The 72,089-nt window shown below is 41.0% G+C and overlaps 3 protein-coding genes and 1 pseudogene across 4 annotated transcripts in view; 1 reads left to right on the top strand and 3 right to left on the bottom strand.

Moving 5' to 3' along the window:
• The first annotated feature begins 941 nt into the window (after positions 1–941).
• On the top strand, positions 942–3,671 carry LOC117541282 (frizzled-8-like). The gene is given in 2 exon segments (XM_034208473.1): positions 942–1,659; positions 1,661–3,671. Coding segments are annotated over 2 exon segments (1,740 nt in total). The 5' UTR covers positions 942–1,123; the 3' UTR covers positions 2,865–3,671.
• Positions 3,672–15,718: 12,047 nt separating this feature from the next.
• LOC117541287 (gap junction delta-4 protein-like) lies at positions 15,719–20,788 on the bottom strand. The gene is made up of 2 exons (XM_034208478.1): positions 20,672–20,788; positions 15,719–17,846 (listed from the first exon to the last, which is right to left on the bottom strand). Exons 1-2 carry the CDS (start codon positions 20,727–20,729, stop codon positions 16,783–16,785), a joined length of 1,122 nt encoding a protein of 373 aa, XP_034064369.1. The 5' UTR covers positions 20,730–20,788; the 3' UTR covers positions 15,719–16,782.
• Positions 20,789–21,161: 373 nt separating this feature from the next.
• Positions 21,162–53,120, bottom strand: LOC117541286 (annotated as a pseudogene).
• A 4,346-nt stretch (positions 53,121–57,466) lies between these two features.
• crema (cAMP responsive element modulator a) overlaps positions 57,467–72,089 on the bottom strand; it is an 18,286-nt gene continuing 3,663 nt past the window's right edge. Inside the window, exons 4-8 of one of the 2 annotated variants that reach the window (XM_034208476.1) lie at positions 69,898–69,986; positions 69,642–69,784; positions 66,946–67,098; positions 60,619–60,778; positions 57,467–59,027 (exon numbers count right to left, since the gene is read on the bottom strand). In XM_034208476.1, coding sequence (XP_034064367.1) covers positions 58,883–59,027; positions 60,619–60,778; positions 66,946–67,098; positions 69,642–69,784; positions 69,898–69,986 — 690 coding nt within the window. In that variant the 3' untranslated portion in view covers positions 57,467–58,882. Of the gene's footprint in view, positions 59,028–60,618; positions 60,779–62,695; positions 63,105–66,945; positions 67,099–69,641; positions 69,785–69,897; positions 69,987–72,089 lie in introns of those variants that run through there. The other variant, XM_034208477.1, reaches the window with a different exon arrangement.

Here is a 72,089-nt window from a genome sequence, read left to right on the forward strand (position 1 = left end):
ACAAATATATAAACCATCAGAACAACTACAAAAGAGAGGACAGGTGAACTTTCAAATAACATATTTATTATATTTAATTACACAGAATAAAGTCCTGAGAGCACTTCAGAGTATTTTTTTCATAGAAAATGTATTTATTTCAAGTAGACACAAGCTGCAGTATTCTGCAGTTCACCTTATGAAACATGTTGTTATCCAGACAGGAGGGATGTGTGAGCTGCAGTGAGCATGCAGAGATTTAATATGTGATGTATTGCTGTTGAATGATTAACACCTGTGAGGACAGTTCTTCTCAAATTCATAATATAATCATATATAATATATTTCAATAATTTCAAACATGTACATTTTCAAATGTTACTCTATACATCTTACCTTCAAAAAGTTCGTTTTCAAGCAAATGCAGATTGTGGATAATTCCTCATTAAGTAGCTATAAGAAATATGAGCAGATATCAGAAGAGATGAGATACACATTGGGTAAAGAATGACATCCAGTTGAGAGTAAACCACCAAGATAAGGAAACATCATATTCTTTCAGGCAAGCATTGTTTTTAAAGTGTCCTTAATGGTATAATTTGCATCATGAGTATTAAGCATGTAGCCACATCCTGTTTCCGTCCAGCCTAATAAGCAGTAACGTTATGTTAGTTTACTCCCCACTGTCTGCATAATAATTAAATGTCTTCCTGATGTCTCTATTGTATTATAACTCCCCCCTACTTGTTTGTAAAGGGCAGTGTGAGTGGGTAGTGTGTGTGGGTATGTGTGTGTGTGTGTGTGTGTCTGAGGGGGGGGGGGGGTAAACAGAGACAAAGTGATTATAACCCTTCCTCCAGGGTGAACATTTTAAACAAACACCTTTAGGAACCCCTGATTGACTTATTCTCTCTGTCCCCGCCCTGCTGGGGGAGTGTCCTCGCTGCTGCCGTATAAAACCAACGCACCCACCAGCAGTGCAGCATGCAACCAGAGTCACTGTGAAACACCGACACAAAGGGAGAGAGAGCGGACTGACAGTGAGAGTGACACGCTTGTTTTGGATATTACACTCTCTGCGCTCTAGCATGACTTCTGCAGCACCTCTGGATTAACTGTGCAAGTTCGCTGGCACTACGCGAAAATGGAGAGGAGCATCCCGGGATGGTGTGTGCTGCTTGCCCTCGTCCTGCGCGGCTGCATGGCGGCAAAGGAGCTCCAGTGCCAGGAGATCTCCGTGCCTCTTTGCAAAGGAATCGGCTACAACTACACCTACATGCCCAACCAGTTCAACCACGACACGCAGGACGAAGCCGGGCTGGAGGTGCACCAGTTTTGGCCGCTGGTTGAGATAAAGTGTTCCCCGGACCTGCGCTTCTTCCTCTGCAGCATGTACACACCGATCTGCCTGGAGGACTACAAGAAGCCTCTGCCGCCGTGTAGGAGCGTGTGTGAGCGGGCTAAAGCCGGCTGCGCTCCCCTCATGAGGCAGTACGGGTTCCCGTGGCCGGACCGGATGAGGTGCGACCTGCTACCCGAGCAAGGCAACCAGGACATGCTGTGCATGGACTACAACCGGAGCCAGACCACCACAGCTTCCCCTGTTGTGGCGAAACCCACTAACAGACCCGTGAAGCCGTACAACCCGAGGAAGAAGAGCAGCTACGGGCGCGGGAATCCCCGGGAAACACAAACCAGCCGCGTCCCCGTGCGAGCCTGGGTGCTTCTGCCGCGCGCCCATGGTGCCAGTGACCGGTGACAGCCACCCGCTGCAGAACCGCGTCAAGACGGGACAGATCCTGAACTGCGCCATGCCGTGCCACAACCCCTACTTCACCCAGGAAGAGAGGACGTTCACCGCCTTCTGGATCGGGCTGTGGTCCGTGCTGTGTTTCATCTCCACTTTCGCAACCGTGGCGACCTTTCTAATCGACATGGAGAGGTTTAAGTACCCAGAGCGACCCATCATCTTCCTCTCCGCCTGCTACATGTTTGTGTCCATCGGATACATTGTCAGGCTGATCGCTGGACATGAGGAAGTGGCGTGCAACAGGGAGAGTGGCGCTGAACACATCCACTATGAGACCACCGGTCCGGCACTCTGCACCATCGTCTTCCTGCTGATCTACTTCTTCGGCATGGCCAGCTCGATCTGGTGGGTGATTCTGTCCCTCACTTGGTTCCTGGCTGCTGGTATGAAGTGGGGGAACGAGGCCATCGCCAGTTACGCACAGTACTTCCATTTGGCCGCCTGGCTCATCCCCAGCCTCAAATCCATCGCAGTGCTTGCTTTAAGCTCAGTGGACGGAGACTCTGTGGCTGGGATTTGCTACGTGGGCAACCAGAATTTGGATAACCTGCGAGGTTTCGTGTTGGCACCCCTGGTGATCTACCTGTTCATCGGCACCATGTTTCTGCTGGCCGGGTTCGTCTCGCTGTTCCGGATCAGGAGTGTAATCAAACAGGGGGGCACCAAGACTGACAAACTGGAGAGGCTCATGATCCGGATAGGAGTTTTCACAGTTTTATACACAGTCCCTGCCACTGTGATAGTGGCGTGTTACTTTTACGAGCAGCACAACAGACAGACTTGGGAAATTACGCACAACTGTACGTGCATGACAGACCCCAGCAGGCAGAGGCCGGACTATGCTGTGTTCATGTTGAAATACTTTATGTGCCTCCTGGTGGGCATCACATCTGGGGCCTGGATTTGGTCCGGGAAAACCTTGGACTCCTGGAGGACTTTTTGCACGCGGTGCTGCTGGGGGAGTAAAGCCTCCGCGGGCTCCATGTACAGTGACGTGAGCACGGGACTAACCTGGAGATCCGGGACAGCCAGCTCAGTGTCCTGCCCCAAACAGATGCCACTGTCCCGGGTTTGAACAAAGAGGGAGGGGGGGGGTTTATCGGCTCAAATGCATCTTATGCCATTTGACACTAAAGACTTAAAACCAGCGCTCTTTGTATGGGACTTATTATAACTGTTTTGGTAAATTATTCAAAGTGAGTCCCCAAACTGTCACGAGCACTCCTCTAATGTGAACTTTTTTTAAATGTGTGGTCAATTAAGCTCTATGAAAGTTCAGCTTGGACTTTTACTTAAGGAAAGGGCTCCTTCCTTCCTTGCCTTATCCAAATGACGTCCATGTGTTTGAATGGAGGGTGTTGGGTATAGAGGAGGGAGGGGGGTGACTAATTGTATGGGGATTGTCCATCAGCGTGTTGTAATTAGCACATTAATGAGCGCCTAATGGCTTCTCTTTAAATAATGAGACTGTCAGCAGCAGAACAATGTACCTGGCATGAAGAATGCAGAGTCTTATCTGGGCTTAATTGAATGCGCACAGCTGACAAGATCCCCCTTGTCGATAGGTGACATGGTGTAGCTGAGGCTCTACTTCTTCTTACTGTAAAGAACCGCTGTGTCTTAAACATAAGAGCCACAATGGGACTGCTCTGCTGGAAATGAGGCTTTTTGTCTGCAAGAGATGGATTCTACACGTACATTAATCAATGCCTTAATACTGTCTCATATACGGGTTGCATCAGCGCGTAAAAAAATGTATTTATATAATTATTGGTGTACATATATTGTACATTTGTATATGAAATTTTACGAGATTGTAAATATGTATAATTTCCACTTTGATAGAAAATTCTATTTTGAGAATAAAACAACTTTTATTGAATTTTTGCTTCCTGATTTTTCTCGCAAGAAAAAAAATCTTTGGAGGATTTTAAATCTGCAAGCTGGAGAAAAAAGGTGGTTTGATGTTGCCTGGTGTTCACAGCTTCATAACAACACAATGTATTTCTGCGTAATGGTGATTTATGGCAGCTTTATCTCAATTTAACTAAATGTAACTTGCCTTGGGGTCACATGGGATGTGTTAGCTGTATTAAAGCTCCAGATCCACATGCTGTGAGACGCGGGGAGCAACATCGGCATGGCAATGCCTCACTACAGGTGGTCTTCTCCGTTTAATGCCCTCAAGTCTTGTTACTAAACCTTTCCTTCTGTCCTCTGTTAAACTCCTGATCCAAGCTTAGTGTGTGACGTTTTTGTCCCATTTTACACAATTTAAAAGAGAATTAACTTTACCTTTTTTAAGGAGTCTTTTTTTGGTTGGATTAGTGCTAATGTAGGAAGATCATTTATAATTGTTTCCAGTCATAATGAGAATATTTACGATTTAGTGAAACAACGAAGAAAAGTCCACTAGCCTATATAAGCTGCAAAATAATTTTAAAAAATGTGGGCAAATGCATGGTAATTTCTCAGCAACATATTAAAAATAAATATCTGATTAGTCATACATGCTTAATGTGAACCTGTAGTGGACAGGTAAGGTGGCTCCTAATATATTATGGATGCCTTACATAGCGATAGTGCTGATAATAGAGGCGTCTGTGATGAGGAGGGACAGACAGTATCTGCAGGCTGACGCCCTGTCTGTCGTGCGCAAAGGTAATTAGGGCCCTGCAGTGTGTGGTCCAATTATTGTGTGACAGTGTTTTCCTCTTTAACTGTCAGTATCAACACTAAATTGGTGGTTTAGGAGATGTTAATGATGTGTGCGTAATGGCTCGTAAGTGAGGTCTATTTTCGCCTACGTGGGAAAACATTGCCGGTTTCAAATGTGTTAAGACTGAATAATATTTCTTCAACTTCAATGACATGAACGATGTAACAAAACTAAATGTGCCCCAAACTTTGGTGAAGATTCTGCACTGCACTAAGATCGAGAGAGATAGGTCAAGTTGGATCATACTGCCACCAAGTTGGATCATACTGCCACCTGGTGGTCAAGCGATCACATTAACATGAACAATTAAAGGCAAGTTTATTTACACAGCACCTTTCAGCACACGGCAATTCACAGTGCTTTACAAATTAAAATAAAAGACATTTAAGAATAAATACAGCAGAAACACATGATAAAATGGCATTTAAAAACAGCCATTAAAAAGCAAAGGTAATAAACACAACACATATAGAATACATCAATAAAAGCCATACTGAAGTATGGATATAGCTTACTCAAATGCAGCGACAAAAATATACGTTTGTATTCTGGATTTAAAAGTATTAAGAGTTGCAGTGGACCTGCAGGATTCAGGGAGTTTGTTCCAGATAGTCGGGGCATAATAGCTAAACGCTGCTTCTCCATGTTTAGTTCTTACTCTTGGAGCAGAGAGCGCAAAAAACCTGAATGCAAATAGCATTGAAACAATTATTATATAAGAGAGAGAATAAGACTAGTTTCTAGTATTCCACTTCACATTCTTTTTTGTAATAGGCTTCCATAAAACGTATATTTTAAAACCATTTTGCCAAGACTCTTAGTTGAATCTTCATTCATAATATTCACAATAAAGATGGCTGCACAATTAAGTGTTTGGGATGTTTGTATGTTAAAAAGAACACAGAAGAAATAATGTTGTATAAAACATGCATTTGTAAATATGGAGTCATCTGTCGGTAAACTCAGAGTTTAGCAGATTAAAGTTTCAATACAATAGAACAAGTCAAAATCTGAATTTCACCCTAAATAACTTTTTTAAAACTGTCCTCTTATTTGCTGTGCAAGGCGGTAAACGAATCAATGACTTCCAGAGGTCTAATTGTCTAAATTTGTCCCCCCAATAATTGCATTACATAAAATGTAGAGAATGGAGGTCTTGTTTGCTCGGACCAATGAGGACAAATTGCTCTGCCACTGCTTATTAACCATGAGAAAAGTTAGCTTCCTCTTCCTGTGTGTGTGTGTGTGTGTGTGTGTGTGTGTGTGTGTGTGTGTGTGTGTGTGTGTGTGTGTGTGTGTGTGTGTGTGTGTGTGTGTGTGTGTGTGTGTGTGTGTGTGTGTGTGTGTGTGTGTGTGTGTGTGTGTGTGTGTGTGTGTGTGTGTGTGTGTGTGTGTGTGTGTGTGTGTGTGTGTGTGTGTTCCCTCCAGCCTAAAAGCACATAAATCAACAGAGGAAATGGGTTGAGAGGTCATGCCTGATCCATCTCCTTCTAACATAAACATGGCGCTGTGTTCAGGAGGACCTCATCATGGAGAGATCCTATTGGCCGAATCCATTGAACCCAACTCCTCTGTATTGGTCGGGATGTTTATGAATGCCATCTTTGTCTAATGATGTAATTATCTGTCTGTCTGATTGATTTGGAATAAATCGGGTTAAGATGTCTGAATGGCGTACGTGGGCTGTTAAAGGGCACATACTGTAGGAAGGCATACTCTCACATTGTATACAAAGCTGGGCGGGAAACATTTAGCTTGCAATAACAGCTATTGTCATGTCATGGCTGATTTACAATGCAGTCTAAAACTAATATTTGTATTCAGGGTCTTACTGATGTGTTTTGTTATTGACAGTTGACCTGCTTTCTGCCCCAAAGCATGCTGGGATCCACCACTGTGAGTGTAAAAAGAAGTCCAGGGTTGCGTTCCAATAGTCCGTTTAGCTTAGGAACCTTCTTCACGGAGTGAAATGACCCGGAAGTCCCTCAGTGGCAGCCATGATAAGTGCCGTTCCAATTCTCCAAAAGAAAAAGGAAAGGAGGTTTCAAACTTCCTTTATAACCTCCTTTAGCTTAGGAACCACTGGACCTCCCTCACCGAGAGGAGAGGAGAAAATGCTGCCCCACAATGCATTGCAGCCGCAGCATTTGCCGTCACTCAACAGTCGGCCGTTCACGGAAACAACCGATTATGACGGAGAAATGATATCATGAAAGTTACGGTGCTTATTACGCATTTTAAAACGTATGTGGTAAGTTGCCAAAGTGCTTTGTTTTGAACGTTCATCAGTATTATAATCAAAAAGAGAAATATGAACGTTAGTTTTTACTGAAATGATCAAATAAAGTCAACATCTCACAGTCTTTACTGAGCTGTGTGGGGTTTGTTCAACTTTTAAAAGATGTTTGAATGGTGATATACACAGTGATAGATGTTAAGGACTAACGTTTATAATAAATACATTTGTATTTATTTTAAGATGTTTTCATAGTTCATACAATCATACGTATTGGGATCATTTGTATTAATGTGGACCGGAGGGAGAGGGTGACGAGCATACGTTTCACTTTCCTTTTTTATTTCAATTCCAACTTTGGTCATGAAGAATATGTTTCTCTGTTGTCCACGTTCATAAAGCAACAGCGTCAGAGCACGGTGCAGAGTCTCTAGATGAGTTTACAGTAGTCCCTCGTTCTTATTGAACATCCATGTTGTAGTCCGCTGTATAGAAAACTGTAGTTTCCATAGTTTCCCCACAGCAGCAGACGCACATTCATGACGTCCGCTGGCGCATCATAAACACGTCGGATAGTGAAAGTGCATTCGGATTCTCTAAAGTACCGCAGTCTCTTCTCCTACGTCCTTTTGAATTCTCCTATCCACTATCCCTTAACCCCGTGACGTTTCACTCAGAGGTCAAGGAATAGGAGATAGGGTTTAGAACTTAGGAGCTGAATGCACTTTCACTATCCGACGTGTTTATGATGCGCCAGCGGACGTCATGAATGTGCGTCTGCTGCTGTGGGGAAACTATGGAAACTACAGTTTTCTATACAGCGGACTACAACATGGATGTTCAATAAGAACGAGGGACTACTGTAAACTCATCTAGAGACTCTGCTCCGTGCTCTGATGCTGTTGCTTTATGCTTTATGAACGGGGACAACAGAGAAACATATTCTTCAGGACCAATCGGTTGTTTCCGTGAACGGCCGACTGTTGAGTGACGGCAAATGCTGCGGCTGCAATGCATTGTGGGGCAGCATTTTCTCCTCTCCTTTCGGTGAGGGAAGTCCAGTGGTTCCTAAGCTAAAGGAGGTTATAAAGGAAGTTTGAAACCTCCTTTCCTTTCATTTAGAGAATTGGAACGGCACTTATCATGGCTGCCAGTGACGTACTTCCGGGTCATTTCACTTCGTTAGGAAGGTTCCTAAGCTAAATCGACTATTGGAACGCAGCCCATAGATAAAAAAAACACAGGAAGAGAAGAAAACATGTGCAGCATTCTTCAAGTTAATGCCGAAATGATTGTGTTTGGGCATTTATTGGCACTGTACGCACACAAAAACACGACATATTGACACCCTTTTGTTAGCTTGTTAAGTTGCTAGCTTGTTAGCAAAACGGTAGCTCTTGTAGTTTCTGAATCTTTCCACAGACCAAAAGATGTTTTAAAAAAAACGCTGCGTGAAGTTAGAGGATTATTTTCTGTAGTTTTATCACTGCAAGCCAACACTTTCACATGGAAGGAATCTTGTTCATATTGAAAGACTATAGCCACTTTCATGGTGTTAACTTACCATGTATATAGTTAGCATGCTGATTTGTAGGCTATTAGCCTCATTCAAATGTAAGGTATATTCTTAGAAACTTAAGCAAATACTGGACATGTGTTAATGTTACTTGCTGTTGAACGAAAAGAGAGGAGATTAAGTCTTAAAGATGCACATGTATGTATTGTTTTAACAGTACGTTGTGTTGGATAGAGTGAGTGTTGTTTTATTTGCCGATGTCAAAGACAACCTTCCATTTTATGTAGTTGTGTAATCTGAGTCATTAGGATGTACGGGTTTGTAAGACTCCTCTCACATGCTTGTTGTGTGAAGAGTCATGCAGAGGTGAGAGGTCAAAGGTCATGTTTGTCATTTCTGGCATTCTGTAGAGGAGCACAAAAGGCAACACACAAAAAAATCGTCTCCATTTTAAATACTACTACACAACATAAATATGAGTTATAGCTAAGCTAACAAAGCTGAATGCATTCTCTAGTGTCAGATTTGAAGACACATTGTGCTGTTACCAGAGCTGCGGATCAGGTGCCTTGACAAAAGGAGCGCTACTTAGGGTGTGAAACGGTTTTGTTATGTATTTAGTGGCCTTTAAATCTACAAAAATGATCCAGAATTTAGCAAGATTTTCACAAAAGTGGAAGATTTAAAGAAAAGGGTTCGGCTTTGGTGAATAATGATGTAATGTTTCCATGTTGTGATTGGATGTGAAAGACTCAACTTGCTGGCTCACACACGTTATACATGCTTACTGCGCACTTCATCACTGCTAGTGTATCTATCTCCTGTGTGGACAGCAGGGGGCGCAGTTATACTGAGAGCACAATACATTCACATGAATATCACAAATGCTATTGATTTGCATTGAAGGAAATGTGGGATCCAGTATTTCTACAGCCTCACTTACAGTCTCCACTTCTTCTGTCATAATAATCTGGCTCTCTCTCTCTCTTAATTCCACCAGCTTTATGAAAATGCCATAAAAGTCTCTAAAGCCCCTTTGATAGAATAGCAGAAACAGAGTTTATGGGTGTAAATCTGCTCTGTGAGGGTTGATAATTATCCAGAGGTTGTAAAGTTAATTTAATTTGTGTTGAATGGCACATTACAGACATTTAGCTTCCTTTCGAGGAACAAGCAAGCCGAGGCACAATTCAGCAGCCTTTCACTTTCAAATCATTTTGGAAAGTAAACTCAAGAGCATCATATATTTTGTCAGCTTTCTTATTAATGAAATAATCTGTGAAGTCCAAGAAAGATACGACCTTGAAGCCATTCCGCCTTCGTCTACTCAAAACCATCGGATCACCCTTTTCTTTTTCCACCCTACAAACCCTCCTCATCAACTTCAAAGGAAGACAGGATCGATTTGTTTTCTTATCCGAGCCGTAGGGACACGTCTCAACCACCCATCCTCCCCCATTCATCTAAACTACAAGCTTAGAGGTGAAGAGGATGCTGGGTAATCAATATTGTTGATGCCTACTGACATCTTCTCTGATGTGCCGTTGTGGTCAATGTTGATTTCTCCATCCCACTTCTCAATCTCCTCCGCCTGTCACCCATGAGATCGGAGTGTGTTATTGCACCGAGGCGGACGCAGGTTGACCGTCTGACTTCAGAAGAAGAAGAGATCGATGAAGAGCAAAGGCACCAACTCCTAATATTCGACATCTGAACGCGGCTGAATGACACAGTGCATATATGAAGCATTGTTTGTGACAATGAGATACCTACAGCTGAAGATAAGAAGAAAACTCTGACACATGATTTTAAAGTAACTCATTGTGATTGTGGATGGTTTCAGATTTACAAAAAAGTGACCGATACATTTCAGTTAATGCTTTCCCCATATTTGGACAATAAATCATATTGTATCTTCTATTCTTTCTGGTTTTAAAAAGTGGCACATATATTTTTAAAGATATCGTTTTTTCAGTTAACCCTTAGATGCATAAGTGGGTCTTTTTTGACCCGGTGAGGTGGTTTTCTTGAAGTATCTTTGTAATTACATTTTTTTTATCATTTCATATTCCAGCTATTCCTCAACAAACATGTTTTGGATATCATGCCATTCACATTTTTAATGTACATTTTGTACATTTTAAGAAATTGTAGATTTTGTATTTCTACCCCAAGTTTCCATAAGTGGGTCAAAAATGACCCGCATGCATTCCCTATGGGATCCTCTGGGAACCTTTGATTCATATTACCTGTTGCTGTCAGGACTACATTCACTGTAGGACACACAGACGACATCACAAGTGACACCTCTCAGGAAGATTATTTTACACCGCAAGATCTGATACCTGTCAGTATAATAATAATACATTATATTTGTGTAGGGCTTTTCAAGGACTCAAAATCGCTTTACAATATAAGGGAAGGTTAGGGTGGGGGGTATAGGACTATCAAACTTGATCAACCGGCATGGATTGATGGGGGGTGGGGGCTATGAGTAGACAAGAGGAGAAGAGATGAGTTTTGAAAAGGGACTGGAATACTGTGAGGGTCTCAGAATAGCGGAGATCTTTGCATCGATATGTTCAAAACGTTTTTTTCAAAATGTAAAAGAAATATCTAAAATTATAAATAGTGACAAATTTAATATCAAATATTTCTAATGTGAACCAAAATATAATACTAAATATTATACAAGTGATTTCTCTTCACCAAAATGTCAAAAATGGCATAAAAACACATTATTCTAATACGGGTCCTTTTTGACCCACTTATGGAAGAGTGTAGGGTCCAGTCACTCGGGCATCGAAGGGTTAAGATTTAAGGTGCTGTAGCTTTACATCATTATAATCATTATTATCATTTTAATTATTTATTTGTGTTTGTTTTGTCTGTTTTAGAAACACTCTTTTGATTAACTCATTTCTAAATTACTACTGCAATACATACTACTGACCAGTAGATGGCAGTATAGGCAACACTATGCACAGGTGGATTTTTGTGATAGAGCTCTCAAATGGTTACACAAAGTATCCATATATCTCTCTAACAAATAACAATAATTGCACAAAACGAGTTAATGAATAGTTAGTGGTCACAATTACAAAATAAAGACTCTTGAATAACTTTAAATTACTGTTATCTCCAAAGAAAATTGTTCTTACCACTTTTAAAACTTGCAAAACTATTGTGTATATTTCCATAGCTTGTTCATATCATGTGTCAATAGGGATTAGTTGTATAAGGTTTTATAAATATCCCCACAATATGTTTGTGTACATTTGGTGAAATGCTTTACATTTTGGTTTTAACTCAAAGAAATCCATTTTAATCGTTTATTTGTACAGGGACAATTGTAGTGCCGAGAGATAGGGAGTCAGTGGCGGTGCAAGGAAGGTGCAAAAGGGTACTTTATTAGGGAGTAGAAAAGGACATGTTGTCCGGTTGCAGTCCGGGAAGAAGAGAGAGAAGCCAGGAGGGCCCACAACATATATAGACTACACATAACATGTCCGTGTGGAAACAAAACCCCAACTGTAGTTCCATGTGTGAATTATGAACCCAGTGTATAAATAGGTGGTCACCACACAATGCACATTAATGAACATTTTAGAAAAATAATGCTTCAAGTGTAAATATGCCGGATTTTAGCTTTGAGCTCATTTCCATCCGTAGTCCCTGACATACAACATATAAGAACATGACATTTGTAAACATAGCAACAAATAAATACATGATATTGTTTTTTTAAGTTAAGAAAAAAACAATATTCTAGACATTATTGTCTAGAACTGGACAATAATGTACTTCCAGCCATGAAGCAAGTGTTGAAAGGCCCTTTCCTCTTTCAATATCGCATTACGAACTGGAGTTCGACTGGGAGCCAGGCTTTGAACACCAGTTGTTCACCCGGCTAATGCTCTTGTGGCTAAAAAGGAGCAGCAAGGTTTCTTAATGTGGTGGAACGCTCCCCCACAAGAATGGGCGATGTTATATAGCGGCACATTGGGGCCATGGGAGGAGAAGATGTCCAACTGGCACATATGGGTGTTGTACTCAGATGTCCGCTTTTGTACGAAGTGTCTCATTCTGTTGTAGACATGTTTCTGTTTCAAACCTGGGAACATGACAATAAAAGGTACTGTATAAACCCTGTATAGAAAACTGGTAAACATAATATTTGTATCAGTCTTGAAAGATGCTCAGTTACTCGACTGAAGTACAATTGTGTGGTACTAATGCTGCACTTGAGTATAAAGCATGTCCAATACTTCTACTTCACTACATTTTGGAAGAAAGTTCTGTACTTTTTACTCCTCTACATATATTTTAAAACCTCAGGTTCTCTGCAGGTTGATATAATTAACACAAAGTATACACGACACATGAAGGATGATGTACTATTAGGGAATAAGCAGTAGGAAAAGTAATGCATCAATAATTGTATTACAATAAGAGAATAAATGCATTATTCCGATAAGTACTTTTAGCTTTGGTCCTTCAGGTTTTGATGCTAATACTTCATTCTAAAACCAATGATAAAGGTATGTTACTTGCAACAGCATTCCTACACTGTGGTTTTAATGCTTGAAGGAGTACGTCTTCTTCAGTCTCTGCTTGTTATAAATCGCACAACAAAGAGATGCCTTTAACGCAGATGATATCATATGTTAAGGCAGACATGTGGTGGCTGGGATTTTGCCAAGGACACATAGCTAACAGAACAGTTTCTGTGTGTACGGTCACTTTACACACACTGTTTTGTGTGTGTGTAGGGGCTGACTCTTGTGAAGGGTCAGCAGGTTTGCTTGTGCGACCTATTGACCTCCAGTGACAGTAGAGTCCTTTCTCTGCGCACCAGCAGAAGAAGAATAAGACGGGTATGTGGAATGTGTTAGCGTCGTGGCTACAAGGGGGTAATGTTACTCAGGGGTTGTGTTGTTGTCACAGTTTTGACCAGGGAGGTGTGCTAGTTCACAAATTGAAATGACAGTGTGTATTGCAGTAGGTACAGTGATCATTTGAGGCGAGGGTTTTGGGCTTTGGATCCTGTGCGGAGTTTTGCATTGATGACGAATCGGTGTAGGTCAACCAGGAAGTTAGCATGGCAAGTTGTAACTCGACAAAAAGCAAGATCATTTTTCCATTTGATTGTAGAATATTGCAGGAAATAAGATCTGTGGAAAACACACTTTTTGTTGAGTAGGATAATCTCCACATATTAAGATTTGTAAAGCGTAATCGCCAGATGTAAAAAGCGAATGTCACGCTATAAACAAACTACTTCACGGTAGAATGACTTCACTTCAATTAGCTAAGAAAAAGACAGATTTGTGTTCAGCGTAGTTATGTTTATTATTTTTCATTAAGTAAATGAAGTTTTTAAGACCCCAGACATTGTAGGGTTTTTACTGACGTACTTTTATTTTTCAGAACAAAATGTGGATATCTCCACAGACCTTTTTTTAAGCATCTAACCAAAAACACGTTTAAAAAAACATTGACTTTCAGACGAGGGAACCGTGAGTTGTAAAATGCGAACTCATTTACGGGTTTGAGGGCTCATCCATCACTCTCTTAGAAAATGGAGAAAACAATAAAAGCAGAACACATTGAGTTATCGCAAAGAACTCCCAGAATAGGAAGGACGTTTTCTTCCATTGGAAAAATGGTACGCAGACACAACACATGTCAATCATCAGGGCCCAGGAGTTCAACACTTTTAATCTCAATCAGATCCGATCAGATTTTGAAATCCCATTTTTTGTGATCCTGGATCAGACAAATCGGACAAATGTTGTCCCTGGAGTTCAAATCAATTCAGGATAGGATCACCCTGATCCAGATTACGATTTTTCAAGATGACTAGATCCTGAATATCAGTGCTTTAATCCTACCGAGCGCCATCTAGTGGATATGAAAAATAATACAAGGAAGACAAGAGACCACATTGCAGACATCTATTGTTCGCAATTACTTTTGAAAGGTGATGACAGACTTTTCTTTTGTTGAAGATATTTTTAATTTAACATTTGTGATTGACAATCTTTGTTGTGATACTTTTATGAGCATAAACATCAACATTTGGTTGAAAACAAAATAGGCCACCACAAACGTGACCAAAAATGGAAAAATAAAATGTATTTTCCATGAAGGCTAAAAATTGTGTATTATTTCAGTTAACAAACTTTGCCATCTAATTTAAATTGAAACATATTTTAAAATAAATTGTACAGTACATTTTGCTCTGGTAATCCACTGGAAATCCACCTCTCTGGTGGGATCAGGATAATCCAGTTTTTTGTGTTGTGTTGTCAGTTTGAACTACCCGTTTTGAAGATTTGATCCAGATTAAAGCTTGGATTGGATTTCCTGATCTGATATCAAAGTGATCCTAATCCTGTTTTTTGGCTTTGAACTCCCCAAAATCCAAATCTGATTTGATCAGATTTGGATTCAACGTTTTGAACTCCTGGGCCCAGGCCATCATTAACTCTTGCATTTGAGACCCTTTTTAGACATGAGGTCATATCCTGAATATGCCTACAGGTTTTTATCATCCGTAAAATGAAATGTGTCTGTGACCATCAATCACTTTCGGCCTCACATGGGTCAAATGCCACAGGCTTTGCTAGCATGCTAAGCTAATGTGGAATGATGTTGGCGAGATAGTTGAAGGTCTTATGTCATCCGATCAGGGTGGGCTTAAGTCAGGGGTAGGAGTGGTCGTGTGAGAGGTCAGAGGTCGGGTCAGTGTGTCTGTTGTGTTGCCAGCACTCAGTCATCCAGACAACAGCTGAGCACTGGGAAAGTCCTCAAGGTCACCCGTGTTTGTGTTACTGACCCATTTTATTTTAATGCAGAGCAGCTCAGGGTGTTAAAACACACATGGGAATGTGGAGCAACATCTCAATGTGAATCAGCGTCATTTTACTGAACAGGACATGACCTGTAGGAGCCAAAACGTTGATTTATTATTTTGAGTATTTAATCATTTAATGTATGTAATGAGTATAATTGATTGGTGTCAGGTGATCGTGATCCGCAGCCACGCTGGGCGGAGCGGCTGATTGGTGCTGCGATTGCCTCAGCTGGTTAAAAGAGTCCTGCTGATTATACTCTGGGTTCTAGTTTGGTTGTGAAGCCACACGGTTTTTTGACCGCGGCATTGCAGAGAAGAGAAGATTTGTTTATTTAAATGACGAACACTGTTTCAACATCGTCTGGTAAGATACCTTCATGTGTGTGTTTTAAAGAAGAGAACGACCAGTGTTGAAATGGAAACGATAACATGGAAATAAATGTACCAAAAACAAACATATCTCTGAGTGATGTGTGAGCGCGTCGGCCAGGAGCTAAAACCAAAGAACAGAAAAGAGCTTAAGAAAGGTGGAAAGAAGGCTCTTTTATGACCAATTAACACATTTTATTATTATGTATTAAAAAAATACAACAAGTATTCCAGTGCATCAAGAAAAACGACACATCAATGTTGTCTTCTAAAATACCTCCAAAACATTGAAGATCGAGACGAGAGTGGTGGATTGTGTATCCGTTGTCTACCTGTGTAATGTGTCAACACTGTGTTTTTCTATTTTTGAAATGTTAAACATTGTCACTTGCATGTTGAGTTACTTTAATAACCTTTAAGACATTGAATCTAAACTCAGATTAAGATGAACGTTGTAAAATTCAATTAAATGAAATCTGCACTAAGTGAGTTTTTGGCCTCTGGGTGCTTTGGAGAAGACTAAAGAAAATAGTTTGACTTCACTCTTAATATTCATTTGAATTGTAATCACTTTAGATGTGTGGCAAATAGCAAACCATTGCCATTCTTACTGGTGACGTATATGTAGCTTGCTAGATGTTGGTAGTTATGCAATTTGGTACTGGAGTGGTTTCATACAGTGGGTTTATGAGAGCTTACATTAAAAAAAACGTAAAGAGTCTAGACGTTTTTCAAACCAAAACAACGAGCCAACATTTTTTAGCTGCCAGATGAAGTTCATTTTGTGGTCAGCTTTTAGGTTTGATTTCCACCAACTCCTCTTTACATGACACATCACTAGTTAGACGCTTTTATCCAAAGCGACTTACAAACTCAAAACTGTGGACAATCCCCACAGGAGCAATTTGGGGTGAAGGGTCCCAGGGACACAACGACATGCTGACTGCAGTGGGGTTTGAACCTGTGCTCCCCTGATCCGAACACCAACGCACAGCCACTGCGCCACACGCCTTTACCTTGCTAACGTGCCCTTTTTAAAATCTTGCGAGCTTACCTTTCACCCTACTTAATAGATGTTGTTTGTCTGCCATTTGGAGTTAGGCTTAGAGTGGGTTTAATGAAGCTGACTTTTTTTGAACAATGGTGGCTTTTTCTCCGTAGGTTTGTCACTATTACCAACACCATGACACCAAACAACTCCTTCTAAAACATTCATGCTTAAAATGGTTGAATCAAAGACATCTGTAGACGCAGCATTCTTTCCAATGACATTAATAAAAGGCCACCCAGTCATTTACACCCATGCCCTCTTGTCCTGATTGTCGCTGCTATCAGACTGTTGTCCGGAGTTTTCCTTAACTGGAGTGACCTGCTTTCTGACGGCCACAGGTGTTAGCATCCTGGAGTTTGTTGGTGGTCCTCTCTCAGGACGAGGGGACTGTGGAGGTCTCAGTTGGCTGTGGAGGACAAAGTGAGTTGGAGGGCTCGTCTCAATCTCACCCTCTTTGTTCTCTGGACTCTTGTCATTAGCGGTTCCATCCCGTTCGCCATTTGGCACCGCATGTCTTTCATCTTTAAAACCGTTCTTTGAGCTTTCACAGCGACTGGTTTTCCTGGTTATAACAACATCGCTGTCTTCAGTTGTAGATGTTGTTGTGAACACACTGCTTTGCTCTCCTTTACTCATCTCGTCCATCATCATCTCCCTGTGCCTTCTCCATCTCACCATGGCCTTCGTGGAGCTCATCAGATCAACCAAACTTAGCAGAATGGACAAGGAGGCAACACCCAGCATGAAGTTCAGCATTAAAGTCTTCTCCGTAGGTTTGGAGATGTAGCACTCAACCCCAGAGTTGCAGGGAGTCTCATAACAGAGGAACCTCTTAGGAACAGACAGACCGAAGAGAAGAAACTGGCCTGCACCGAAAACCATTTCTAGAAGGATCCGTAGAATAACAACCAGGAAGTAGGTGCAGTAGAAACGCGGCGCTCCAACTTCATGTGGCAGGCCGTGAAGTGGAGCTTTGTGCAAGGAAACTTCTCTCGAGGAGTTCTCGAGAGTAAAAGGTGAACCTCCCCTCTTCCTGTTGCAGTAGAAACCTCCAAAATGGGGGTTTGACCAAACTTTATGCATGACGTAGGTTGCAAACAACACATGGGGAAGACAGAGGAACATGAGGTGGAAGAGCCACAGACGGAAGATGCACACCGGAGCAAACGCATCGAAACACACGTTGGAGCAGCCCGGCTGGATGGTGTTGCAGACAAATGTCTCCTGTTCGTCACTGAAGAGCGTGAAACCGGCCAGAAGGACGGCTGGAAGACGTAAAACCAGCATCAGCATCCACCAGGTCTTTCCTGTGATGGAAAGAAAACGATATGAGAGATAGATTCGGTGAAGATGAGAAATCATAATGATGTCGTTGCGGAAAAGAGGACAATAAATACTTGAAGTATGATTATTTACAATTACATGAGTGTAATCTATAACAACAAAGACATATGACAGAGAGAGAAACTAAGGGACACATTTCACTTCAGACAATGAAGAATATCCTTCCAGCATCTGTCAAAATATATTGGTGTGGTATATTGTATCATAATTAAGATAAATGCAATTCAATTTTGATTGGATTGAAACAATGACTTCCACCAGGTCTTTCCTGTGATGGAAACAACATTTGTATTGTCAGAGTTAATAGATTTGTTATCTTCACGGACTACTGTATACTTCTTTCTTTCGGCCTTCTTGCTTTAATTCTATTTTGAGATGTTTAAATTCTAGTATTGTTCATTTATACTCTTTAATTTGTACTTGTGTGCAATGCCTTGTTTTGTTGTTTTTTATGCTGCTGCAAACATTTCCCAATTTGGGATCCAGGGCCGCCCCACCCTAGAGGCCAATCACGCAGGCTGCATGGGGCCCCGCCTTGCGCAGGGGGCCCCGCCCAGAGGGCCTCAGCTGCTGTGCGCAGTTCTCCGCGCACCCCCCGCGAGAGTGAGAGGTGACAAGGGGAGCACGTCTGTAACCCGACACCTTTGCAATGAATCGACATCTGACCAATCACGGCTTTGATACGGCCACTAGTGCAGGTGAAGAGATGTCGGTGAAAAGACAGTTTCAGTCCGGAGCAAGCAAGAGGGAAAAAAAAAACATGAAGAAACTAGAGCATCACTCGAAGGTGGGTTATTGTATGAGTCAAATGTACAACTTGTGAATGTTGTATAAGTCAAATTGCCAATTGCCATATTAAAACATCAGCTGCAATTCACGACATGAAGAAGGCAGTCTCTGCAGAGCATACAGGCGAATGGAGATGCAGTTATTTCCAGCATTCTTTATTTACCATTCATTCAAGTATGTGATGCCTTTGATCTGCTAATGTACAGGAGGAAGAGTGATACACTGTCTGTCTAGTTGGCTTACATAACAGTTCAAGTTTACAGCCTAAAAAACATGGAGCATTTTTCCCCCTTTTTATTCATTTTTATGTCAATTTGCACATTTCATGGTGACGCTCAGCCTCTCACCTTAACTCCTAACGGCCCATCCACACAGCAGCGTTGGAAGCTTCTTCCAACGCGTCTGCCCGTTCACTTTGAATGGGATGACATCACTTTTCGCCGAACTGCATTGTGGGAAGCAGAGCGGAGCTTTCCTGGCGTTTCAGGCTGCAAAAGTTGAGCAATGTTCAACTTTTGAAGCTTCTGAAGCTTTCGGTGGAAGCAATCAAATCATATGCCAGTACAAGCTCTAGCCAATCAAACCGCTGCTTGTGTGTCCGGGGCGGGAGATTCATGTGATTGGTTGTTGGTCAAGCTTCAGACACGCCCGCCGGCAAGCTTTTTCCAAAGCCGCTGTGTGGACGGGCCGTAACAGTCATCGTCATGTCAACCACAACACAGAGAAATACTGATAGAAATGTGTGTGTAGTTGTTGATACATTGCTGACAGAGGGAACTACGTTTGAATACAGATTTAAGAAATATCAGTTTTTGAGCATGTCATAAGCATGTTTTGTCTTGACTATATTACAACTATATTATAATTAAATAATATAGTATTTATATTATTGAATTGATTATGATTATTATTATTAGTAGAAGTAGTTTATTTGCATTAATTATATTGTAATCTTTTTGAGGCTAGTATTTGGCAGGAAATGCAGACGTATTCACCTGTAAACGCACACTGAACGACATAAATGCACATTTACCATTTACCTCACTGTATACAAAGTAACTGTGTTGATAATAATAATAAACAGGAATTATATTTGCAAAGTACTTTGTTTCCAAAAAAAAAGTTCACTCCTGTCGGTTGGGGGGGGGTGGGCCTCATCTCACAATGTCGCTTGGGGCCCCAAGTTGGCCAGGGGCGGCCCTGTTGGGATCAATAATGTACCTCCTATCTTATCTTATCTTAACATGCCCAAATAATAATGAGCGCCAGTCATATGGGGGTTATTCCCTATCTTTATTCAAGAGCGTGGTATTTAAATTTGAGAGCATACTTTATGTATTTCTTTCCCTCAAACCGTCCTCGCACTCAAATAGTGCCTGCTTGCACTTAGATGTGCTCTGCTTCTGCTCAAACTGTACCTTTGCACTCAGATATATTGCTGCTTACAGATTTATTCTGTGCGCGATTGAAACTTTTGTGCAACAATCCTGTCAAAATCCCTCAACCAATAGGAGGCCAGGTGTCCTTGCGTGTGCGTTCGCTTTACTTATTACAGCGTCCCGTAAGGGCGGTTACTCTTTGGTTTATAAACTCCCGCCCTCCACGGCTTTATAACATAGCATGTACTGCAAGTGTAATCTATAACAAATAAGACTTGGGAATCATGGAAAAATGACAGAGTAAAACTAAAAAGGGACAAAATGTCACTTTACTTGAAAAATAAAATCATGAAAATGCAAGAAAATACTTCCAGGTCCAGTCAAAATATATTGTTCTCATGGTATATCGTACCATAAATGCAATTAAATATGCATTGAGAACAATTACTTTTGATTGGATGGGAAAGGGAAAATAAATGTTTTATAGATGTATTAAGTGTTTGAATTGACAGCTCTTTACAAATACTTCGGTTTCGGTTCGGTAAACTATTACGGTGACTCTACAGGAAACAAAAAGACATTTCTTGATTATCATATTCTGAACTACAAAAAGGACTTACCCATAAAAGAGACATTTTGACTGATGGTGATGAAGAGTAGATCTCTGGCTCCCAGCATCCTGATGGTTCAGCGCTAACTCTAACTCAAAATGCCAATGAACCAAAACTCTTCAGCTCTGTAACACACATCAGAGTCCAGGAGAAGTTCCTGAGCTGCTCTCCTCTTCAACGCGGCTCCAGATCTTCAGCTGAACTCTGAATGCAGTCACCTCAGATGTTGTGTTACTGTGTTCTGCCTGCAGAGAGCTATTCTTACCGCCTGCTATCAAAGCATTGTTGGGATGTCAGAGTCCCAGTCAACCTGACTGGAAGCTGAGGATCATACGCAGGCATCAAACAGGTGCGACAGCTACATGAGTCAAATTACATTCAGATCAAATAGGACATTTTTAGGAAAAGCAGCTTATGCACAAAGGTCTTCAATAAACACACTTTTAGACAAGGGCTTTTCTTTGATCACACACATAAATAAATCACAATTAACACGTTCCCAGTTTTTCAACTCTTTATACGTTATACAAAGTTAATTTGCAAAATAAGTATATTTTAGCGCTTCAGTTTTCAGACAAATGAGGGAAAGAAAACATGAAAACCTGATCAGATATTTGCCAATAGCAATAAGATGGAAATAAATGTCCGATGGAATTACAAAATACCAGTTTCAACACTTGGCTCAGCAGTTAGGGTTTCATAAAATGACCCTCATTGAAAAGTGAATTAAGAATATCACATTTTGTCCATTATTTGTGTGATTCTGGGCTTTAAAGGCAGTCTTTGTGGTTCACCCTATAGGGCCTTATTTCTATTATTTTAGTAATCTTAACAATCTTAATTTTTTAGGGCAGACACCATGGATTTGCAACATGATTAATTGGTTGTCAAACACTAAAGAAAGCAGATTAATGGACGTTTATATTTGTGACAACTACAGGCTGTTATTGAACGACTGTGTGACTAACAATAAACCCCCGGCTGGAAACATGGGAGAAGTTTATTTTGGGATTTGTGATATTTTACGGTCTTATATTACACATCACAGCCGTCACATTACCGCAGCAGTCTTTTATCCATAGCACTGAAAGTTAACTTTTAAAAAACTGTCCATTAAAAATCGTACAACGGTGGACGTCTCAGGGAGTAAGGAATATCTCTGTCTGTTTATCCTGATGCATTTTTAGGTGTAGGAGCCAAATGTGAGGTCGACTTCTTCCTATTATGTGGTATTTTTAACTCATCACTTAAAAGGAAGAGAGAGGAGGTGAGTCTGGTGTTTCGGTTATCCGCATTTCATCACAATCAGCCATCTAACTTGTACTACTACCACCGATTGGACCGTATTTTTGACTGTGTCTTCGCAATAAATGGTGAAACGAACATAAGGATTGGAGCAGTTTTTTTGAGTGTTTAAAAACAATTGGGAAAGTTAGAGAAACCACCTTATCCAGACAGGACTGCATGCATGGATGTACTGTTTCAATATAAGTGAACTTTCCAGGTACTGTGTACAGTAGATGTAATGCACGGTTATGTAGTTGTATAATACTGAATAATTGAAAACAACGCACTGTCCTGTGTTTTAAAGTAACAGTATATATTGGTGCTTGATACATTTGTAAGGTGCAAAGTCACCCTGCATTAGTATAAATATCTATTCCAATACATACCGCTATAAAAATGGTATTTGGGTAAACAAAACTAATCTCAAATCCTCAAATGTCCACTAGATGTCAGCAGTGAGGTGTGCTTACTCTATTCAAAGCTTATATTGGGCATCTAATTTTGAATTGACTGAAACTGCTAAAACGCCTTGTAATAATCATGTTAATATATAACCAGAGTCTGATGAGTACAGAATCAGAAACTCTGGAAAACGGGTTATATTTCTTGCTATAGAGGCCAAGAAAATGTGGTAGTTTGATTATTAATGTCCCTAAAATAGGAAAATATCACAAGATTATATTAATTCTGTCCTCCACAATATGTAATTTGTCACTTTCAACGCTATAGAGGAGCATCACAATAGATTAAACGGACTACCTGAGTATCGGAAGGTACACTACAAACACTGTAAACCTTGAATATACATATTGCCAAAGGAGAAAACTTGCTAACACTTTAATTATTCTAAGTAATAAATAATAAGTCCGGTGCTACACTACTGAAACTCTGCAGGTGCTATGGGTTCAGGCAGAAGTCCACGTATAATCAAATAAATAGTATGCTTCGTTGTGAAGATGCACGGCCATTCTCAAAGGCAGGTTATGTCAAATGTTTTAAAATAAGCCGGACACAAAACTGAACCGAACTGAGTGCCGTGTCCCAGGAAGAATTTCAGGCTTTTTGAGTCCAGGACTTTCCAGGTGGGTCCAAATAAATGTTTCCCACAGATACTATAACAGTCAGGAACTTCTCTGTCATTATCAGGAGAGTTGAGGCACTGAGAAAAACATCAGATGTGGTTCCACTTTCTTGCCTCCACTCAAGCAAAACCAAATCCCACCGTCTTGGTATTATCTGTAATCCAAAGTAAAGTCCTTGTGTATAAAACCATGTTGGTATATTTCGCCCTCGTGAGTTTTTTCACCCAGCCGGTGCTCCTGCAGCCTGATGCCAGTGTTCAGATTCATATTGGTTAGGAGAGGATAGCAGGAACCCATTTGATGCCACATAGATTGTCCGTGCTGGAGGAGCGTTTTTTGGCAGCTTTCCGAACGTCCTTGTACCGGTCATCACACAGCCGGGAGATAGCCTGAAAAGAGGACAGGGATTGTTTTTATTAACACTAGAACCGCCAGGGGTCGCTTTATACCTAAAACCGCCAACGGGTCAAATGTACCCGCTAATAGAATACATTGATTTTCAAGGTACAATGTTCTTTTATTTAGTGTGAGTGATGAAACTTATACCAATGGAATCTGTGGACTCTCAGCTTTCATATGCTATCTAGTGTGCAGATAGCATGAAGTATAACATATCGCTAACAGTGTCTCTCTACCTATCTATCTATAACCATCTATCTCTATCCATCTATAACTATCTATCGATCAACAACTATCTATCTCTCTATCTATCTCTCCACCTCATCTCTAAGGAACCGCAGTAAACAACAGGCGTTGCTATAGCAACACGTCATGTTTTCGCGCGAGAATCACTGCATTTTCTATAAGGTAAATATTACCCGCTGGCGCTGATGGGTATAAATGGCCATTTTTTCAATCTGACTTCATATTGACCATTTTTAACACCAGAGGGTGCGACATAACACACTTTCAGGAAAAGTCACAGACTGGAAGACTTGAATATGTTATTGAAAAAAAAGTTAGATACAATCAAGAAACAGCTGCGGGTAAAATGTACCCGTTGGCGGTTCTAGTGTTAAGGAACAAATACTCTACTTTTATCATCCACAGAACCTTTCTGTGACGCGCAATCATACAAGATGTTAAAGAAGAGATTTGACATGATACTTAGGTTACTGTTATTTGTATAAAGCTTCCACGCAATGCATCATTTATCCCATGATGAATACAATCACTATTGGTACAGTTTGAATTGAATTATAACGTCTTTAAATGTATTCTGTTGAAACGTTCTGTATGATACAATCGTGATATAAATCAGTAAACTTTGAATCCCCCTTTTGACCGAGAGCATCAGAAAGTATTGCTATGCAGAAAGCGCAAACTCATCAAGTATTTTGTTGCATTTCCACCACATCTAAAGACCCATTAAGATTAGTCAAACCAGTCCGCTAAACCATTCGAAAAGGCATTATTTCGTCAATTTAAATCGTCAAAATGAACTGCAACAGTCACGATATTTTGTTGCTTTCCTTTTTTATGTTGATGGTGAAATAGAGATATTTAAAACACCTCCAAAGAAGCAACAATCTGCTCAATGTTCTGTTTTTTAACCACATTGTATAGAATAGAAACTCATGTTTACAGTTTTGTGGTTCAAAATAACTTTCTCCTACTTTCTTTCAAAGCACCGCTGGACGTACTAAAGTAAGAGATATTTAAACACATACAGAGAGCAGACTGTGCATGGAGGCGCCTCACCTCCAGTTTCAGGGCCTTGTCTCTGCTGAGCAGCTCCAGAGGGAAAGCTCAGGTTGTTGGTTTCTGACAGCGAGCGCAGGTCAAAGTAATACTTGGCGTAGACACTGGACGGCACGTTGATGTTGAACTGCAGCAGCTCCAGGAAGTGCCGCTCCAACTCGTTCCTGTGAGAGAGGAACGAGCAGGAGGTTCAGTCATGAAATCAAAACAAGAGATACTACTTTTCCAAGATGCAAGCCCTCTCACACACTCACACACACACACACACACACACACACACACACACACACACACACACACACACACACACACACACACACACACACACACACACACACACACACACACACACACACACACACACACACACACACACACACACACACACACACACACACACACACACACACACACAACACACACACACACACCACCACCTTCTCCTCTAAGAGCTTAATGTACATGTACTGCTACATACCTACTCCTGTGCACACTCACCTACCCACATTAATGTTATTTAATAATAATACACAAGCGCTTTTCCAGGTGCTCAAAGACACTTTTGATAAAACATGATAAAATAGAATAAAGAATAGAAATAAAAAATAAATAAATATTAAAACGGCATAATTCACAAATGAAAAGCCAGTCTGAAGAGGTGTGTTTTGGTCCGTGTTTTGAAAGTGGGGGGGTCGGTGCAGTCTCTGATGTGTTGTGGAAGGGAGTTCCAGAGGGTGGGGGCAGCGATGGGGAAGGCTCTGTCCCCTCTCTGTCTGAGAGAGAATCTTAATGGTTTTCTCTCCTCATTTGTTTGAGCAACTTGCGTATGTTTATCCGTCTGTGTCTTTGATGTAATTTGTTTTATTTATTTAGCCTTTATTTATACAGGTGTAACATCTCATTGAGACACAAGGTAATGATGGGCCATATCTCTACTTTCTAACATATCGGTGTACCTCTTATTTGTAATGTCATGGGGTGTTGAACATGTTTGTGTTCTCTTTACAGGTGGACCAAAAATAGCCTCTCTACTAGAAGAATCCTTCAGCCAAGCTCTTCAATAGCAACGATTTCCTCGTCGAAATCGCCTCATTAGTACACTCTCTTTCGCTTTTATTGTCATTTGTACGTAGCTACAGTGTAGATATGTCAATGAAAATCTTAGGTCCCAGGCTCCTCCAACAGCGCAACACAATACAACGGTTAAAATAGTGCAAGTAAATACAAATAAAATAGAATATAAATAGTGCAATAAGAGTTTATATACAAGTAATTGGAATATGATATATTAGATAAATCATTTGTAAGTTATGGATGCTCTTTCAAAGTTCAGGTGTTTAACCGTCTTATGACCCTGAGTCTGGTAGTTTTACTTACTCTATATCAGTGCTTGCATATCTGTTTTAGGAGAACAGAGGGAAGAGACATTCATTCCTTATTTTCATCATTTTAACTCCATGTCTAACGTTGAATTGCATGCATGCAGCTGCAGGAGGTTACCGGTCAGAAATCTGTCTCATATTGACCAATCAAGAGGCTGCAAAAATGGCAAAGCAGTGATCTCTATTTCCTTTTAACATTGTTTTAACTTGTCCTGGGATTAATATCATTGACTCTCTGTGAGAAATGTATATTTAAGTGTCGTTGCAATGATGAATGGAAATTCACCATGAAACTATTTTGAGTGATTGATCTTAATCTTTGTTTTGTTCCGCATCGAACATAATCCTAATATGCGTCTTAAAGGTCCCCTATTATACTGTTTTTCATCAATATATCACAGGTCTCAGATATATATAAAACCTGTCTCTGAAGTGTTTGGCTCCAAACACCAAACAGATCATTGCAGCATTACCCATAACCCCCTCTGTTTCAGCCCTGTTTCAAAAGTGCTGATTCTCTGTCTGTTACTTTAGATGAAAATAAGGAGCCCCTCCCCACGCCCCTCTGAGAGACATTTGGTTACAAAGAACTCAATGGTGCTCTAGAGGAGATTCAGGTGATAAGGGGGGGGGGGTTACCGTGGTTGCTGATTGGCTAATGGTTACACAAGACAAAACATCGTTATGACATCATAAAGTGGCCAAAATCTGATCAGCTCATTTTCAGACAGGTTTTTATAGAAATGGATCAAAAAGAGAGAGAATCTTTGTTCCTGAAACTTTCAGAGTCTCTTTCTACAGAGGGGACACATGTTGATGTAGAAGAGACATGAAGAAGAGGGGACACATGTTGATGTAGAAGAGACATGAAGAAGAGGGGACACATGTTGATGTAGAAGAGACATGAAGAAGAGGGGACACATGTTGATGTAGAAGAGACATGAAGAAGAGGGGACACATGTTGCTGTAGAAGAGACATGAAGAAGAGGGGACACATGTTGATGTAGAAGAGACATGAAGAAGAGGGGACACATGTTGATGTAGAAGAGACATGAAGAAGAGGGGACACATGTTGATGTAGAAGAGACATGGAGAAGAGGGGACACATGTTGATGTAGAAGAGACATGAAGAAGAGGGGACACATGTTGATGTAGAAGAGACATGAAGAAGAGGGGACACATGTTGCTGTAGAAGAGACATGAAGAAGAGGGGACACATGTTGATGTAGAAGAGACATGAAGAAGAGGGGACACATGTTGATGTAGAAGAGACATGAAGAAGAGGGGACACATGTTGATGTAGAAGAGACATGAAGAAGAGGGGACACATGTTGATGTAGAAGAGACATGGAGAAGAGGGGACACATGTTGATGTAGAAGAGACATGGAGAAGAGGGGACACATGTGATGTAGAAGAGACATGAAGAAGAGGGGACACATGTTGATGTAGAAGAGACATGGAGCAGAGGGGACACATGTTGATGTAGGAGAGACATGAAGAAGAGGGGACACATGTTGATGTAGAAGAGACATGGAGCAGAGGGGACACATGTTGATGTAGAAGAGACATGGAGAAGAGGGGACACATGTTGATGTAGAAGAGACATGAAGAAGAGGGGACACATGTTGATGTAGAAGAGACATGGAGCAGAGGGGACACATGTTGATGTAGAAGAGACATGGAGAAGAGGGGACACATGTTGATGTAGAAGAGACATGGAGAAGAGGGGACACATGTTGATGTAGAAGAGACATGAAGAAGAGGGGACACATGTTGATGTAGAAGAGACATGAAGAAGAGGGGACACATGTTGATGTAGAAGAGACATGAAGAAGAGGGGACACATGTTGATGTAGAAGAGACATGGAGAAGAGGGGACACATGTTGATGTAGAAGAGACATGGAGAAGAGGGGACACATGTTGATGTAGAAGAGACATGAGGAAGAGGGGACACATGTTGATGTAGAAGAGACATGGAGAAGAGGGGACACATGTTGATGTAGAAGAGACATGGAGAAGAGGATTTTGCATAATAGGTGACCTTTAAATACCAAAGTCCTATATATAAAACAAATGTCTCAGTATGAACTCACATGTCCTCCACAGTGATGTCTTTGAGGATCTGGCAGTAGTCCACGTTCCACACGGCCTGGTCGTCCCACACCTTGGAGGCCAGCAGGATGGCGCCGAGAATGATCCTCTTCCAGTTCCCGGGAGTGATGTCGATCTCTGCGTAGGTCAGCAGCCGCTCCAGGTAGATCTGAGCAACAACACGGAGTAAAGACTCAACACTGAGGAGGACTGGGCGTGGAAGTAAAGCAGTAGGAAATGCTTTAAATAGACACTGTAGTTCCGTCTAATCCAAAAAGTAATACATCCACAAGTAGCAATAAGCTTGACTCCAACAAAAATACGTCTAAGGAAAGTTTGGTTGACTCTTTTATACTTAAACAAAAAGGTACACATATTTTCAAAGGTCAAAAAATGATATCGCTCCGTGATTCTTTTCTCTTTCTAACATCTCATTACCAGCAGCTGCGGTCGGCTATGATGTCGATTTTACAACAGCTGGTTTAAATATATTATATAATAATACTAATAACAAAGAATACAATGTTCAAATATATATACACACATAATATATCAAATTCTACATTTTAACATATGGCTCCTACAGACACAAAAGAGGCTATGAAAAGCAAAACTCCCATCTAATCCAATGGGTCCTGAACTGGGAGTATGGACCCCCAGTAGAGGTCGCCAAAGCTTTAAAAGGGGGGTTATAAAGCCTTATTGATTTTAAAATGTGTAAAATAATTGATTTTGGATTATATCAAAGGATTTCACTCATTTCTGGGAGAAAAAAAGTATGAAATAGTTATTTTTGGCTTTTCTTAAGATCTGTATACTTGTTTTTTTTATCTCACAAGATGCAGGCATGGTAAACGTGGTTGAGTATGTTTGATTGTTGACATTTATAAGATTACAATTAATAATAAGGACAGATGATTGTTCTTTAACGTCCTTAAAATCAGGAAGGCAATATTGACATGAAATGATCTGCTCAAAATGAATCCAAACAGTTAATTTAAACAAACATCCTGCCGTTATTGTGTTCAATTATGGGGTAAATGTACAGTTTCTTGTTATGCTTTCAATATTATACGAAATATAACATGAAATATGTCCTTGAGTTAATGGTTGTCAGTTTACTTAATGACAGAAAAGGGGTCCCTTAAGGAAAAAGGTTAGTAACCCCCTGATCTAATCTGTTTTACTTATCTATGTCCATGCTCCACTCGATGGTGTCAGGAGGAATTCATCTTCACTGACCCCCCCCCCGACACACACTCAGACGACATGGTAGTTTGGATGCACACGCCTCATCACCATTTTACACACATCCCTGGCTTGTCTCTACACATCAGGGCAGAATTCCCCCTGAGGCCTCAACAGGAAGTGTGTGTGTGATAATGTGTGTGTGGGGACACAGTTGAAGCAGATTCCACCTTAACGTTTGTGAGAAATCTTGTTTTTTTTATGTGACAAGTCATGAGTATGAGTGTTTATGTTGTGATCCCAAAATATATAATGAAGTGGTGCAGAGATTTGAGTCGTTACCCGGGGGAATTAATTTAATAATTTACTCCCCAAAATAAGGTTCTATGGTTAACAGGAGTTTATGAGATTATCACAATTTTGTTCTACGACCTAAATACGGCACTAAATAACCCAACTGGTGAAGGTCTGAAGCTTCCTTGTGTCTAAAAACTGTGGTTGCTAACAAGAGTCTAAAGGAGAACTACTAAAAACGTAATCAGGTCCCCAACATTCATCCACCTTTAGCTTAGCGGTGGTGAATGAAGTCATGTGACCGTGCTGTAGTTCCTTTCATAGCCCAACATTAGCCACCTTTAGCTTAGCGGTGGTGACGTGAGTCATGGTGTCCGTGCTGTAGTTTCCTTCAGAGCCCAACATTAGCCTCCTTTAGCTAGCGGTGGTGACGTGAAGTCATAGTGACCGTGCCGTAGTAGTCCTTTATAGCCCAATATTAGCCGCCTTTAGCTAGCTGGTGGTGACGTAAGTCATGTGACCGTGCGGTAGTTCCTTTATAGCCCAACATTAGCCACCTTTAGCTTAGCGGTGGTGACATGAAGATCATGTGTACCGTGCCGTAGTTCCTTTATAGCCCAACTATTAGCCTCCTTTAGCTTAGCGGCTGGTGACGTGAAGTCATGTGACCGGTGCGGGGTAGTTCCTTTATAGCTCAACATTAGCCACCTTTAGCTTAGCGGTGGTGACGTGAAGATCATGTGACCGTGCGGTAGTTCCCTTTATAGCCCAACATTAGCCACCTTTAGCTTAGCTGGTGGTGACATGAAGACATGTGACCGTGCGGTAGTTCCTTTTATAGCCCAACATTAGCCACCTTTAGCTTAGCGGTGGTGACAGTGAAGATCATGTGACCGTGCGGTAGTTCCTTTATAGCCCAACATTAGCCACCTTTAAGCTTAGCGGCTGGTGACGTGAAGTCATGTGACCGTGCTGTAGTTCCTTATAGCTCAACATTAGCCCCCCTTTAGCTTAGCGGTGGTGACGTGAAGTCATGTGACCGTGCTGTAGTTCCTTTATAGCCCAACATTAGCCTCCTTAGCTTAGCGGTGGTGAAGTGAAGTCATGTGACCGTGCTGTAGTTCTTTATAGCCTAACGTTAGCTTCTTATCTCTGGAGATTGCAGTTACGCTTCAAATATTAGAAAAGTGGCATTGTATGTGAGAAAACATGTAAGTATCATAAACGTTTGGTTTTTTTCTGAAAAATCCAATGGCTTTTTGTGTAGGAAGCCCTTTCGGGTCGACCTTCCCAAGTACTTCATCCCTTCTCCACTCTATAGGAGGATGAGGAGGTCAAAGAGCTCACCAGAGTGACGATGGCACACTCGGCAGTGAGCTGAGCGGCACTGACAGCGTCCGGACAAATCGGTAGATCTGTTTCTGCTCCGTGTCAATCTGGTCATAGTCCGGGGGAACCTCTGTTTTCTGGAAGAAAGAGAAAAGGAACGTTCAGGTAAAATGCCTAAATGAGGAGATTTAAAAGCACAATTACTCCAAAATCTGACTGAGGTAGTTGTGCAGAATGTTTTGTATGATAAGTGATGATGACTTACTGAAAGAGGGTGCAGCTTCTCGTCAAATATATCCAGCAGCATCGCTACTTCTGTGTCCCTGGCATGAGAAAAACATGGTTAAACTCTCAGATTTAATCACTATGGGGGAATTCAGGTCCATCTTAAAGGACAGAGAACACGACACCATTGGTAGATGTGAGTGCTCGTATATCCTAAAATCGTTTTAAATGTTGCCAGTTTTGAATGATTTTAATAGTTTGTTTTACTTCGCATATTGACTGGCTAATGTGCCATTTTATTTGTGTTTTACAGCTGTATTTGTCTGCCTGTCATGTCTGTGATTTTATCTGTTGTAACTTTGTACATGCTGCCCTTCTTGGCCACGTCGCTCTTGGATATTTTACCTGGTTAAATAAAGGATATATACAAATTATAGATTTCATTCATAAGACTCAGGTCTAATTACCTGTTACCAAACGATTATAACTGATATTGAGCTTTTAATTGCTGTTGATTTTCATCCTCAACATTATTTCATAATCTACTTTATAGATTCTTACTATAATACATTTGCCTTTTTCAACATTTTTATGGATTATATATTATATTATGTGTTCATCTTGTGTTTGGAGTTGTCACATGTATTGGGACACATATCACATATTGTTGTGAAAGGAGCAATTTGCTTTTGATATCTTTAAAATAAACTCTGCATGCAAGAATGACCATGATTCTCTTTTTCATACAGTAACTCTAACTATAGAAAGAAAAAGAGAATCCCTACCTGTTTTTTATATGGTAGTAGATCGCCACTGCTACACTGTAAAGGGAAACAAATACATGTGTTAATAAGTTCAACAATGAGTGTCTTGAGATAATAAAATATGTATTCTTTCCTTCATGTTGGTACCATTTGATGGTGTATTTGAGGTTGGGCTGGCTGACTGTGTTGTCATCGAGGAAGATGGTGGAGCAGGAGCTGTATTTCCGCTTCGATGTTCCATGCTACACACACACATGCGCGCACACACACGCAGACTGTTATTAGAGTGTACATGTTTTTGGCTGACCCACATTAAGCATGCCAGGGTGTTGTGCACAGGGCGAATATAAATCAACAACATGCGACCTGAGATTTTGATGGTCTGCATTTATTTAGATTCCTTTGAATACAGCATTTAGTCAAAACACCATAAAACAAAGTGATTTTTTTATGAAAAGGAAAACATAAATCTGTCAAAATTGGAGATATAACAATACAATGGCTCAGCTTTGTGGCGAGAAATGTAAATAATGCACTTACATTATTGATGAAGAGGCTCTTCCGTTTATCTTGCACTACAGAGAGAAAGATAGTTTTTTAATAAATGTCATTACTTCTGCACACAAAAGTGAAAACACATCAAGTTTAACCCTCCTATTGTCTTCGTTTCCCCCTTACTTTGGTGTTCGCGGTCAAATTTGACCGGTCCTGTTTTAACTGCTATTACATTAACACAAAAACCATTAATCATCACCACATTTCATTTCACACCCTTTCAAACTGTACATATTGTATCAGAGTACTGGTATACATGAAGAACTGCAGTAAATATACAAAGAATAGACACTGAACATGTATTTGTGTGCCAGCTGTGATCCATGTGGGGGGATGGGCACATAAGAGCGGGAAATCTTTCACATTGTTCTGTCTGTGTGTGTGTGTGTGTGTGTGTGTGTGTGTTGTGTGTGTGTGTGTGTGTGTGTGTGTGTGTGTGTGTGTGTGTGTGTGTGTGTGTGTGTGTTTTATCTGATCCGGATGGTTACTAATTCCTTTTCTTTATGGGAACACCATGGGTGTTACAAAGTTGACTAAATCATCCAAAATGCAATGAAAGTGGTGATCAGCCATGTTATATGTTCAAATGTCTGCTGTGAAGGATATCATGAAGCCTTAATGCAATCGAATGTAAAACAAAAAAGTTATGATTGATGAAAGTAGTAAATCGGTCAGATTTGACCCGAAGACAACAGGAGGGTTAAACCAGCAACACACACTGTTATCACAAAAAGCAAGAAGAAAGGAGTTGGCGCACGTCTACATGATGTTATTGAACAGAACGAAAGCTGTAAGTGTTGAGAGGAAACCGTTCAATCACACGTCAGATAAGCAGAAAGATTAGAGCTTCAACAGAGAGAAGAGTGATGTTTACACCACTAGAGGGAGACAACGCCACACTCACCGTTCCTGCAAGGCACCTCTGAAACAAGAGGAACCAAAGACCTTTCTGTGACACCAGGACACATCAAATATTCTGCACTTCAGTAGCAACCAACCTCTGCTGAACATTACACATTAACATCATGTGCTAGAAAAATGAAGCATAGTTGCTAATAATCCAGATCGTGTGTGTGTGTGTGTGTGTGTGTGTGTGTGTGTGTGTGTGTGTGTGTGTGTGTGTGTGTGTGTGTGTGTGTGTGTGTGTGTGTGTGTGTGATTCACATAAGGGGGGATTGGGCACATAAGGGGGGAACACATGTATATAGTGAGTGAGTGTGTGTGTGTGTGTGTATGTGTGGTGTGTGTGTGGTGTGTGTGTGTGTGTGTGTGTTGTGTGTGTGTGTGTGTGTGTGGTGTGTTGTGTGTGTGTTGTGTGTGTGTGTGTGGTGTGTGTGTGTGTGTGTGTGTGTGTGTGTGTGTGTGTGTGTGTGTGTGTGTGTGTGTGTGTTATTTTGCAAGTGAAATAAAGTAACGCAGTGGTTTGCATCCAGGAAGTCAATGCTTTTCTTAAAAGGTCACAAGATTACAATATTTCAAGTTTCATGTTTAGCCATCTGGATGCTATAAATTCTCTTAAGGAATAATTGTTCTTTATGGACAGATTAATACTATTTTAATACTATTTTAATCTTTTGTAAACAGAAAAAGTTTGAAAGCATGTTTATGTTGTATGCTGTTCATGATCTGTGTTCCTAATACAAATTTGAATAATACAAATAATTATAACTGCGGATGAAAGAGGAAAGACAAAAACATCTCACAAAAGTATGTTTATCCTGATCTATTGGAGAGCTTTTCCGCTTTGCGATGCTTTTTGCTCATGGAAATATGCAAACACAGGGTTGAAAGACGTTGCCTGGGTAAAATGCTCACAAAACTAAAATGTTTGAAACCCAGTAAATGAAAGAGAGAGAGAGAGAGTTATATGAGAGCTTTACTATTATCCCAAATACCGTGGAAAGACGAAAACCAATATAAAACAACAGTCTTTACTCAGATTGAAGACCCATGTGTTTTAACCACAATGGCACACATATACACCATGTGGTAATACACGCTGGAGGATTGATTTTCTGCTCGTTTGGTCTCTTGGGAGGGGATTTGTTGAAATAAATCAAAAGGCTACAATGATGTCAGCTTTATCCTTTAAATCTACCAGGAAGAGGGAGGGTGGATCACACACATGGACTTTTTTCCCTGAAGACGAGACTACATATTGCAAAAAACAACAAGCAGCTGATAAAAAACGAAATGCTTTTTTCATTCCTTCATCACATGCAGCTGGCCGAATATTCATCACTTGGTCACATATCAACATGGACAGAGAAAGATTGAATATCAAATCTGATGCATTGCAGAATCTAATATCTGTCAGACATTTGAAGGATTACAGTATATTTATCAGTTGCTGTCTTCATCTACTTCATCACAAAGCTTGTATTGTCTTGCTGTTGTTCGCCATGGGCCTCTAAGAAAAAGATGATCTCATGCTGTGATGTTTGCGGCTCTGAAATACATTTTATTTCTTGCTCTGTTACAGCATGACTGAAACCCCCACAGGATGCTGAAGCTCTCAGTCGGATGCCTCTGGGCAACGGCATAAATTATCAGGCATCAGCTGGCCACAAAGAAACTAGTCTGGGATCAGAGCTCCTACAGATACAGTGGAAATGGAAATTGTATTTTTCAAGAGCCGCGTTTTCCTGATTTTATTTCATGATCAAATGTCTTCTGTGTAAATGATACATGTCAAACGAAGGCACATGTGTTTTACTCGGACATATTCGTTTGGTGACACTGAGATGACGTATAGATTGCATTAAAAGAACATTTTAAAAACAGTTAAATCAGTCAAATCCTATGAAGAAGAGTTACTCACCATCGTTCTGGGATTTGCTGAGGAATATGGTGCTGGCCCGCGGATGGTCCGCTGGATTGTAATCCATATTCATCTCTGTCAAAACACAAAGCATTTGTGTCACTTTCAATATCTCAAAACATACAAATGCTGCCATAAAAAAATGATACATGTTAGCAGGTTATGGACAAACTAAGAAATAACATCCTTTGACATTTCCAGAGGCAGCGACACTTTTGGATCCTAGCCATGCTCAACAATGCTCAAATGTATTTTAAAATGGCACAACATTTGAATATGAGACATAGCGCATATGTTAAAATATAGGTAACTTTGATAGATATAATGGCATTTTAAAAAGCCTATGCTTTCTTTTTAATGTTTACGAGTCAAATGTTAGCATGCTAACCAGCTAAACATTGAATTTAGCTCAAAGCACGACTGTTCTTAAGTACAACCTAGCAGAGCCATAGTGCTTTATAGCAACGGTTGTTAAATTACAACCCAGTCTCACGGCATTTCATGTTATAGTCACAAAATTAATGTAATCTATTGATTCGTGTTCACCAACACGATCTTCGCATTTTTTTTTCGTGTCACACAGAACGATTTTAAAAGCAATGCATTTATATTGGTAGACCACGTCTTTTTGTCCGGTCGGGTCTTGGAATGCCACAAACATTTTCTTACCCAATATCTTACCCTAAGCCTAACCCTTTTATTTTAAATTGTATAATGTCGGAGTTTTGTTGCCGTCCGCGAGGGAAAGAAATGGCTCAGAGCCTCAGAATACTGAAATCTGTATTTTTTGTCATCTTTTTTTCCTTCTAAATTGTTATTATTTACATTGCTTTTAAAATCGTTCTGTGTGCCACAAAACAAATGTCGAAATCGTGTTGGTGAACACAAATCAATAGATTAATTTCGTGACTATAACACGAAATGCCGTGAGCCTGTGTTGTAAATTAAGATGCTAAAATACCTGCTTAAAATAAGCAAGTAAGCATGCTAGCATTTAGCCCAAAGCTAGTACACTTCACATAGCTGCTAGCCTGCTTGCAGACTCTTAGCTTTTATTGTATTCATGTCATGTATAAGAATAGACTAAGACAAATCTCTTAATATGTTTTTGTAGGTTTCTCTTCAGATACTCCATGTGTTTGCAGTCCTTATAGAGCTGTATGCTAATGATTTGCTCCACTGCTTGCACTCACAAAACACACGCAGGCATGATTCATGTTCCCATCCAAAGCTAATCTGCACTGCATCATGGCCTGAGGGCCTGAGGGCCACAGACTGTCTGTGCACATCCCATAAAACACAGTGGACTCAAAACAGTAGCTCCCATCACACAGGCCACAACGCTTGCCTTGTTACCTTGTAGATACATATGTTACTTTGATAAGACAGGCAGCAGACCTCGTTTCACAGCTAGCTCTCCTATAAAACAAAACATGCTAGTTTGCAAGAAATGTAGCCTACTTTAAAGATCTCCTATTACCCATTCTCTCCTCTGTGAAGAGAGGAGAGCTCATGCAGGAGAATTCTACCCAGATTCTCAGCTAAATGTTGCCGTGATTAAGGATTATTTCTGAAACAGTATGGAGCTCAAATGCTTTTTCTCTTGCCGGTTTACCACAAGGTGAGTTCCTTTTTATATCCTGCTTCTTCACACACAGGCCTACTCTCTTCCAGTATGTTAGCTCTGAGGGTTAGCATGCTTGCTAATGTAAACAAAGACCATATTACGTCCAAAACGCGTTGCGCATTGTTTCTGATAGCGACGTTTCTGATAGGGCCGTGGGCGTAAAGCCGGCCCACATTTTAGTAATGTCGTCAAGCAAATCTGGATCAGCTCCGTTGTTCCCCCGTTTTTAGAGATTTGGGTTTGGAGGAAAAGAGAGTTTTATTTTCGGACACTTTGTGAGTCTCCTGACACACCGGGGACACATATGTATGTATAAAAGACATCAAAAAGGGAATTTTGCAAAATAGGTGACCTTTAATTTCCACCGTGATCAAGCCTTTGCATCTATTCCCATCAACTCTGTGTTTTGAGAACTGAAATCCAGCAATGCTGTACATCCAGTGAGATAAGTGCTTGCTTTCTGTGAAATCATCATTAAAAAATGCTCGGCATGCAGTGCGAGTGCCAAGTGTTCTGACTCCTACGATATGACTCTAACAGACCCAGATTAAGATCCAGGATATTTGATTACAATGCAGAAGTCTTCTGTCAGCTGCTGGAGAGGACTGTGTTTGGGGTTAGCTAACAGAAGTGTGCTTTAAAACAAGCTTCTCTTTCTAACCCACAGACCACCCTGCAGGCTCTAAATCTTCCCATGAATCTACCTGGCAACAACGTGTAGCATGACCTTTAGGGCTCATTTTGTATTACATTACATGTCACTTATTAGACGCTTTTACCCAAAGCGACTTACATACTCAATACTGAGGTCAATCCCCACAGGAGCAATTTGGGGTGAAGTGTCTCAGGGACACAACGACATGCTGACTGCAGTGGGGTTTGAACCTGTGACCCCCTGATCCCAACACCAACGCACAACCCACTGCACCACCCCTTGTATTTCATTTATTTGCAAAATTGCTTGTTTCTTAACTTTACTAACTTTGAAAAGGTATCTTAAGTTCAAGGGTAGTCTTGTGTTCAAACACTTATGTCTGACAGCAGAAGCATTTTATAAGTGGACATATTCATCTGAGTGGATCATTTGTAATGGATGTAATGTAAAGTCTACTTTGTTCTGCTAGTTTCAGTATACCAATAAAATACAACTCACTGCTTGTTTAAATTACAAAAAAGGGATTTTACATGTCAATATATTCGCTTCTACGTGTATAGGAGTGATAGAAACATATTTATACCTAGATTGGGAATATCTTTGGGTACCCTATAGTCCTATAAGACGTTCATGTAGTCAATTAAGAACAGAGCCAATTGAAAAATGGGTGTGATGAATAGATTTGAAGCTTATTGTCACTGAAGGCTTGCAAAAAAAGTCCCAAACTAAACATTGAATAAGACATCTTATTAACATATGATAGATTATTGTTGATTCTTTGTGTCTTTGCTCAACTAATTTAAACCCAAGTGCCACTTAGTCCCCAGCAGCTAACCCTCTGCAGGATGAACACGGTCAGCTCTGTAAACACACCAGGCTGAATGGACTGAGCCCGGATTAGTCTTTATGCAACAGCAGTCCGGCTCATTTCAACACGTCCACATATTAGAGCTTAAACAGAAGCTGAGCTGGAGTCCAGTGTGTGAGAGAATAAACAAAGTGACTGACCAATACATTATTCTGGTCTTATATTTCAGGTTTTCTTTACACACTGCAAGGAATGTGTATGTCCAGGTAACATAAAGAGACACTTCCTGTCACTGTACTCATTTCTGAGAGATGCCACTAAGGTGTTGAATATATGAAGCATGTGTCAAACAGGGGTCAAGGCTTCCAGTCACACGGAGCAGAAATTAAGGGGGCCGAAGGGCAAAAAGGCCCCAAAAATGTAGCTGATATTGAATAAAAAAATTGATAAAATAGACCCTAAAAAATATATATTTAACAGTTAAAGTCAACATCCTTATCCTATATTAAGCCTTATGGATTGAATGTAATTGTATGCAGTGATTACATATTTTTTAAGTGGTTCAATAATATGTTAACGCCACAGTTTTTTCGACGGTCAGCGTGAAAGTTGCCCCATTAAAATGTGCATTTTTTGGGAAAATAAATAAGAGCCAGAATTTAGAACATCCTTGGCAAGTTAGGCTATACCGACTTTTTCAACAAAAGACGTAAATTACTTGAAACATTTTTAAAACATCAACATGTTCTAACTCTTGAAAAGCAACAGACTTATCATGCACATCTTGTAAACATGCAAATCTAGGCCTACTTAGTGGAATTCCCAGAGTGCACGGCAGCGGGTGTCGAGTATTGATATGTGATATTCAGCACGGAGTAAACTTTAACGAAGACTCGCGGTCAGCATCTGCACAGTGAAAGAGGAGAAGCTCGGCTAACCTATCACCTGTCTGCCTTACTGCTGCTGCATAATTAATTAACAACAGGCACACCCTGCTCCTAACAACACAATACACAACTGCACTTTGGTGGTTATATGTTAGGAAAATATCACTGGTCCCCGGCTTGAGCTTCAACCTCAGGATCCATGTGTCTGTGATCCTCTCCAGAAGGGAAGGAGTCATCACATACAGAGCATCAACTAGTTCCTGAACAGTGTCCTTCACATGCTGATATCCAAGAGAGGGAGTCACACAGTCACAAGATGGAGGAGTAGAAAGCAGTATTCAATGTTTACTTCAGATTAGCTCCACGTCAGAAATGAGCATGCTTGATGTCTCTCTCCATAGAGGCTGAATCATCATGTTAATCACATAGCTATCATCTGCCTCAAACAGTCCTGACGCTCTTCTAGGTAATCACACATCCTGTCATGAACACAGCTACAGTTGGGATACCTTTGTTATCATGTGACTCTGATATTATAGTAAACACAGAGCTGACCCCAGAAAAGATTCACGCTGAAGGCTCTTTGAGCAGGTTTTCTCTCACTGATTGTGCTGTTATGTTAAATGTTTGTTGTTTGTGTTTCATGTATTGTGTCTGGATACTTGTCTGTTGATGTTGGACATGGAGCTGCTGTGACGCAAGTCAAATTTCAGACTTGATCTGACAAATAAAGTATTATCGTATCGTATATTGGAGTACATTCACTATTTTCCCAACATTATACAATTTGTACTTTCTACTTTAAAACATCATTACAATTAGAAAGCACACCAGGTGATGGACTAGTGATGGATTTTGCAGTGTTGTGTGTGTTGGTTCTTTTAAACATCTCGCTGCGTCAGTATCTCTCTCCTTAAATGTGGCAGTCTCAGCAACACTGCCAATAAATACATTGTTTTATTTTATTTCTTAATAATTGTTGGTATTTGTTTAAAGGTCCCATGTCATGGCCATTTCTACTGATCATATTTCCATTGTTGAGGTCTACTAGAATAGATTTAAATTGTTCAATGTTCCAAACTCACATTGGTTTCTCACAGCATCTCTGTAAAGTATGTGTATTCACTCTCTGTCCTACACGGCTTGTTGGAGCTCCTGCCCCCCCCCCCCCCTCCCTGTGAGCCCAGTGTGCTCTGATTGGTCAGGACATTGCGAGGCTCGTTGCTGTGAGGAGCGGACAGGTTTCCGGGTCGGCGAGAACAAGCGAAACTCATCCTGAGCACACAAACACTCACAGCCGAAGTAAAAACAATAAGTGTGGCTTGATATTGAGAAAGAAAAAGGTTTCTAACGCTGTGAGTCAATGGGTCTGCAGAGAGCATTTCTCCGCCATCCCAACTCGTCTATTACCAGCGTTCAGGGAGCTCGATGCAAGTCAATGGGACTCCCTGTTAGTTAGCCAAGGGGTCCTGGTGTGTGAGGTGCTCCGCAGATTGGTCCATTTGTTGTTGATCTGGGTGTTCACACGTCACAGAACCCAGGAAGGAAGCAATGGAAGATGAGAAATGTCCAACGAGGCGTTCTGGGGCAGCACAGACAGGTCTTCTCTGTGTTAGAGCTTTACTCGCTACAGGGTGCACTTTGAGGGTTTGTGACTCTGCAGACCGTTTACATGCAGAAAAACCTTCATAACACAAGGGGACGGGTGATAACCAGAAAAGCATGACATGGGACCTTTAAGTAAATGTAGTGAAGTAAAAAGTACCTCAATGTTTTACTTAAGTACTTCAGTAAATGTACTTAGTTGCCTCCCACCACTGTCAATCCCCCTATATTGTAAATTTATATTGCAATTTAAATATTAGTTAAACGTGTGTGTGTGTGTGTTCCAATTTGCAGAAAAACCTTCATAACACACAAGGGGACGGGTAATAACCAGAAAAGCATGACATGGGACCTTTAAGTAAAATAATTTGTTTCAGTAACTTAGTTTACATTAGCCGCTTTCACACCAAGTACTTTGCCGTACTTAGTGCCGGCACTTATTACCCCAGGGAACTAAGTACAGATCGCGTTCACACCGGAGTACTTTTCCCTGAGGGAAGATTACGCAAATGAGCCACTGACGTCACTTCTTCTTCTTCTGCTTTGGGTTTTCTGGCAGGACGCAAACCACTTCACGGCGTATACTGCCACCCGAAGTCCCCGGCCGGAAGTCCCCGGAGTTGGGGACTGGCTTCAGTAGAAGCTGCTGGGACTCCCAGCAGCTTCTACTGAAGCCTTCCGAGTAAATCGCCAGAACGTCGACACCTCCTCATCTCCACCGCTCCCATGTTTTTTTTTGTGTTGCCATAAGTTCTTCTCTCTCCGTTGGTGCGCGGGGCTAACGCTAATACTAATAATGCTAATGCCACAAATACAATGGCGGCTTAAAAAAAAGTTTTACGGGCGTGATTTTAATTCGCCCAGCCAATCAGAAATTGGTACTTTTCTAGTACCACCTCTCTAGCAGGCACTAAAATGGGGGTAAAAGTTCCCGGCACTAAGTACTCTTTTTGGTGTGAACGCGACACTAGGGGTACTAACGGAACTAAACGGGAAAAGTACGGGGTAAAAGTAATCCGGGTGAACACGCCTATTTATTTAATTACATTACTGTATCGGCTCAGGTTACAGCACAGTATTGGCTTAAAACTTTTGTTTACAGTTGTAGCTTTTTGACGTTTGGCTTTTGTTTTTTTGCAAGTGGCACTAAACTGTGTACAACCAAACCCTAAATAAGATCTTTTAAGTCAACCAAAATGTCATAATTTACTTACATGAACTAAAAAACACACAAAGGGTTGAAGTTGTTAGATAAAAGCCACGTTGAACACCTATTGGACTGCGCAGTCGTAGAAACATGTCCTTCACAAGGTAGACTCTCCTTAAAGACCTGCTAAACACCTAGTTTACCCTAAATTGGACCATAACATACACAATTAACATAATGTTGTATTGAAACTAGAGATTGAGACTATACACTTCTCAGGAACATGTTTTCTAAGGTAATACATCTCAGAGGTTGTGTCATTTTCTCATCAACCTGTCTATTTGAAACTGATAGTCGCCCTGTTTGATATTACAAAGAATGAGGTTAAATGCACTTTTATATTCACGTTCCTATTTTAGAAGCAGAAGATACCGCCTGGTTTAATGTTTGGACTTCAAGCTAACCTTACTCCTGGTAAGAAAGCAATTAAAAGCCACATTTCTCAAAAATATGATCAGTGCAGACTTTTTTCACACGAAAATATACATATTTTTGTGTATGATAGTCGTAAATTGAATTAATTGGGTTTTTTCCCGCCTCAAGCCCTGCTCTGCCTGTGAAAACAGTTTGATTTGCATGTTCGACTTCTGATATGTTTTCCTGATTATTGTAGTGTCCCGTCAATTATGTTAAGTTTTGTCATGTTTGTGATCGTCATGTTCATGTTAGTTTAGTTTATGTTCCACTTCCTGTTTTATTTTGTACTCACCTTGTCTCATTCCAGGTCCCTTTACTTCCTGCTCTGGTTCCTTCTCCCGCCATCGTCAGTGTCTGCCCCGCCCCTGATTGTTTCCACCTGTGCCCACTTACCTCATGTATATATTGTCCTGTCTCCACTTGTTAGTTGTCGGTTCGTCTTGTTCATTGTAGCCAGATCCAAGAGATTCAGTGTTTTGCCTTTTTCCTCCATGTGAGCGCTTTACTTTTGTCCTTTTTGTTATTTCCTCTAAAGAGTTTTTGCAAGTAAAGATTATTTTTCTTCAAACCTTTTTTGTCTCTGGGTTGTGCATTTGAGTCCTCCAAGCTATTGAGTCAAGGTTCCTAACAATTATCACAAAATGTCCCATACCATTGTAGCTAATTGTAGACTAATCTAATGAGCTATGCAGAATCCAACAAAATGATGTATTAAATATTGCGAAAGTAATACATTTAGGTCAATTAGAGATTAGTGATTATTCTGGTGGGATGTTAAGCCCTTCGGCCAGTGTGTTGCACATTTGGTTCTTCTTCATTATCATGTAACCCGTCAAACAACAGGAGGATGTTATCTCCACACACACACACACACACACACACACACACACACACACACACACACACACACACACACACACACACACACACACACACACACACACACACACACACACACACACACACACACACACACACACACACACACACACACACACACACACACACACACACACACACAGATCCTGGGCAATGACCCAGCTTGAACAGAGCTAACCTGCACACACATGCAAATGGCCTAAAATTACTGGGAGATGGAGAGGGGGTTCCTGGGAAAGCACGGATCATATATGCACCTCTTATACCATTCCCATTTCTGCTAATACGAGACGTAAATATGATAGTAATGTACAGTATTGAATGCATGTAAATGGTCTGCAAAGGATAACATTGCTGTGTTCCCTCCAGAGGAAGTGTTTCCCCCACACACTCCTTTGTTTACATCCAGAACATAGTAACATCACTACCTAACACTAAGGCTTCTATTGGCTAGCGCTCCAACACATTGTACGTGATAGGCTAAGTGGCGGGACATCTCTAAGCGGTTGACCAATCACAACAGAGCCGGCCAGCTAACCAATCAGAGCAGACTGGGCTCTGGTTTCAGACAGAGGGTGAAAAGAGGTGCTGCAGCACAGGCAGTATGAGAACAATAAAATACTGAAAACCTGAATATGAGCATTATATGTCCTTTTTAAGTCCCAGGCGCCGCTAACAGTGCCACTGCCACATACAACCTATTTCATTGTTTTTATAATCAGAACAGAACTGACATTCTCCTGTAACATCTTGTCCTCATTAAAGGCACATCAGATTGTCTTTTAAGAGTCTCTCCAAGTGTTTTCTGCCTCGACAGCTCAAAGCCGACGTGCCTTTCTGAAGTGATAATTAGTGAGATGAGGGGGTCTTGGCGCGGACTGGGGAGTAAATTACTCTCTCATTAATAGTCAATAACTCAAACAAGGACCCTCTTCTGTCAATACCCTGACCCTGAGAGGAATAATCCATCACCAACAACGAGGGAGAAGAAAGACTTTCTGGATACCGGCCATTGATTGGGTTTTCTCTCCAGCTTTAACCTTTAATAGAGATGTTTCTCCTTCATCTCCATGGTGAGCGCAGCAGTGGAGCCCCTGGTGAAACACATGCTGCTGCTGTAAAAGCAGAAATGTGGCTTCTATAGTGGACATAATTAAATGCATGTTGCTACTTCAGCAAAACGGTGTTACATTACCTTCCCCTTGGACAAAACGTTCAAAATGCTGTCATGCATGGCGAAGAAACCACACTGTTAGAAACAGCTTTTTGATGAGTCCACATTCGTTTTCAAGTTAATTTAAGGCTGGATTATTTAAGGAACAATAAGTGTATCGTAAGGAGAAAGTAGGACAGCACGTCAGGGGATACAATCTTCAACGTGTATTCATCTTTTTGAATGCTTTTAGGTGCTTTATGGCATACCTGGCATGTGAAATAAAATGCTTTGCGTTTCTCCCTTTCTCACACAGCTGTCCTTCACCATGCATGTGACACGAGTGCTCAAGCTGTGATCTAGATGAAAAGGATCACACATGTTATTTGTTGTGCCGTCAGATGAGGATCAGCTGATTTTTTAAAATGGAGGTGGGGTCGGGTTAATGTGCAGTATGACCTCACTGAGGGGAAATGACTTGTAGATGTGTGTGTGTATTTAATAGTGTATAATATATAATCGTAGTCCCCATTGTTCTCCTCTGACTAGTGTATTTGAATATTCTCGATATTCTTTGTCTCGTAAAATATTTCAGCTCCTTATCACATTAATGTCATTTCAACCCATTCTATTCCTCGCCTGCCGCCCGGTAGTCATGTGTGTTCATCCCTAAGCCATCCCCCTATCAGTCACCTGTGCACACACTTGCTCCCTTTTACACATCAGTGCAGGTCTACATTATTCTCAAGAAAACACTTTTGCCAGTTGCTGCAGTTTTTTGGCATGTCCAATTAGTTTTTTATGTTTGCCCGTTTGCCCCTTTTCCTTTTGTTTCTAGATTCTACAGTTGTTGGGCTGTTGTTAGATCAAATGTACCAAGTAAAGATATAATGTACTGGCTTGCCAGATTTCTACAATGCACTTTCTAGATTTTGGGCATTCAATATATTTTAGATGAAGGATTGTAGTCATCAGACGTCTCGTATTCAGGGAGTTAGTGACAGTCACTGGCGACTGAGAACTGTGAACTAACTGATTGAGTGTTTTTAACAGTTTGCATGATCAGGTCTATTTGTTTTGAATAAGAGCCGGCCTCTTTGTATAATTCTGTTTTTTGTTAAAAAACTCCTGACCCAGAACAATGAAATCCTAACCAGAAGAAGCTGCTGGTGGTTGAACTCCCACGAACAAAGGCTACTGTACTTCAAGAAGTCATCAAATCCCAACTGTGTTTGTTTTGATTAAAAGTCCATTACTGTCAACAAATTGCATATTCTGTACTGAAGTTTGACAACGCTGAGTCCAGTCCTTTGCTTTGAAACATTGTGATTAGGCCTGTATCCTTCCACCACTCCCTAAATATAAGAGCATCAGCTGATGCATGATGCCTCACAGAGACAACAGTCGTCTTCAGAGACACACACAGTGAGCTTTGTCAAAGGAAACACATCATCCCTCTCTCTTTCCCTCCATCCATCTTCCACCTCCGGGGTGAGCAGTTGTGTTGCTGCCCCTCTATGTCTCTTTTCAACATTACCGTTTTTTACCCTTAGTTTTCAACCATGGGAAAACTGTGCAATTGTGCAAAAGTTACACTGAATCTTTAAATTAATATAATTAGCAGCATTGACATAAACGTAACCTCTTAATGCATCACCAGTAACACATGTATAACTCAATATAGTTGCTATTTAAAGACTTCATCAGTTTCTTATCTTGTGATAGAATTTTGATGGTGGGGCCGCCATTTGGTTCACAGATCGTATCTTTAAACACCCTATTGCACAGAAAAGCTGGTATTTACTGCCTTTTCCCTGTGAATTCACTCAATCTCCATCAACACACTTCTCCTATATTTGTAGCATTGTTATAGTATATTGTCCAAGATAACTTGTGACCAATATGGTAGCATATGAAACCGAATGCTTATCTCTAAGATGTTAACCAATGCTCTCTCCAAAATCCCCTCGCTGTGAAAATATGAGATCCAAGCAGAGCAGCAAAATCCTTAAATTCCCCCAAACGAAGCTCTTCTGAAACTCTATCCAGCGGTTTAGCTTCACAGCCCAAGGGAAAAGATGGTGCTACGTAGTGAAGGGATTATCTGCTCTTAAAAACAGAGGGTGCTCGGAGCTCATTTAGGAGTCCAATAGTGACATAATATTCCTCACTCCAATCTTTCCAGGTTTCCCAGGACTCCTTGAACCCTTTAATCCTTTTTATGAGTGACAGCTTGTCCAAAAAAGAAATAATTATTCTCTAAGCAGCTTTGAGACTGTGATCAAACCTGAGGCAGCACTTATCCTGCACATCCTCACACGACCTTTAGCCTCTGCACAAGACTTTCAAATTCATATAGTTTTCTCCTGGTTTCTGGCAAACTGTGACTTATTCTGTACCGTTTATGTGCAATTTGATGACATGATTATAATAGACAAAATAGTGTCTATTTTGAGAGAAATTGAACAGATTTGGGGTAAAGAGTATTAGACCGTAAAGGGACCCAAGGTGTCCAAGCAGAAACTGTGACACGCTTGAATTAGGCCTATGCACTTATGCAGGTTGTTTATGAAGTGAGCTTAGTAAAAAAGCTAGTCAAAGACACGTTAAGAAACATTAAGTTGTACCTTGAACGTTTTTTTCTTCTCTATGTTATAATTATGATTATATGAAAAAAATATATCTATTATTATTGTTCTATGTTTTGTTTCTGACATGTTCAATAAATTGACTAAAAAAAGAGATTTAAAACATGTATTCTTTTCTAGCTAGTAGCAAAGACGCCCAAAAATGTTGTCAGAAGAACGATAACAATGATCGACAATCAATGGTTGGAAAGAATAAACTGTCATACTTAATAATAAAATTAAAATACACATTTTAACTCAGGATATACTAGGGGGAAAGTCTATCAAACATATTGGATCAAGATGAGCTCTAGGGTCCTTTTTAAAACTATTTTGTCAGCATTTTGAATTGGGATATCTTTTATTTGAGGAATGTCTGTGTGGTTGGAGATCAGTTTTAAAACACATTCCAGATTCAGACACAATTTGTCACTCAAACCATCTCCATACAACTCTGCGCTCATGTAAGGACCTACTCCTGCCTTTGTGTTGGACATAACACTGGTCGACCAATCTGTGGACGAAACTCGCTACGATTAAATGGGTTGAATCAGAAAAAACAATTAAGGTACAAGGAGAATACACCTACTTAGCTAAGAATCTCATTGTACTGCATCAATGTGCTCTTCAACATAGGTTTTACTAACCTTCTAAAGCATAAGAGCAAGCCCATTCAATTAGGAGCAGATGATGTCTTTGAAAGCAGCGCGTCAAACTCTGAATTGAGGCGTACATTTTTGGCAATGGTTCGTCCCTGGTGGATTCTCCTATCTGCTGCGACACAGGCTCACAGCTGCCTCTCCGGGCTTTTCTTCGGGGGGAGGGTGAAGACGTTTTCTGATGGGTGCAGATCCTAATGAAACCCACTAATCTCCGTCACACAGTCTGTGAACTCATAATAGAGCCAACACATTAGACACGCTCCGGTTTCAATCACTGCGCCACCAAAACAGACAGCCTCTCAGCACGGGGCGGCTTTATCCCCGACAAGAAGCGTTGGTCGACTGCCAATCATCGTCGGGCGTCTCTGAATCTACTTCATGTCACTTTTTCTGCTCGGCTAGAAGAGCATCTGGCTGCACATACGGGGAATATATGCATCCCATTAAAGTAATGATCCAAAACATGTTTGAGAAGAAGAAATGAATGGAGTTTGCGATGCTATGTTGCCAACGATATAACACCCTGCAAGGGATACAGGAGCAATAACTATATAAACACACGCCATAAAGCAAAGCACTCCAGTTAACAACTGGCGTACAGCATGTAGCCTAAGTGGCATACACTCCTCAGGTTTACAAGAGGAAATGACATCACTAGTCCAACTGGATGTTCATACAATTAAAATATTTTTGATAAATAATAATCAGTTATAATGAATAAGTGGGAAAATGCCAATAATAGAACAGTCAGGTGAGTTAAAAAAAATATCATTCTGTACTGCAATGCAGCCAATACATTAATAAAAATACATGTAATAATAATAATATGTATGCCATTATGATGTTCAAAGTCTAAGACGATATCAAGTCTAATATCACAATTTTGATATAATATGGACATATTGCCAAGCCCTGGTTCAAAATCACTTTTTTTCTCATAACAACTAGAAGTTCATTGTTGAGTTCTTTCCCAAAATGCCATCCATAAGCATGAAACGTTCTGCGATGTGGCTGAGCTAGATTTAGCTTTAACACATCACAAACCGCAACACAGTTTGACAGTCACACCCTCTTTATAGAGCGGTTTTGACAGCTGTTTGGAGGTTTTAAAGTAGGAAGTGTTTGAAATGTTCTCTAACGCTTGCTTTTTTTAAACGTCTTCAGTCATGAGCAACAGAAAGCATGCCTTCAAGGAATGACTGTTCAAAAGTGTTCCCATCATTCCCATTTCAACAAAGTTCTTGAAAATAAATCAGGGAGACAGCAGGATTTTCACACAGCCTTCAAACACGGGCTTTAAGAGCGAGGTATGATGAAAATGTAATGGACCGTTAATGCATTATAGTAGACCAGTGTTTCTCAAACTTTTCCATACCAAGGACCACTTAACCAATAAAAAAACACTCGCGGACCACCTAACTCCACAAATATAAAAAAACACATCGTTTTTCTGAACAGATTACAAATCGCCGGAAAATGGTATAAACACGTGGCAATGTGTGTGATGAAGGTGTTGCGCTGGGCTATATCATGCAATCGAAAGTGAAACTTAACCTCACTCCATTGCGGAGATATTCCCGCGAGAGTGCGGAAAACTGAAATTTATTTATTTATTTCAAATGTGAAATGTTACCAATATACTCACGGACCACTAGGGGGCGCTCACGGACCACCAGTGGCTTTGAGAAGCACTGTAATGCGGCTTTCACACCAGTGCTTTTCCCTTTCTAGCTCCGAGCTAGAGCTTTTCTGGTTCAGCTCCGGTTTCCCTTTTCTGCTCCCGCTCTGTTCACACCGCCCAGCACCCGACTGGTGCTGCCGCTGCTGCGTCATGACGTCACCGTTTACATCGCTGATTTGCTCCCCAACGGCGTTACGGCGCTCACAACAACAACAACGGGGAACTGCGTCGGGTCGATGATCGTGTTGCTTTTAATCACACAAAGCCAGAATAAATTGAATAACGACTTCTCCAACCTTATGCTTTTCTCCAGAGTGCCGTGGTTCATTGTTTATTAATGTGTTTCTGCAGCATTTACCGACCGCTGCACTGTTGGCTGCTCTTCTACGGGAGTTTATTCTCCTCCGTTAGCTCCCGGTTAGCTCACACTGCTGCGGCCGCTCTAAAGTATTCACTGTCCGACTCACACAAGCAGCTGATACATAGCCCCCTTAGCCTAAGTGAATGTGTGTCAGTCTGAATTGACGCTGTTTGGTATCACAACGCTGTTATGAAAGTTTCTCTGGTATAAAATGGGTGATGTTAGCATAGCAACCGAAGCTAAACTGACTACTTGCTATTGCTATCCTATTGTGGCATAAACCGTTTTCTACAGGCACATTTTACCGGCCTATTTTTATTATGATTCTACTACCGATAGCTGCTATAATACAAAACAACACGTCTGCCTCTCTCCACAATGATCAATAACAGTGAACGGATGGTCAAAGTAAGGTACAAATAAACAGAATCACACGAAGCCTGGTTAGTGTTGCCTGACTTTATAAAGTGTGTTTATAAGCACTACTAGGCAGGCATGACGAGACTCTTCAGTCGACCCATGTTCAGGGGAGGTGGGTTTAGTTTCCTGCACGCCTCGACGTAAGAGAGACGTAAGCGACGCCACCTCTTAGCTCCGAAGCTCTTGCCTCTAGACCGACAATTTTTTGGAGCTGGAAGTTAACCGGATTCCGGAGCTAAGAGCCGGCGCCGCTGCGGTGTGAACAGGAAAAACCGGCGCTTTTCAGGCTCCAGCTCCAAGCCGGAGCTGAAAAAGCGCTGGTGTGAAAGGGGCATAAGTAGACTAGCTCATCATCTGACTGCAGATGTTTTTTAATGCCACAATGCTCATATATAGATCAGAAGATGTTATACATTTTACTGGACGTGATTATCTTATCATAAGTTAACGTTAAAAAGTGGATTCTTGCACTCACTGCTTCCCTGTGTCTCAATTTGGATGCTTACCTAAGTACAGTGCCATTTCATGCACCGCAACAATTATAAAATGTGTGAATTTCCACCGTGTAGTAGTGTCTCAAATCGTATGGCTGCTGTTTGCTCACAGAAGGGATGAGTTTAGCTGTTAGCTAGTTAGCAACGGTCGTTCAGTGTTAGCTAGTTAGCTAGCCAGCAACCACATCATTACAGACTGCTCAATAACCCCAAAATTAACAGAGGCTTCTTTTTGACACCAGTATGTTGTGTACATTACTCAGAGTGTAAAAGAAAACACATGTATAACTTTTATTTGTACATGGTTGTGCTTTCCAGAGAATGCGCTATGTAGCCAAGATGGCGGTCGTTGAGTGAGAGACGAGCGTTCAACACTTTACTTTTGACCTTTATAATTGCACCATCCTGGTAGCCTACTCACAATGCTATATTTTGCAATGGGACGCACTTATATACTCAAAACAGCAAATATCATTACGTAAGAAGTGTAATAAGTTTGCATATTGAGACACAAACTGGTGTAATACCATCTGAGATACAGCCATATTTCTTATGCTAGCCTGAAAAGCTAACGAGTAATATACCGATATAGTTACAGAATACAATGTCCACTATGCAAAACAACTTTTTGAATCATGCTGCCCTGTGAAAGATTCTGTACAATTGCTGTAAAAACAAGGGTCTTATACAGTTTCTAAGAAAATCCATGTATATGTAACGGTTGGCTGTTGGCTTAAAATAAGCAACCCATTTAGTAGACACTTTCCAGTGTGAATGGGTCAATTGTAATGCATATTAGCATGTGTCAATGGAGGGGGCCGCGCTCCATAGTAGCTGTTTCTTTCATGCCAGGCTGAAAACAAAGAACGGCACAAAGGAGCTTGCCCTCATGAACAGGATGTTGTCTGAAGCTCCATTTCGCTGTGTAAAGACACATGGGAGTGAAAACGCACACATGACTCTTTCATGTGCCTGGCTGTGCTGTCAGCTGTTGTGTTTCTGCCAATCAATCAATATTACAGGAGATAAGAGTGAACCGAGGCAGCAGCTATTTCCCCAATACACACAGAGGAGGTCAAGAGTGAACAAAAACATAAAAAATGCCTTTAATATCTTATTTTGAAGGCTTTAGTGTCTCTATTAATTACATGTGCTGCCTCTAGCATGTCACCAGGCTATAATACGCTTGTTATATTCATTTAATAGTCCCATAGGGATTTAGCAATGTATTAAAGTTATTTTTTCCCCCGTTATTTTATGGAGCTCAAATTATTTGTCCTCTGGATTTCATAAGATTCAGTGTGCAACATATTGTCTGCTTTAGTGAATTAGGACCTGTGTTGAATTTAATTATATTATTAGTAACAATATAGGTATTTAGAAACCATACAGCAATAGCAATCCCTACAATATGTCCTGGTTGTTTCCTTTAGTCTGTAATGATATTTCTACATTGGGACTTGCAGTATTACTCTCTCTGTGTCTCAATTATGTAATAGTGATGTATGATTGTGTTTTCCATCTCCAGTAAAAGTATGATAATCCCTCCAATTGTTGTATAGGATTCCTTCTATAGGCTCTGCACACCATTCAAAATCCAGTCCCCCATAACTGTATTCCATGTGTGCTGTCATATTCCCCTCACATGTGACTTTTTCTCAGAATTTGAAATTTTTCTCAGAATTTGACATTTTTCTCAGAAATTGACATTTTTCTCAGATTGTTTACGTTTTTCTCAGAATGTTGGCCTGGTGACAGGATGAGAAGACAGTATATAGTTAGTTTTTTACCGTCGACGTTCTCCCTGTCGCTGATGTGCTGCAGGTTGCATCCCGTCTCCTCCGGGCTCTGATCCGACTCCTGGTGGTAGGACTCCAGCCTGGAGTGCGCATTTCTGCGGAGCTTTGGGCTGCCAGACACACAGCAAGAGGTCGTGCTCCCCATCTTCAACCCCCTTTATCCACCCCCAAATATCCTTCCCGGTGAGAGAGGAGCGATGGCTCGGTCAGTCACCATAGATCCCCGGTTAGTGTGCAGGGTGCATCCGCGACCACGGATCCCTGCGGAGCTCGGTGTGTGAGAGAGGCTGTCACTGAGGGGGAAATGTCACTTCCACCGGGGGGATCCGATGCATGAGAGGCGCAGAGCTGCCACATCTATCCCAGGCATCGTGGAAGAAGGCGTCGGTGTGTGTGTCTGTGTCTGTGAGGATCGGTGTTGTGGCTGCTGTCAGGGTGATAGACCGATAGGGAGGGCTGCAAATCCCCAGAAACGGTTCCGGTTCAAAGGGGTGGTTACAACTGACAGAGCAGAAGAGATAAGAGGAGAGAGATAACAGAGAGGATTTCATGATTTATTGCATTTGTATCACGTTTATTTTCCACTTTTAATTTGGATACTGTCATTTGCCATCATCTTGTTTTATGTTTGCATATTTATTTCTTCTATACAAAAAAACAATATTTGTCACATGTTTTACACATTTCTATTAATCTACAATGTGTTGACTGCACAGCTTTTCCACTTTTAATTTGGAGTCATTTTAATCTAAAATGTACTGTATAACAATATATATGTATCGCCTTTTTTACATCCTGGTTCCTCTTTTCCTGTTTCCCTGTTATTCGTTTTTTTTTATAGGATCCACAAACAATCCTAATATGAGCAGTTTTTAAGTTAAAGAGCAACACAAATAATGTCGTTTTCATTAATTTGCATAGATAGGCCTATAAATGTTCATGATATAGCCTACCTTAAAGTATCTGTGTTCATTAAGCTATATGAACACAGATGCATATTTCCCCTCTGTGGGACGAAAAAGGGTATTTTGATTCTGATTCAAACAAAACGTAAAATAAAGAACTATTTTGAAGCATTTAAAACAATGAAAATAGTGACATCTGTTGACCAACCCATGGTAATGCATTTGAATGGTTTTATTAAATGCAATAGACCCCACATATACTTATTCTACATGGCCACATATTACATTATTATTACATTACATGTCACTAGTTAGACGCTTTTATCTCAGGGACACAACGACATGCTGACTGCAGTGGGGTTTGAACCTGTGCTCCCCTGAACCCAACACCAACGCACTAGCCCACTGCGCCACACATATGTCTTCTTCTTTTCTTTCTCACGCCGTTTTAAGCATAATGAGGCCCTTAACGTGGCAATATCACGTATATTTGAACGTACATAATAATTTAGGATTAATACATTTTCATACACGCACTGAAAGTACTTTTGTTGTTTGAAGTTTTTATTGGTCGTATTTTTAAGGCAGCAGTTCAGACAACAAAACCTTTTACAGATTGTGTTTATTTCCAGTCGTTCAGCTTCCTGTTGCAGTAGTGTGTGTAACGTGTTGCAGCAGTGTGTGTTGCAGCAGTGTGTGTTGCAGCAGTGTGTGTTGAACAGCAGTGTGTGTTGAACAGCAGTGTGTGTTGCAGTAGTGTGTGTTGAACAGCAGAGGTCCTCCTTCACCACCATATCGGAGTGCTGTTGATGTTGTGAAGGTGGAAGGTTTCATCCCACTGCTTCATCTGTAGTTTCTGGGTGGAAATTTCCACTCCCTTGACCAAAGGCCGTGAGGATGTTTGAGAGGCAACAGAAAGAAATATGAAGCATCCTCCCTCACTGAAACTTCCAGGCTTCGCAGGGTGGAGAAAATAAATGCTGTGGATTTAGTGGTTGTGTAAATACGGTCAATTTTAGAAATAACACTTTTCACTTTTAAACTGCAAACCACTTTGACTGAAACTTTTAAAAAAATACTGATTTTTAACTATTTGAAATGTTGTTGTTTTTATAGATGAAATGAATGTGAGGTTAAATGATCCCAGTTGTTCATTTTCAAATTTTAACTTTGTTTTATTCAAAATGAAAAAATAATGTACAGCGCCGGACGAGGCGGAAAACCCATTGGCTATTATGAAGCCTCCCGTTAATAAAGTTAACATTCACATTGTTGTAGAGAGCATAAGATTAATATACAAAATATAATATGAATGACATAGTGGTGGCATAAAGCAACAACAATAACATTTAAACAAAGGAAACATGATCTGTGTGGATTTGAGTGTGTGCTTGTTTGTGAGGGGGATACTGGTTTATACACCAGCATTGAAAGCTAAGCGATAGTCATGTTAAATGTCTTTGAGTGAAACAAAACAAAACATAAAAGGTAATACGACATGGATGCACGGATATCATATACAGAAAAAAGCAGTTTAAAAAGGTAGATAAAGGGTCTTTGAGGCGTTTTCTGTAACGTGTTATAGAGGGAAAGGGTTTAGTCACGTGGGAAAAGGCATTCCACAATTTGGCATCCCTAAATCCATTGACTGATACTTGACTCACAAGTTAAACAGTCCACAAAAAAGGGATGAGACCACGCTTGATGTCATTTTAATCTACGGATTCATGTAAGATTTCAAGAGAAGAAAAGTCAAGAGATAAACGAGATGATTCAATGTTGAGGAGCGTCTCTTCTAGTTTCAAGGTTTTCCACGGACGCATTCTCCCTTTCAACAACCTACTGTGTGTGTGTGTGTGTGTGTGTGTGTGTGTGTGTGTGTGTGTGTGTGTGTGTGTGTGTGTGTGGGTGTGTGTGTGTATGTGTGTGTATGTGTGTGTGAGAGTTTTCTTTTTGCAGTTTGTCTCCATGCAGTGTATCGTGTGTGTGTGTGTGTGTGTGTGTGTGTGTGTGTGTGTGTGTGTGTGTGTGCGTGTGTGTGTGCGTGTGCGTGTGGGTGTGTGTGTGTGTGTGTGTGTGAGAGTTTTCTTTTTGCAGTTTGTCTCCATGCAGTGTATCGTGTGTGTGTGTGTGTGTGTTCATATACAATATGTATATGGGACAACATGATACATTGTGTTCATGCAGAGGGCTTATGTGCACCTATGAGATGGAGAAACACATCACTGTGAGTCAACACGAGTTCGAGGTCAATGCTTTATCACCAGGAGTTGCTATGGAAACTACTCATTCTCATGTGCATGCCCTTCAAACATTCATTTCACTGGTTTATGAAATTTCGGTTTTTCTTCCAATCCCATTCGGTGAGAAATGAAGCGATACAGACGTTGAGCAATGGGATGCTTTGTTGGCAGAGTACCAAAGTAAAAGCCACAGTTTGTGTCTCCTTTTAACATGGAACTTATGTCAAATGTGACCTTTAGGGACAACAGTAAATAACACGGCTGGTAAACAATAAAAGGCACCACCCCTCCCATTGAGCTACACTGGTGTAAGAAGAGACAAAATAAACGTTAACATGCTTCTACAGTCTGTACTGACATAGGTTACTGCACCGCCTTAAGCATGCAATAAGTCACTATGCAGGAACAACAGTGCATACTTGTGTTTACTGTGTGTGGGGTGACTGTGGCCTTATTTCTATGAGGGTATTGAGCTTTAAAAGAAGAATGGAAATGGGGTTGATGATTTGACAGCAAAGTTAATAGAGGTCAAATGACTACATGCTGTGTTGCAGACTGTTTTCCAATAAAGTTGACGTCTATTTTCCTTTCCATTTTGGGTATTAAAGGTGTAAATCTTTCCTCTTGAATAGGGGGCTTCAACATGAGAGAAGTCAAAGTCAACTTTATTGAATGAATAGTCTATCCTTTCAAAATCACATGCACGCAAACCTATAACACACTACAGGAAAGGGGAATACCCCCAAAAGCTACTTTAATTGAGTGTAGTCAAAAACGTTTCCACTATATTCTGCATTGAATTCACATTTCAAAGGTACAACATATGAACATGTAATCTTTAATCTTTAAGTGAGGATGCAATATAGGAAACACATTCTAACTTTTCATAACAAAATTGTATTTTAAAAGTACAACAAATCCTGACACTATCTTTCAACATAACATTTCGTGGGCAACTTTGCCTTTAATCCCTTTAAAAGGTAGAGTAGGTAAGAATGGAGAAACCAGCTCGAGTGCGCTAGAATTTGAAACTACGCAGCCGATAAAAATCTGCCTCTTCCTTCAGACTTCCTCACAGAGCCCCTCCTCCAACACACGAACGCGCACATGACCAATGAGGGCACGAGATAAATTTGTGCCCAGATAGAAGGCTGACAGGCAGGTAGGCCATCCAGTTACTTTAGCCGGGCCGGCTCAGGTGATTGGTCGTGCTTTTTACAGCGCCACGGCTTCCACAGATGACATTTCTTTCTGGATTTTTTGTCAAACCATTTAATTTATTCATTGCTATCGGGATGTTAAGAGCATTCCATGGAATATAACAAAAAAGTGTTTCTGAAGGGGGGGGGGGGGGGGTTAGTGGAGCCTCGCAGCGGCGAAACCATGCCGCCCCAGTTGAGGCCCCCTCCAAGGTGAGGCCCCACGCAGTCTGCATGATCGGCCTGTAGGGAGGGACGGCCCTGACCCTACCTTTAATTTTAAGACGAGTAATAATAATAATAATGTGTTTAATTTATAACGCACTTCATATCTGAGTTCAGATCCCGAAGTGCTACAAGCATTTAGAATGGAACAAAATAAAAACAGTACACAACACGGTAGAATGAATAAAAAGTGTGTTGAGTGTGGGGTGAGCAATAAGTCACAGTGATGTCACATTTTAATACTTTATTTGACAAACAAAAAAATAATTTTTGGTTTTACAATTCAAACAAGGAAGTAAACTGAGAGGAGAACAACTGGTAAAAGGGTTGAAACAGCAAGAATCCACAACTAGATCAGCTTGACCGAGTTGATATCAAGAAAAGACCTGAATTGTATTATCACCTGTGTTTTCGTAGACTTTCACAAAATGGCTATTTATCTGTGAATACAAAACATACCGGTCATCTGGTTGTTACACAACAAGACGACCACAGGATGAATCACTGTGTTGTCACCGAGACAAACCGCAGTTAAAGACTTGTCTTTTACTAAAAGAGCTTTGGCAGTCGTGAGAGATCGTCTGTTACATTAGGAGGTGTTTTTTTTCCTTCAATAAAATATATTTATTGGAACAAACTCAACAACTACAGAAACAGAGAAAGCAAGCACTTTTCAAAATCACCAGAAACAGGAAGAGGATATATTATCATTCAAATAAAATGTCTTTACATTAAAAAAAAATAGAAGAGAAATTGGCATTACCCTTTAAACAGAGCATTTCAATATCCAGCCATAATCAAATACAGTTTTAAAACACAATGGATATCCATAATTTGAAAAATAAGACTGAAGCTTGCATGACAGTAAAGCGAGAGGATGCTTTGCAGAATATACAATAAACTTGTGGACTGAAATTCTTAAAATAAACGTAATATACATTCTGATAATATCCACACTTTCTGTGCTTTGACTCAAGGGCAGTTGTGCTCTGTCATTTTTAAACAATCGACTCACTTTAAAATAACTTGATTCAGATAATGCCCCTTTCTATTTCTTTAAAATATATTATATTCTGTGTCGTCTGCTAAAAATAAAAGGATATTCATCGCAAATGTTCTTTTTTTCTTTGAAACCAAATCAAAAACTCCAGGATGTTACTTAAATGACTTGAAGACATTTCTTGCTTTTTAGGGTGAAGGAATGCGTGGAATCGCTGCGAACAGAAGCGTACATGCTGCAGATTGGATCAGGAAAACAGGGATGAGTTGCAGCTGATAGTGGCACCTCGTCTCCTCAGAGGAACTGCTGGTAGAGCGACCTGGCTGACTCGCCAATGTTTTTCCGTTAATCTCTGTACTCGAAACGGTACATTTTCAGGAAGCGCCCGTGTTTCCTCTTCCTGTTCCTCTTCGTCAGCTGGCTCTCATTGGCCGGTGCACAAAAGCAACATCAACGACACTTGAGTCTTCACAAGATACGAACAAGAGCGAAAACCGGCCAGCTCCAGCTGTTTAAACCCCCCGAAACACTTCAGCGTAACCCAGGCCTGAGTGAGCAGAGACGGTCAAAGTAGTTCCAGTCTTTTTTTCTATTTGCTGTCGCAGCTTGTAAACGCCACTGTCTTCAGCTCATGACCACAAACCGCTACTCTGCTTTGTGGCAGTAAATGTCCTTCAGTGCTTTCAGCTCTTCAATCAGGGTCTTGTTTTGGTTTTCCAACACAGCCACGCGGTTTTCCAGACATTTGACATACTCTTTTTTTTTCCTGCGGCACTCTCTGGCTGCCTCCCTGGAGAGGAAAGAGGGGGAGAGATGTTTGATGAAAATGCAATTTAGTCCCCAGAAACAATGCAAGCTATGCAGAATGCAAGGGACTTCTATTGTTCAGCTGCTCCTGCTGTTATGTCTGTATTCTCCCAGACAACCTTGTGTTTATGTTAATGTTTATTTTATTATCTGTTCTTTTTAATGACTGATTTTAAATGCCTTTGTCTGAATGTCTTTCGTAAAGCACTTTGAATTGCCTTGTGTTGAAAGGTGCTATATAAATAAACTTGCCTTGCCTTATGTGCGTCAGTATTTCCCTCTATCAATCCTGAACGATCAATAAAACATTTGCACATCCATAAAAGCAGTTTGCTGCAGCTTTGACCTTTTGCAGTATTTCTGTCTTGTTGTTTTGGGAAACCACAGTCGAGACACTTTCACTATTGACCAGTGAAATCACTTTTATCCCAAAATGAGATTCCCTAATTGGAGAAATAACCTCTGACAGAGTGGCTGCAGGACAGGAAGTAAGACTCTTAAAGCCATAGAGAGGTGCAGGATTTTTTTTTACAACTAACGGTTACTTAATCTTGAACTCAACGGTTTTGTGAATGTGTTTTTGATTATACTCTGAAATGAGATCTATGGTTAACAAAAGCTTTTATCACTGTGGTCCTGCCTGACTCTCATCATACTGCTTCCCTGATGGCTATTGATATCGTCGTGGATTCATCTTCTTATTACAGACACATGCATTTCCAAACATTTGGTCTATATGCTGTAAAATGTATTATCTCTTCGATTTACACACGGCATCTATTGCCCGTCCTGGGAGAGGGATCCCTCCTCTGTTGCTCTCCCTGAGGTTTCTCCCATGTTCCCTTAAACTGTGGGTTTTCTCTGGAAGTGTTTCCTTTTACGATGTGAGGGTCTAAGGACAGAGGGTCTAAGGACAGAGGGTCTAAGGACAGAGGGTCTAAGGACAGAGGGTGTCGTATTGTCATACTGATATTCTGTACACACTGTGAAGACCACTGAGACAAATGTAACATGTGTGATATTGGGCTATATAAATAAACATTGATTGATTGATTTAGAGATTTTCGTACTTTGTTTATTTCTTAAAGATGTGTCTGGCTAAAATTGGGCTTCTATGTGTCTTAACAATTACGGATGCTAACAAGTGTCTAAATGAGACGCCGAACGTTAGCCACCTTTAGCTTATCGGAGGTGGCGTGAAGTCATGTGACCCGTGGTCGTATACCTGTGGATCTTATTTTTTGCAATTTTCCACAATCCAGCGGAACAATCCCATTGACTTTTCGCTAAGGGAACTTTTTTATTATAATTGTTTTATCTTTACTACTTTTTTATGCATGCTTCTTAGTTAACATTAAGCTGTCTTTGGCTCTTTTCTGCTGCAACAATGTAACGTTCCCCTCTGTGGGACTAATAAAGTTATTCTGATTCTGAACCTTCCGGATCATTCTACAAAAGCACATCATCCTCTATTAGCACTCTAAATACTCTTCCGTGTGATGAAGCCTCAGTGTCTGCATTTTTTAATAATAGTTTAATGAAGCTCATTTCTCTTCATCAGCAGCAGCTCCTACCTGTTTTTCATCAGGCGGACCTCCCTCTTGAGGGTGATGGCTTCAGTGTGCGGTGGGGGGGGGCTCTGCATGTTGTCGGGTGACGCAGCCATCATGATGCTGTGAGCCAGGCCCGAGTTTGGTGAACGCAGCTGATAGGCAGGGATGTCTCCTGTGGCAGCTGTCGGGAAAGATGCATGAAAACATTAACAACCTGCAGTCCAGTGACTTTCTGTTGCCCTTATTTCTGTTGAATAATAAAAAATAGAATTCACAAACTTTTATTTTTCTCAAATGTCTCAATTTTATTCAATATCTCTTTAAACACAGGATTCATTTTCAACTTTGAATGAAAGTTAACATGATTTATTTTCACCAGAGGTTGTTAGAAAGCAACTTCAGCCAAGAGCTCTTACCGTCCTGCCTGAACAGATTCATTTCCTGTGACAACAAAGTGTTCTCCCCTTCCCATTCTGCCCCTTCCCATTCTGCCCCTTCCCATTCTGCCCCTTCCCATTTTACCCCCTTCCCATTCTGCCCCTTCCCATTCTGCCCCTTCCCATTCTGCCCCTTCCCATTTCGCCAGGTATTTGCTCTCAAGACGTGACCTTTTTTGTTGAAAGAATGGTCTTCATTTGTGTCTTTGCCAGAGGTTATTATCATAAACAATATTGCCAAATGAACTGACAGAAAATGTGATTATTTTGTACGTTATCCAGCCTGTTACAAGGCTACAATTAAAAGCGTGAAGAAATAATAATGAAGAAATAAAAAGACAATGAAGAAGTGAAACCTTTGACTGAATCGTGACCTTAAACTGCAGTTCCTCTAATGTCCACAAGATGCTGGCTCCAAAAAAATAAAATTCCTCTTTTAAGGTACAGTATTATTCAGGTCCACATCTCTACACAGCACTGTTGGTTTTTAGCAGTACCTGTGTGCACTAATACATCCTGCTCTTGAATCACCTCATTTATGATCAAGGATTCATCTCAGCTGGTGTGTGTGCTGTTGACCTGTAGTTGAAAGTCAGAAACAGTGCTACTGACTCTTGAAAAAAGCTGCTTTCTGGATGTGGTTGACGAGCTGTTTTGAGTTGAGTCATCAAAAAAAATGACTCAACTGTGAACAGCTCTGCCTGCTGTGCCTCGACGAGTTCTCTGCTTCACTTTGTTCCTGAGAAGTTTCTCCCCCTCTCTCTTCTCCACACACACACACACACACACACACACACACACACACACACACACACACACACACACACACACACACACACACACACACACACACACACACACACACACACACACACACACACACACACACACACTAAGAAGTAGTCACAGCAGGTGTAAACTCACTCACACACACACACAAGCACACTCGCACGTCTCTCTCTCTCTCTCTCTGTCGTTGTGATAACAGAGTGACTTGCGCTGACGTCAGTGTGTGCGTCTCACTCGCCCGTTTTGCATTCTCTCTTCCCTGCCTGGCCTCGGTTCCAGGAAACTGGAGTGACGTCAAACCGACAACTATCATAACCCCCACCCCCCCCCTCTCTCTCTAGCCTTTCTGCCTGACAGCCGTCTCACAGAACAGCCTCTATGTATGTGTGAGTGAGTGTGTGTGTGTGTGTGTGTGTGTGTGTGTGTGTGTGTGTGTGTGTGTGTGTGTGTGTGTGTGTGTGTGTGTGTGTGTGTGTGTGTGTGTGTGTGTGTGTAACAGCGGGAAACACACCGACAGGAACATAGTTGAGCAAACTCACCAAACGCTTTTTCTTTTGATCGGCTTTTAGTTTCATTTCAAGGAAAACAGAACCCTAAACTGTCTATAGTGTTTGTCCTGTGGTGAAATAGGAAGGACAGAATCTTGTGGTGTGCAACATTTCACAATGCACTAAGTAAAAGTTTGAACATCATTTCAAATGTTGTGGAAAGGTTTTGCTCTTACACTGGGAAAAACGATCCAAATACCATAACAACATGTTCTTTTCACCGCTTGTTTGCTGGTTGTAACCCTAGAAAAACATCGCTGTGAAACCTGCATAACAATCTACAAGAAAAGTGACTTCAAGAAACCTGAATGAGAGTAACTTTACCTGACTCAGTCTCATCCCCAGTGACAGCCATCTCTTGTTTCCAATAATCCAGCCCAGCGGCAGCAGAACACCTCAGCACAGAAACTCTTCTATTCTACCTTTAACTACAACCTCTCGGTCTCCTCTCCTGCCTTTCCCCTCTCAGCTCTGCCTGTACCACCGCGGTCGCTCGTCAACTTTGCTGCACGATTACAATTACAGGCATTGACATCACAATGACATCATCGCTGCCTGCTGAAGTCAGTACAACACTCAGGATTAGAGTTCCTCCCCCACCCCTCCCCTTCGTGGATCAGACGGGCGAAACACAATGTGCGCCGGGCAGAGAGGGAGGAGGGAGGAAAGGAGGGGGTTGGTAGTGGAGTATTTTTAGCACTGAGTGACGCAACTAGAGAGACGCTCGACAAACAAGAGGATATTGTGTCCCAAGCGGCTGCCGTGCAAACTGTTGAGCACCGTGATTGGACTTTTTGTTGTTGAGTCTTAAGGAGGGACGACAGAGACATTAAAGATAATTACTTTAAAGACGTCACAACATGTCCACAAAAACAAGGTTTCAGCAAAACAGTTATTTAATAAAGCCTGTGTGAAGAGAGTATGTTTTTAATTAATGGGCTGAGAAGGTGTGGGAAATCTATCAGTTGGAACAACTAACATATATATTAAGACTTTAAACTGATTAATTGTTCTATTATTAAACGTTCAGGCTCTGCTATTACTGTATATTATATAAAAGGAAGTGATCAAAATGTCCCCACACCTTCTGAATCATCCCAGTATCACAACTCTCCCCCTTCCCCCCCCCCTTTCATTTTTTAAAATTATTATTATTTTATATATTTTTTTTTTTCATCAATATTTCTTAGTTTTTTGTTGTTGATTTTTTGCATTTTCTTGTATCTTAATTGGAGTTTTTTTCTTCTTTCTATGTATAAACTGTGTTGATATAGTTGTAGTAAAAATGGGACACAGTAAGCAAAATGAAAATGTTTCCAAAACGTGCGTAAAAACAGAAAATATATATGTTCTGTTTAAACCAGCGTTGACTGATGGGTTTGGCTGGGAAAGTCTCTGCCACACAGGAAGTGATGCGCTTTATATTTCCGATAACTCCAATAGTTTTATTGATATTACCTCAGCTCCAGACCTCAGATGAACTCTTACAGGATTTGTGGCAAATCACAGTGGAGCCAAACAAAGTTACACTGGTCTAAACACTGAAAAAAACGGAATCGTTGACTTTAATTAAATGTATTATGTCAACAGATTTCACATAACTGTATAAGGTTAGTTGAAAGCAATAATATCAAGTTGAACCTAATATTTTTTATTCAAACTTGATATTATTGCTTTCAACTGACCTAAAACAGTTATGTGAAATCTGTTGACATAATACATTTCATTAAAGTCAACACTTCAGTTTCTTTCTTTCTTTGGTACCCAGACAGATTTCTAGAAAGCTGGCAGAGCAAAACCACTAATGGCGCATTTCCACTGCAGCGGGTAGCCCCGTTTAAGCGTCCTTAAATCGTCCTCAAGCGGCCAGGCCAGTTTTTGGTGGCCTTTCCATATAGCGTAGCACCGGCTAGCGGGTACTTTCCCCCTCTTTTTCCGGCCCCATAAAATCGTGGTTCTATCAGGCCAGGCCTGAACTAGTGACGTCAACACTCTCGACTGCTGATTGGTCAGAGAGAATCGTCACAAGATCGCGCGCAAGATCATCCCTAGCGTCGCATATATATCTAGAAGCAAGCTTGCAGCATTTTTATACACAGCATTTTTGTAAACGGAGGAGCTACAAAAATAGCAACGTCAAAGAAAAGCACACCGTGGTCGACCGAGGAGGTGACGACGTTCCTACATCTCATTGGGGATGATAAAATCCAGCGGGAGCTCGACGGAACAACTCGAAATGTGAAGGAAAAAAAAAGCTGATCGCCCCGCCTACACTGCGTTGCTACCCCAGGTCCTAAACTGTAATGGAAATGCGCCACGGCCTCGGACGGCCAGCGAGGCAGCCCGAGGCCTGAGCGAGGACGCGTAAACGGGGCTACCCCGCTGCAGTGGAAATGTGCCATAATTCACAAATCCTGTTAATGCTGGTTTTTGGATTTCAAATACTATACTATAGGAGAGACCAAAGCATTTGTTCTTTGAGTGTTGTAGAATAAGTGCTAGGGTCAAATGTAATATACTGAAATAGAGACGTGTCAGCTCACTTCTGACTTTTATTATCGATACGGCACACTTATCTTTTAAGTCATTTCCAATCTACTTGAATTCCAGTATTTTATTTTTCAGTATTCAGTGAGCTGAAATTATATCCACGATGACAAGGTCTTTGTGTTTATGTAAATGTAAATGTTTTATCCTTATCCAGATACATGTTCAAGGATATGTCACTATGAAAGCTAGAAAGTCTCAACAACAGGGGTTAAATGTTAGAGAAACCATACCAAACCACAAAAGGGACAGATAGAAACCCTATCAAAGCCTAGTTTCTTGTCAAATGAAGACACCTTAAGAACACCTGTTATTAGAAAATAGTTGGTGCTAGGATAAAGTCAACCAGTATACTGTGTCATAATAATATTCCTACTCATACGGACATTATTAAAGAGTGAACAAAGAGTGTGTTCTGCCTTGCTGTTAATGTGCTGGCCCCCATGGTTGTGAGTGTCGCCAGTACATCATGTTTGACACAATCCCTCATTTTTCTCTTGGTGTTAATCCCATGGTTTCAATTGAGGATTATCATGTTCAATTGGATTCACACAGATTTTCATTTCGGCCTCTATCTTTCCCATGTCAGCGCAGGGATACATGTTATTCCTCATGGAAGTAATCAGGTTCCTTCCATGTTCCACAATGCAGTTCTTGAGGTGTATATTATTATTAGTCAATTTATTGAACATGTTAGAACAAATAATTATAACAAAGAGAAGCAAAATAAAAAAAACGTTCAAGGTATACAAAAAAATAATTCTCAGATAGTTTCTGTCATGTTCAAAAGGGGCAAGAAGAAGCTTAACAATGTTTCTGGTCCTACCGGTGTCTGTCTTCCCATTTCGCCACTTCCCGTTTTGCTCCTTCCCAATTTGCCCCTAAATTATTCCCATCTCGCCCCTTCCCAATTTGCCCCTAAATTATTCCCATCTCGCCCCTTCCCAATTCGCCCCCTTGCCACTTCGCCCCTTTCCCATCTCGCCCCTTCCCAATTCGCCCCTAAATGATTCCCATCTGGCCCCTTCCCAATTCGCCCCCTTGCCACTTCGCCCCTTTCCCATCTCACCCCTTCCCAATTCGCCCCTAAATGATTCCCAATTCGCCCCCTTGCCACTTCGCCCCTTTCCCATCTCACCTCTTCCCAATTCACCCCTAAATTATTCCCATCTCGCCCCTTCCCAATTCGCCCCCTTGCCACTTCGCCCCTTTCCCATCTCACCCCTTCCCAATTTGCCCCTAAATTATTCCCATCTCGCGCCTTCCCAATTCACCCCCTTGCCACTTCTCCCCTTTCCCATCTCACCCCTTCCCAATTCGCCCCTAAATTATTCCTAATTCGCCCCCTTGCCACTTCGCCCCTTTCCCATCTCACCTCTTCCCAATTCGCCCCTAAATTATTCCCATCTCGCCCCTTCCCAATTCGCCCCCCTTGCCACTTCGCCCCTTTCCCATCTCGCCCCTTCCCAATTCGCCCCTAAATTATTCCCATCTCGCCCCTTTCCAATTCGCCCCCTTGCCACTTCGCCCCTTTCCCATCTCACCACTTCCCAATTTGCCCCTAAATGATTCCCAATTCGCCCCCCCTTGCCACTTCGCCCCTTTCCCATCTCACCTCTTCCCAATTTGCCCCTAAATTATTCCCATCTCGCCCCTTCCCAATTCGCCCCCTTGCCACTTCGCCCCTTTCCCATCTCACCTCTTCCCAATTTGCCCCTAAATTATTCCCATCTCGCCCCTTCCCAATTCGCCCCCTTGCCACTTCGCCCCTTTCCCATCTCACCCCTTCCCAATTTGACCCTAGGGAATAAACCGGTCCTACCCCATCTAGCGTGAATTTTTCTTAAAAATTAAATATTAGGTCATCGTCATCAGCATCCGTGATATTGGATTCATTGTTTTAAACAAATGCTTTTTTTGTACAAAACAACCAGAAATAAATCACGTTTATAATGACAAGAAATAGCAAGCGTGAGTTCGCAGGTCCTGCTCATGACCTATGACATTTTAAATCATCTGAGTCCTACCTTGGAGGAGCATCTGTCCTCCCTGGATGAAGATCTGCTGTTGGGCGTCTCCGGCTGGATAGGAGCTACCCACCGTCAGGGTCTGGGCCCCCCCCCCCTGAAGGGCCTCTACTCCGGGGTTCAACTGGATGGCTCTCCCCTGAGAGATCGCAACTGTGTGGGGTCAGAGGTCAGTGATTACTAAACTGCAGTCAGAGATGGGAAGTAGTGGAGTACAAATACTTTGTTACTGTCCTTAAGTACATCTTTCTGGTATCAGTACTTTACTCCACTACTTATTTTTCTGACGACTTTTTACTTTTACTTCTTACATGTTGAACACAAATACCTGTACTTTCTACTTATTACATTTTCCAAACAGGCTGGTTCCTTTAGTTTGAATGTGTGTTTGGTGGCGTGATCATTATTATTTAGAGTCATTGCGTGCCTATTGATTTGAACACGATCCGTGTATCCATCATTTCCTGGGCTGAAGTCGAATAGTCCATTTAGCTTAGGAACCTTCCTAACGGAGTGAAATTACCCAGACGTCCCTCAGTGGCAGCCGTGATAAGTGCTGTTCGAATTCTAGATGATAGGAAAGGAGGTTTCAAACTTCCTTTATAACCTCCTTTAGCTTAGGAACCACTGGACCTCCCTTGACGAAAGGAGAGGAGAAAGTGCTGCCCCACAATGCCTTGCGGCCGCATCATTTGCCGCCACACAACAGTCGGTCGTTCACGAAAACAACCGATTATGACCGAGAAATGATATCATGAAAGTTACGGTGCTTATTAAGCATTTTAAAACTTATGTGGTAAGTTGCCAAAGTGCTTTGTTTTGAATGTTCATCAGTATTATAATCAAAAAGAGAAATATGAACGTTTATTTATGACACGAAATGATCAAATAAAGTCAACATCTCACAGTCTTTACTGAGCTGTGTGGGGTTTGTTCAACTTTTAAAAGATGTTTGAATGGTGATATACACAGTGATAGATGTTAAGGACTAACGTTTATAATAAATAGTATTTGTATTGATTTTAAGATATTTTCATAGTTCATACAATCATACGTATTGGGATCATTTGTATTAATGTGGACCGGAGGGAGAGGGTGACGAGCATAAGTTTCACTTTCCTTTTTTATTTAAATTCCAACTTTGGTCCTGAAGAATATGTTTCTCTGTTGTCCCCGTTCATAAAGCATAAAGCAACAGCATCAGAGCACGGTGCAGAGTCTCTAGATGAGTTTACAGTAGTCCCTCGTTCTTATTAAACATCCATGTTGTAGTCCGCCGTATAGAAAACTGTAGTTTCCATGGTTACCCCACAGCAGCAGACGCACATTCATGACGTCCGCTGGCGCATCATAAACACGTCGGATAGTGAAAGTGCATTCGGATTCTCTAAAGTACCGCAGTCTCTTCTCCTACGTCCTTTTGAATTCTCCTATCGACTATCCCTTAACCCCGTGACGTTTCACTCAGAGGTCAAGGAAAAGGAGATAGGGATAGACGATAGGAGCTGATTTTTGGAACCCTGGTCTTCTCTAAAGAGGGACCAATGGAAACGTTGTCATGTTGCCGTTGTTCAGCATGGAAACATTCATTAGCTAACAATGACATTGTTGTTCTATTAATATAAAGGGAGGTCAGGTACTCTTTAAAACAGCTGCTAGTTATGGGTACTTTTTACTTAAGTACATTTAGAAGCCCATACTTCTTTACTTTTACTTGAGTAAAGAAGTTTAGTCAGTACTTCTACTTTTACCAGAGTATTTTATAAGCCAGCAGTAATATACTTTATGAGAGAAATAAATCACAACTCTGATGGAGAATTGAAGCAGGACATATTTCGTCTCCAGGCTTAAAAATGTGTTCCTGCTCAGGGCAAGTGCAGCAAATAAAATGGATTATTTTTCTGTCCTGATTAACACAACAGGGCTTTTGGAATATGCTGGAGCTTGGATTTGTGCTTGTGGTTGTTATGCATGTTCACCATGGCAACAGCACCAAGGCTGATTACTTTTGTATTCGGAGCCATTTAGTGAACTGATTAAAAACCTGCGATTTAGCCGAAGGCCTCGTCTACCTTGCTACTTTTTACAGGAAATTAAATATTTACATGGTGACACTGACCTGATGCTGGGTCACGGGGACCCTGTAATATTGCTATTGTGACATGTCTCCATGCTTTAATGTTCAAAAAGCTCTTTATTTTTCTCATACTGCCTGTGCTGCAGCACCTCTTTTCACCCTCTGTCTGAAACCAGAGCCCAGTCTGCTCTGATTGGTTAGCTGGCCTGCTCTGTTGTGATTGATCAACCGCTTAGAGATGTCCCGCCCCTTAGTCTATCACGTACAATGTGTTGGAGCGCTAGCCATGTTATTAATTATGTCAGTATGTTCTGACAGTAAACAAAGGAGTCCAGGGAGGGGGGGGGGGGGGTGTGGGAGAGAAACATAGGGATTTTAGCCTTTCCAGACCATTTACATGCACACAAACCTATTTAACAGACTACAGGAAAGGAAAACCCCTAAAAATAATAATACGGCCTCATTAAGTGTTTTTATCAATCTGTAAATTATATGATACTTGGATTATTATCTGGGAAGGGAGGAGTAGTATTGATTTTATGTAGTTTTTTGTTCTTGGTTGTGAAGCGCCTTTTCTGTAAAGTGCTATATGAATGAAGTTTGATTGACTGGTACTGACTATACTGTCCTGAGCTGGTCTGGTAGATGGAGGTGGGCACTGTTGCTTCGGCAGCAGAGACCACCACCTCCTCCTCCTCCATCTTCTCCTCTTCGATTTTAGCAACGGCCGGTGAATCCGATGAAAGCTCATTCAGTATTTTTCTGCAAGAGAAGAGAGGTCAAATGAAGTGAGTCCACAGAGACAGTTCAACATTATCAAGACGTAACTCTTCACACACTTTGTGCTTTTTCATCATTATGTTGACGTCTCTCACCGATAAGACGGACGCCTGGAGAGAAGCACCCGCCTCTTCTGAGTGTCTGTTTCTGATTGGTCGGGCTCCAGCTCTGCTACACTGGCAATCTGAAACATAAAAACACGCAGAATTTAAAAGTAGTCCAATATAGTTTAGGAATTTTGGCAACCTCTCTGGTGATTTATGCTATCACTGAAGTGTTGCTTTCCCACACAGACGTTTGTGAGTAAACTGGGATGTATTTATCATAAGAAATGACGTCAAAGAAACAATTCTCAACAGAGTCTTTGCAGCTCATGTCAAAGTGACCCAAAGGGTATTGTTGGAACAATAACAAGCATGCATTTGGAAATGATTACTTGTCATGAATCAGTAAGCTTTTATGACTCACACTGGTGCGTAGTTGTTGTGCGTTATCAACACAAAGGCTGCTTTGGCCCTGCTAAACGACAATGTCTGTGCCAAACAAAGGAGGAGTCTGATGGATGCCAGGATAAATACATGCTTTTATTGATAATTATGGGAGTGGAAGTTAAGCATATGGTTGTCAGGTTTACCATCGCAAAGCAGAAGTTGATAAAAGAAGCAAAATGAGATTAATTGTGTCATGTTTCCAACTATTTTTTGCCTGGGAATCCGCCTCCAAATGTTGAAAGCAAATAATAAACTGGTTTAACACTACTGAGTCAGTGACACAGGGTATTCATTTCTATGACAATTTAAATATCACTGTGAAATATCAGCCAATACCACAGTTAAATGGAACTTGTTATTGATGAAACTCACTGATATGAGCTACAGAGTAATTGGAAATCAGTCAACAAAACCACTTTGATGTTGACGTCTGCATTTTCACTTAGTTCACAGCTTTGATCTGCCTTGTGACCTATTTACATAGATACTCTTTTCATGAAACGACAGAGTATCCTGTGCTCTGCAAATCAAGATGCACATGTGAGAAAATCTGCTGCTACATGGTCACAGATTTTGGGGCAGTGTAGGAACAGTGTAAGGTGTTGACCCCATTTCTACTAGGTTTGCTGTCGCAATTTCTACGCTACTTCAGATCAGAAATCGCACTTGCACTACTCTTCCCGATTGGACTGTTTTTCGCCTGTCTTTTCGCAAAAAAAGGTGAAACAAGCAGAAGTGGAGCAGTATTGTTTTAGTGCGTCTGCCTGTCTATACCCGCAACAGGGAAAAAAAAATCATTTCGCATCCAAAAACTATTTTTTTCAAGTGCTGGAAATACTGAAACACCTCCACATTGTTTAGTAGAACAATCTCATAGTGACTTTTGTTCAGTGTTACCCAGTTTCTCCTGCCCAGAAGCAACATCTCCTGAAGGTTAGACTGAGGAGCTTAAACCTCATACACATCAACAATCCTATTAACACATACTCTGCATAACTGGTATGTAAATACTCATTCACTATCACACTCACTTTGACATCACAACTTCCATTTTTGTAGACAACTGTTCTTAAATAAAACTCAAGACATTAACATGAGGACTTCCCATGTCTTTGTTCTTTAGCTTCAGACATGATGTGACAGGCTTGAGACTCAAAGGGATAGTTTGGATGTTTTAAAGTGGGGTCGTATAAGGTACTTATCCATTGTTCGTGTATAACCCATTGTGGATGGAGGTTGGCATGCCCTTCATTTCAAGAAACAAAGTCCTAACTAGTCCTTTAATGGCGCGTTTCCACTGCAGCGCGGAGCTCGCTTTAAGCATGCTGAGCCGTGCTGGACCCGTTTTTGGTTGCGTTTCCACTTGGCCTAGTACCGGCTAGCGGGTCCTAATTCACAGATTTCTGGCCCCATAAAATTGTGGTTCTAGGGCCAGGAACAACCAGGCTGAGTCGGGCTGAGCATGCTAAACTAGAGAAAGAATCACTGGCAAGGGGGCTACAACTACAACAAGATGAACATATTTGACCGTGATTTAATTGTAATACACGTTTCAAAATGATGCCGAAGTAACAACATACTGATACCGATTAGTAAAAACCATGAATTAGTGCTTTGACAAGTCTGCAGACAGACAGGCTGGCGAAAAACCTTTTAAAATGCGCGTTGTCTAAATGGAGTTTGGCTAAGCCAGTGCTTCTCAAACTTTTTTCTGTCATGTACCCCCTTTGAAACATTTTCTCAGCCAAGTACCCCCTGACCGACCCCGAAAATGTTTGATCGAAAAAGCCTATACA

Source organism: Gymnodraco acuticeps, unplaced genomic scaffold (genome assembly GCF_902827175.1).
Source record: "Gymnodraco acuticeps unplaced genomic scaffold, fGymAcu1.1, whole genome shotgun sequence".
In the NCBI taxonomy this organism is placed as follows: Eukaryota; Metazoa; Chordata; class Actinopteri; order Perciformes; family Bathydraconidae; genus Gymnodraco; species Gymnodraco acuticeps.

Coding starts and splice junctions, on each gene's coding strand:
- LOC117541287 (XM_034208478.1), bottom strand. CDS start 20,729: ATGCTGGGAGCCAGAGATCTACTCTTCATCACCATCAGTCAAAATGTC. Junction 17,847..20,671: donor TCAAAATGTCTCTTTTATGG/GTAAGTCCTTTT, acceptor TTTCCATCACAG/GAAAGACCTGGTGGATGCTG.